The sequence below is a fragment of the Blastomyces dermatitidis genome (genome assembly GCF_000003525.1).
Source record: "Blastomyces dermatitidis ER-3 genomic scaffold supercont1.8, whole genome shotgun sequence".
NCBI classification, from domain to species: domain Eukaryota; kingdom Fungi; phylum Ascomycota; class Eurotiomycetes; order Onygenales; family Ajellomycetaceae; genus Blastomyces; species Blastomyces dermatitidis.
The window spans coordinates 2755611-2827699 of record NW_025544781.1 but is presented as its reverse complement, the minus strand read 5'-3'; the positions used below and the strand labels follow the sequence as shown (position 1 = coordinate 2827699).

Below are 72089 nucleotides of genomic sequence, written 5' to 3'. Positions count from 1 at the left end.
TGTGTGTATACAGTCCTGCATACTGAGGCTGTGTTAGTCATTATAACCTGGTGTGGTACTCACTTTTCATAAGTCATGTTTTATTTGAGAGAGGGAGAGGAAGATGTGACTGTTGTTTTATTGAGAGAGAAATGAATAATTAGTATTATTGAATTAATTTAATTCATCTGCATTTAAAATTTGATTAGTTTATACTCTTCAATTTGAGAATTTCTATAAGTGTTTTAATAGTTTTTATACTAGCTTGGACTTAGTGATGAGTTGAAGAAGAAGAGAAAAGAGAGAAGAAAGAAATGAGAATAACTTATCTTTATAATATGAAAACAGAGAATCACTGTAATCATTCTTTCTAGCAACAAAGATCTGTTTTCTGCATGTATTTCTGATATAGATTATATGATAAATGCATATAAAGAATATCAATAGTGCATGCATTGAATGAAGATAATATTGCTATATAACACTGTAGCTGTTTCTGTACATCTCTGAAAGCTGTTAATAGTTTCTTTGTCTCTTTATATTTGATAAGTCAATAATATATTCTGATGCACTTCTCCTTTCATCATCATTATCATCATCATTATCATCATCATCATCATCATCATTATCATCATTATTATCATCATTATTATCATCATTATCATCATCATTATCATCATCATCATTATTATTATATCATTGCCTGTCTTCACCCCTCTTCAACGCTCATTAAAATCAATCATGTCATCTCTCTTTAAATATTCTGCGGTCCTGCGAACCACCAAGATGTGTGAGCATCATCACAGATTGAAGAGAGAGAAGAAGAAGATGTTCAAGCATGAGAAGACAGATCACAAGACATGTTATAATGCCTTGAAGAGGCTCTGTAAGAGAGTAGAATAATAATGATTTTAAGTAATACTTCTGATAGATTTAGACTGAACTAAGTATAGGAATAATATGAATGACACCATCTGTGAGAGATTGAAAAAGAAGACAGTGAAGAGTCTTATACAGCAGCAGTGAAACCAGAAGAAGTTCTGAGAATGATTTAAGACTAAGATGAAGAGAGAGAGAGAGAAGAAGAGTGTTACTGTAAATAAGTAGCAGCAGAAGAAGATTGAGAAGATATTAAAGTGAGAGACAAAGAAGTCAAAACTGATAAATTTTTTATTAAGAGATAATGATTTTTGATAACACTTCTGTTCTCTAATTGATTAGCAGAAGCTGATAGAGAAGAAGGGAATTGAGGCCTTGTTCAGGTCTCAAATGCGCTTCATGATTCAGAACATTGAGAAGACAGCTCTGCTCTCTGAGCATATCAATCTGCTTACTGCTGAGGTGGAACCTGAGACAGCAGATCAGAAAATGTGGGATTTTGAGATACAGGTTGACCTGGCTGAGAGAGAGCAGCAGAAACCCTTCTCTAAGAAGGCAGTGAAGGAAGATTTTGAGATGATTATCATCTCAGATGAGAAGAAGAAGAAGAAGAAGAAGAAGAAGAAGAAGAAGAATGAGAAGTGAATTATAAAGAATGATAAAAAGAATAAGAAAGAGAAGAAGTAGATTTTTTTCTTTTTATATTAGTTAGTTATAAGTTTAAGTTTTTAATTATTAATAATTAAAATTGATTTTGAGTTTTCAAAAATTATTGTACAAGTTGTAATTAAGTCAGAAATGATATATATATATATATTTAACTATCATGATTCACAAATCACTATAATGTATAAGTATCAACATTTTTTCAACATTGATATTTACAATATTAATATATTTTTAATGATATTATCTGATAATGTAATTTGATAATACTCTCTTTCACAATATTAATATATTTCAAGAAATATAACAGAGATTAATCAAGATTATTTATTTACTTTTATACATTAATAATATTCAATCTGAGTTAGTACTAAAATTATAACTAAGCTAAGAAATAAGATTATTTTCTCTTATATTAATTCTTCTTACACACATCAGTGATCAGTTATTGAAAATAAATTATTATCTTTCTTAAATTATTATTATATCTTCTGAATTCACTTCTTTCACTTCTTTTACTTCTATTGAAGATTTACAAACTCTTCAAGAAATCACTGTGAATCACAAAGTCTATATTATTTACAATTCAACACAGAATGCTCTCTTTCAATCATGATAAATGATCACTTCATTCTTCACATCTGATTTCAGGTCATGAAATTTATGAAAAACTCAATATAAATATTAAGATGAACTATGAAATGATTATTAACAGATTGCATTGCAGATTACTGAAGAGTCATCTCTTTACTGCAATTACTACAACTTCATTCAGAAATATTCATCATGAACTGATCATAGCTTTGAAGAAATTTCTCAACATCTGAAGTCATCAGAATGCAGATAATAAAAGAAAAATAATCAGAAAATTACTACTGAGCTGATAAGTTACTCTATCAGATAACAATTTTTAATAACACTAACTTTCTAATTTGAAGAAAATCATGTGAAAATGACTCTGTATCAGTACTCTGATTTCACAACTCTTATCTGATAACTTCTGTGAATAATTACTTTGTATATATATATCTCTGAATCTTTCTCTTCAATCAATTGAAAACTCTGAATTCTGAACACTTCTTCAAATGCTTAATTCAAATCTTTATATTTCACATCAATTCTGTCTTCAGTCCAATCTTGAGACATACTACAAAGTCAATATATAACATCTAGAATCAGAGTTGAAGAATCATTGAAGAGTGTCTCTTACAGTGAATGAATAAACTAGTACAAACAATCTTGCATTTATAAGAGTTACATGTTATTACATTGATAAGAACTGAACTTATTGAGAGACATTAATTGAATTTGAATTATTGATCAGTAGTCATACTGAGAATTATATAACAGAGATATTAATGACTGTGATTAAAAATGACTATTGAGATATTAGTCTCAGTCTTCTTACAATTACAACTGATAATGCTGTGAATAACTACACTATAATGAAGAGCTTGAAGTAAAAATTGACTTTGCATTTCTGAAATGATAAACAAGGTCATATCTTCTGCATTGCTCATATGATTTAACTTGTGATACAAACACTGATAAAGAATCTTAACATTGAGATGAAGAATAATGAGATGACTGATTCTTGAGATAAGAATGAGATGAAAGTGATTACTCAAGTAACTTTTGCATTCACTTTACAAAAGATAATGTTTTTTAATAACACTTTTTAATATTGCTTTTTGATAATACTTTTTGATAATGCTACTGTTAATTTTGAATAGATTGACTAATAATTTAAATATCATAGATTCAAAACATTGCTAATGTAATTTGTATCTCTTCTAAACAATAACAATGATTTCATGATATTTAATAAATAAATAAATCAGTCACATCACTGAATATGATACAGAATGTTAGAACACAGTGAAGTTTAATATATAAGATAACTATTTGAGCTCTTTGATTGTATCAGATGATTGATCATTGAGTGCAACACTCTGATTGAGAAAAGATTCAGATATTGAAACTTTCTGATATGAAGTGAACTCAGTTGAAATATGTGATTGATTTACTGTTTCAGTTTTATAAGATAACAAAGATAGTCTCAATCACTTATACATCAATACTGCAGTCAGTCTGATAAGTGTATAACAGTTTATTTACTCATCTTGAGAAGCAGTTGAATCACTCAAAAAGAAATTCAGTCTGAGATAATGCTATAGCACAGGCTATTATTACTGTAAGAAATAAACTGACATATTACTACAGTAAAACAGAACAATCTTTTACAGAGTACTATGCTGTAGCAGCTCTATTAGATCTCTTCTGTTGAGTTAACATCTACACTTCTCAAGATTGAACAGAGAAGAAATGAGACTTATATATCAAATTAGTCTGAGACTACTATAATATCAACTATCAGAGATTTGAATAAGCAGATATTCAAGATGTGAAGACAGTGAAATACAATTCCCTAGTAAGTAACAATCTTTGATAACACTTCATATCATATAGAACTATAATACTAACTTTGAAACAGAACTTGTATACATTGATTATAACTGAAAATCAGGCAAAACTACATACTTGTAAAACTGAATTTGACTGCTATCTTCAAGATGATCTGATAAATTTACACATCAAATCAATTCTAGAGTTATGAAAAATTGTTGAGAGTATATATTCAACTATTGTACTGATGATACATGATATTCTGACAATTTCATTGACAGAGATGAGAATAGAGTGAAAGTTCAACTCAAGTCAAGATATTTATCACTATTGTCAGAGACAATTACAAGAAGAAACAATCAAGAAACTCATGATTATAAAACATAGAATTATCAGACAGTTTAATATCTCTGATCACAGTATATCAGAGAAGTGTAGTTTTCATGAGAAAGTGAAGAATAAACTTACATAAGAATGTATTTAGTTGTTTCATGAGTGTTATCAATAATTGTTACCAAATTCTGATTATATAAGCAATCACTGAATGAACTGAATGAGACTGATTTTAATCTTCAGTCTCAGTCTTATTCTGATTTTGAAAGAATGATCATCTTTCACAGTTTATCCTGGAAAATTACTCTCATTTCACTGTTCTTGAATTAAATCTGGTCATTTTTCACACTATTTCTCTCAGAAATGGTCCATTTTCAGATTTTTTTGAGGCTTGGTCCTGGTGGGACTCACGCCAAGAAATGTATGAGACCAGATCAAATGGGACCAAATGTGAAATTCATGGTCCCGCCGGCCAGTCTACCAGCCACTAATTTCCAGAGGTGTTAGTTAGTGGCTGTCACTGCTCACTTGATGATGTACACACCAAGCTTTCAGTTGCTGATCTCGGTCTCATTAGATGCTCATAGACCTATTAATCAGTCATCATGACCTCACTTTATGTTAGAGACTAATCATAGACTTGATAACTGCAGTTCTTTCTGTCAGTATTAGAGACTAGCAGTGAGCTTATAAACTCTAGCCTATCAGAGTACTCTGTCTAGAGTCTAGATAAGTATCTAGACCTGCTAGTCAGATGATTTTTAAAATCATTCTCTGTATTTGAGAGAGAGCTAGGCTTCAATGACAGCTTTAGTTAGAAACTTACTTAAGTAGTGTATAATTACTATATTAGACTTGACTCTATATTGTTAGAATCTTGACAGGTGTATAGTAGAATAGTGAGACATTGATATTTCATACTAGCTCTGATGAGTGTTCACAGAATCTCACTTAACTAGTGACTTGGCTTGCAGTAGAGAGTTCTACCCTGCATCAAGTCTTACTAATTAAGCTCAGTCTCTATTACATGAGAGCTTTCATGAGTAAGAAGTGACAGGTGTCAGCAGTGAGATTCGAACTCACACACTTCTAATGTGTGCGGCCTTGATTACCAGTCTTACCAACTGAGCCACGCTGGCAATAGATTAAACATGTGATGTAGAAAAATAAATGAAATATGTATGATAACATTTTTCTTTTACAGTTAACTCTTATAGTTAATAATCAGTTTATTTCTCTTTTCTTATACTTTTTCTTTATCTGCTAGTCACTACTCTTACACAATCTCTATATAATACAGCATTCAGTGACTAGGTTCAGTAGCTTTCATCTTTTATAATTCTATCTCATATATTATACTATCTCTCTTCATTTACTCAGATCAGTATAGTAAATAGTTCATCAAAATTAACCTCATCTGACGTCTGAGTATTCTCAGAGATTGAGATAACTTGATCTCACATGTTTATAAATGTTTCAGATAGTTTGTTCTCTGTGATCTCTGCAATTAAACTGATGTAAACAGTTGAATTCAACTCTGAATTTCCTTTTCTTCTGTAATCTGACTCATGTGCAAGTCTGTCACTTTGAGACTGCTCTTTACTGTGTTACATCTGCTATCTGCAGTGTATTATTATACAATCAGCTACAGTCTCATCACTTATTAAAGTGTGATATTCATCTGATTTCTTAATTACTTCCCATTCTTTTCTTGTAATTATGAAAAGGTCAGAATAAATGAGATTATCTGATTCATAAGCATCTATGATTTCTCTTACCTTGTGAGGCTTTTCAATTGTAAGTCTCTTCTTTTTCAATACTGATAATAGTGATGCAGATGATTATAATTCAATCAGATCTTGTATCTTTACTTTCACAAGTTATGAATCATTTATTAAGTTGTATAAGATCTGTTTCTCTGATTCTTTCAATATATATAGACTGACCGTGTGACCGTGTCTGAGATCAGGACCAGATTTTTGAATAGTCTCATTATCAATGCGACTGATCTCATTACACAGTTTTAACATTAGATAGTAGTTTCATACTGTCTCAGTGAGACTTACTATCTACTCTTATCACATTTTCCAAATGGGATCATGATTTCCACTTCTCAATTTAAATTATTTTTATTGCTTTAAATGACTTTAAATCTCATTTGAGTGTTATCAAAAAGCATTACTTTTTAAAAATTAAAAATAGTCTAAAAAAAACCTTAAAATGTCTAAAAATAGTAACTTTATGCCAAGAATGAGACTAAATGAGATCAAATGAGATTACTTTCTCATTTTTTTCAAGTCATGGTTCCATTTTAAGATCTGATATATAGTCACTTTACCTGTTTTTTTGATAGCCAGTCTCAGCGGGATTCACGCCAAGAAATGTATGAGATCAGACCAAATGAGACCAAACGTGAAATTCATAGTCCCGGCGGCCAGTCTAAATATATATGTTCTCAGAGAATGTGATTTGAGTATTTTATATAACTTAAATCATCTAGATTGAAACTTCTCAGAACTCTCATTGTATACAAGAACTCACATTCTCATCTTGAGACTTGATTTCTTAACTAGTAAGTCTCATATTCTTTTCAATTGAATTGCTTGATTCAGGAGTAACTTATTAGCTTTTGTACATGCATGACTGATCTCATTCAATCTTAGTTTCACATCTGTGACTGTTGCATCTGTGACTGTTGTGTCTGCAACTGCTGTTTCCTTCTTCATCTTTTCTGAAGCATTCTCCGGGATGCGCGGATGCAATTCATACAACAGATAGAATGATGAATGCTTGAAGACTGCATACTGTTGAATTCGCGTGGCTAATAGTGCCTCACTGAGATATTCATCTCATAATCTTATAGACTTGCTTACTAGATATTTCATCAGCATGTTGCTCAAGATTTCATTCAAGCATTTCATCTTCTCATTCATCTGTGAATGATATGATGTTGTTCTACAATGTCTTGTCTGTAATTAGCTCATGAAATGTCTTATCACTTCTTCTATGAGATTTGCACTGTTATCAGTTAGAATCTTGCATGGCATTTCATAGTTAACATAGATCTTATTATGTAGAAACTTTGTCATCATCTTCTCTATCATCTGTGAAACTGCTTTTGTAACTGATCAGTCAGTAGTATAATCAATAGCAGTGATTATTCATTGATTTTCATTTGATGTCTGCAGCAATATATCTATGAGGTTCATTTCTCATTGTTTAAATAGTTGTATTATACACTTTATCTGATATTGCACTTTCTCACATTCTAACCCTTTCTTAGATTCTTTCACAACCTGATAATTTAGACACTTGTGAGTATATATCTGAATATTCTCAGTCATGCTTAGTCAGTATACTCTTGATTCAAGTACACTTATAAGTTCAGAGCTTTCTAAGTGATTGAATTCCTTGTGCATGTGAGTCATTAAGTCATGTCTAAATGAAGATTCTAGATAGAGAGCTTCTACATATTCTAGATCACAGTAAAGTGTAATATTATTTTTCAATTTTCTCAGCTTGAAGTTCAGAAGTATCTCTTCTACTACTCTTATAAGACACTTATCATCTGATATCTTGTTATTCTCTAAGCAAGAGATCATAGCATTCACTCATTCTGATTCCTTGCATTCTCTCAGTGTGTTTAATGTGAACATTTCTTGTATCTGATTCACAGAACTCTCACTCATGAAATCAGATCTGTGACTGATTGTATCAGATATCATAGCATCTGATTTCTTTCAGTATTTAATATGAAGATTGTATGCTTAGAACTCTGAGATTCAATATACTAAGTGTTTAAAAGATTTTGTCATTAATTGTAGATAGACAAGACTTTCATAATCTGTGATCACTGTTGTTATATATTCATTATCAATATATCTATTTCACAATGCCAGTGTGTGCTTGATTACTAGTAATTTCTTTTCATATACTGAGTAATTGAGCTCAGTGTCTGATAGTTTTCTATCATCATATATTATTAGATGCAGCTTGTTATTCTTACTCATCTGTAGAAGAGTGTCTCTGATAGCTCATTCAGATGCATCTGTCTCAATGTAGAAAGATTTATCACAATCTGATTAAATAAGCACTGAGAATATTATTACATATTTTCTCAGTGTGAGAAAAGCCTCTTCACACATGATATTTCAGATAATTGAATGAAACTTCTTCTTTCACAGATTTGTATTCAGTTCTCTTAAGAGATCTGAGAGTGATGCAGATATTTATGTGAAATTCTTAATGAATCTGCAGTAATATGAGATCAACTCAAGAAACTATTATATATAATATACATTTCTTAACTGTGATTAATTCACTATAACATTCAATTTCTCTGAGATGAGATATATACAGTCATCACTCACTACATATTCTATAAACTTTAACTCTTCTATTTCAAACACATACTTGATTAATTTGATATAGAGCTTATACTCTGTCAGAGTTATAAGCACTTCATCAAGATACTTCAGATATTTATTATATGAGTTTAAAAAGACTAGAATGTCATTGAGATATATAAGATATGAGATTTCATTCTGTTTATAAAGAATTGTATTCATCATCATTTGAAAGATGATAGACACATTTATTAGATTGAATAATATTATCAGGAATTTGAACTTTCTTTATTACATATTAAACACAGTCTGCAGAACTGATAGTTTATCTATACAGATCTATCAGTATTCTGAGAGAAGATTAATCTTTGATAGATATCAGGTGTTTCTAACTGTATTTAACTGTTATTAAATCTGTGACAGTGAATATTCATTCTTAATCATAAGCTTGTTAAGTGCTTGATAATCAGTATATATTCATCACTCTTCATCAGTCTTTTTCATGAATAGAACTGAAAAGCCTTACACACTTGATGAGAGTTATATGAGATCACATTCTAGAAGGTCTGTGATCTGACACTTCTGTTTTTTGAGATAAGTTTGTGACAGAGAGTACACATTCTGATTGACTGGTTTTATATTCTCTGTGTCAATCTCTTGTACAAATCCTTGTTTCAGTAGCAATTTCAGTGAAAGATCTGTTTGAAAGATCTTTTCATACTTCTTCAGAAGCTTCTTCATACACTTGTTCTTCTGTATATCTTTTATCTTGATTTTCTTCACTTCTGAGTTCTGTATAACATACAGAATGCTTTTAGATGAGGTCTTATAAATCATTCTCTTTACTTATTAATATATAAGCAGATTTAATTCTTCTATATCAGAGACATGAAATGTTCTTCTCATATCAGTTAATAGAATTGTATGAACTGTTTTCTTTCTATCAGTTAACTGCATATGATATATACATTATTGAATCTGTGAATTGAATCTTTGAAATTAATTAAGTTTAAGAATAAGATTGTATTTCACATTCTGCAGCCCTCATGCTCAAATATAGTAAGATTATTCTCTGAAGTGTAAGGAAACTCTTACTCTTACAAATGATATTAAATATCAGTTATCAGATAATCTTATGCATTGAAGATTCTTCACTCAGCAGACTTCTCTCAGTCTTCAGATTATATAATTATTAATATATTGTATAGAAGCTTCTGTGTCTGCTAATACTTTTACAGTCATCTCTCAATTCTTACTCAAGTGTCTCTTATACATTAACATTTCAGGTCTCAAGATATTAAGATGAGTGTTTACTTCATCATTCTTATCTGCATCTTATTTAAGAGCCTGCTTCTTCTTTACATTTACAGGATTCAGAGAGTTATCTAACATTAGCATCTCTTTCACTTTGAAGACTTTTCATAGAATATCAGTGAGTATCTCTGAGCTCACTGATTCTGCTAGTTTTTTAACTCTCTTACTTCTCTTAACTATGCATACTGAGTGTAATCTTTTATATCATGATTTTGACATCTGCAGTTGAAGCAAGCTTAATACTCATAATATCAAGATTTTCACTTAAAAGATCTCTTTTTCAGAGAATTCAGTACTTTAGTAATAGTATTCAGATCTAGATTCATCACATCTGAGTGTGAAACTTGTATCATAGAAGTGTGATTATCTGTTCTCTGCTGAGATATACTCAATTACAGTATTTTTTATTACAATTGACTTACTTATTCTTATATAATGAGAATATTGTATGCTTTCTTCACTGTGTCTGACTGTGAGATTAAGTATTTTCATTTCACTCTTAACTTAGATATAAGATCATGAATGAAGATCTGTAAACAGAAAGATGTTGAAAGCTCTTCATTTAATATAAGATAGTATAAGCTGAAGTGTGTAAAGTATGATATAAGATTACTTACTTATCTACACTCAGTGAAGTGTTCATAACACTTATCTTATATATTCACTTTCTCAAAGTTATACAAGATTCATTTGAAAAACTCATTTTATATTTATAAGAATGAATATCACTTCAGATCTATGAGATTCATCTTTTTATCAGTTATTCATAATAACTTTACTTTTTCACATAGAAACATAGCAGATCTTAAGACTTGTTAAAATTTCATTAACTATCTATCTGTGAGTTCATATTTAATCTGATAATATGATTGTATCTGACTTAGTCAGCTAATTACAGCATTATTTTTTCAGTTGCTATTAAAGCTTAGTAATATCAGCAGATCTTCTGACTTAATATATTTCATACTCAGATTCTCATTCTACACAGCAGTCTCTGATAATGTGTACACTTCTGAAGAAGTTATGAATAATTATAATAAGATCTTCAGATTCAGTATAGTCATCTGTCTATATAAACATTTAATCTCTCACTGCAGATCTAAGATCTGATTTTCTCTATTCTTATTAATAATAATAATTATGTCAGTGAAGCTCTTTATAGTGAATGCTTGATTAACAGTGAATGTCAATTGTTGTTTGACTTCTGTCTCAGCCTGTCACTGTATACACAAGATCTTGATCTTGTTTAGAATTCTCATACATGTACAGAGCTTCAATTCTGATTCAGCAGTTTCAGCTACTTTTCTTACTGCTTCAAGTAAACTCTCTGAGAGGTTCTACATATCTTTCAGTTCAGATAGCAGAGAAGGGTGTTGTTTATATCAATTAAAAGAGATAATTATTTCAGTGATTTCTTATTAATCATATAATATCTATTATTATATCACTGTATTATTATATTGCTATATCATTATATGATTTCTGTTATCATTATATGACTTCAGTGATGACCACTTCTTCTTTTATTTCTTTGAGTGAAGAGTGATCTTCTTTGAATCTGGTTCACTGCTCTCATCTCTTTTTCTCACATCTCATTCATTCACATATATAGCATTCATCTGAGTATGAAGTTTTCCCTTAACAAGCAAAGCAGTATCAATCAGATGCTCTTTCACTCACTACTCTTCATACACTATCTTTTGAGACATTCTAGAATCACACTGGCATGATAACTATGAATTGTTTCATATAGACTGGCCGCCGGGACCATGAATTTCATGTTTGGTCTCATTTGATCTGATCTCATACATTTCTTGACGTGAATCCTGCTGGGACTGGCTATCAAAAAAACATGTAAAGTGACTATATATCAGATCTTAAAATGGAACCATGACTTGAAAAAAATGAGAAAGTGGTCCCATTTGGTCCCATTTAGTCTCATTCTTGGCATAAAGTTACTATTTTTAGACATTTTAAGGTTTTTTTTAGACTATTTTTAATTTTTTAAAAAGTAACACTTTTTGGTAACGCTCAAATAAGATTTAAAGTCATTTAAAGTCATAAAAATAATTTAAATTGAGAAGTGGAAATCATGGTCTCATTTGAAAAATGTGACAAGAGTAGACACTAAGTCTCACTGGGACAGTATGAGACTACTATCTAATGTTAAAACCGTGTAATGGGATCAGTCGAATTGGTAATGAGACTATCAAAAAATCTGGTCCTGGTCCCAGACACGGTCACACGGTCAGTCTAGTTTCATAGATGAAATTATCACATTCTGAAGAAGTCTGTGCTTCTTACCAGTTTTTAGACATGCTATCAGATGTGATTCGAAGGTTGCTTACCAGTGTATGATTACAGGCGTACCCCGGCTTCTTATATATTGTAATATCATACACTAAATTAATTAGTGGCCGCTATGGCCTCTTTACACTTGTAAGCAAGTTCAGAAGCGGCCGCGTTATTATCCGACGGTCGTATGTTCTTCCGAACCACCGTACGTTCTTCCGAACCACAGAGATTATAAAACTAGTGAGTATAAATGTGAAACATGCTCAAACAGAGATGAAATATGTCAATATACTCTGCTTAAATGCTCTAATTGTAAAGAAAAACATGCATCTAGCTCAAAAGAATGTATTTTTGCTTCAAGAACTCAAAAGAACTGAAGAAAAGATAAAGCTCAAAATAAATCTAGAACTGAAGAGAATAGTTAAGTCAATAAACTCATAACTGCAAGCTCAAAAAGAAGAAACTCTCAACTATCTAAATCTTCAAACTTCAATTCTTCAGCTAAATGTAAACAGAATTTGAATCCTCAAACTTCTATCAAGATTAGAGAATTGAGAAATGACTTTGATGATAAACTAGATATAATATAAGCAGTTGAGATTTCTACTTTTCAGAATAGTTATAATTTACTATCTGATGATAGTGATTAGATTCTACTCTACTCTCTTTTAGTATGAATATACAATAAAAACAATAAAAAAAGTTTAAAAACTCTTCAAAAATGACATTTATTCAAAATAATGTGAATAGAAACTCAAATTACATTTAAATAAAAAGTTGATTTTATACTGCTTCAGAAGCTGAATTTTAATGCTGAGTAAAAATATATTATTTCTCATTTAAGCTACTACTGCTTTTTACCTCAAAAGTCTGAGATAAAGTCAAGAGTAGTGATCTATGAAAGAAAGAGATCAAGATATTAATTTAATCTAAGATTTAATATCATGTCTGACCCTGATATTCTGTTGAGTGATATTATAGATAAAGAGAATGAGTTTAATACTATACAGCTTATAAATATCTATAATGAAAAGTTATTGAAGAAAAATAATAATATCTGAATAATTAATAGAGAATTTCTGAACATAACTGTATCAAGAAACTCTATAATTGCAGTTGATTTCAATGTACATCATCTCTGATAAAATTCAGAATGCAAAAGAGTAGTAAGAGCTGATAATCTGATTAAATAAATCTTTAAGTATTCAATAGATTTAGTTAACAAGTCTGATCAATAAACATTCTTTAGAAAAGATATGAAACAGAAATCTATTATAGATCTAATCTTCATATCATAAAATCTAATAGAAAAAAGACTTGTAAACTGATTTATTAATTCAAATGAGACATCAGAATCAGATCATGAGATTATTCAATTTAATATTGAACTGAGTGAGAAATAAATGAGTGAAAATCCTCTTCTCTTGAATCAGTTTAACTTTGAAAAACCTGACTGAAAGACAGTTGAAGAAAGTATAAAACTGTTAAAATCTGAGAGACAGAGTGAGCTATATTAGAATTCTGATCAAGATATCTCAAATGAAATGCTTAAGAATAGAGTGAAGCTCATTACATCTATTATTCTAATAAGTGTTAAAGATAATATTTCAAAGAGAAAGTCTTCTAAGTATTTAAAACATTGATAAAATGAGAATATTACATTTAAAAGAAAACAATTAACTACTGCTAGAAGAGATTGAAAGAATGATATAATTTCTGATAAAGAGTTCAAAGCTGTCAGAAATGAATATTTTTCAGATATTAAAAGAGCTAAAACAGACTGCTGAAATAAATTTCTTAAAGAAGTATAAGAAAAGAAAGTTTTTAAAGCTTTTAACTATACTAAAATAAGAAGTGTAGCAAAACTTTCAATCTTCAAATATAAGTTTCAGAATGAATCATATACAGTAAACTCTTTTGAGAAAAAATGTTAAGCTTTTATAAGAACTCTCTTTCAAAACTCATCAGATTCAGATTCAGAGAAAGAGAATATATTACTTCTCAACTATATTAATGAAAATGACTGAGAATGATCTGATCTTACTCAAGATGAATTAGAGTCAGCTATCTTCTCAAGTTCAGTTAAAACTGCTGCAGAGCCTGATTCAATTAATTACTTAATTATTCAAAATATATACTTCTACTTAAAGAATGAATATTTTGAGCTCTTTTTCAATCTCTTGAAAAATGAATATCATTCTGAATGCTCAAGAGAAGTCACTGAAGTGATTCTTATAAAACCTAATAAAAAAACTTCAATTTCTAAGTTATATAGAGTAATATCTCTATTGAACTGTCTAGAAAAGGTTTTAGAAAAGATAATAGCTACTTAACTATCTTTTATAAGCTCTATCAGTAATTCTCTTTTATTCAGTGAATAAATGAGAGATAGAAAACAGTGTTCTGCAATTGACACTATTCTCTCAGTTATTTATGATATTTAAATAGCAAAGTATGAAGATATGATCTCAACTGCAGTTTTTATTTATATAAAAGAAGCATTTAATCATGTTTCAAAGTCAAAGTTAATTCAGATATTGAAGATGTTAAAACTGTCACTTTCTCTTATAAAATGAGTTAACTATTTTATATTTAAAGAAATTATACAACTTTTCTTTGATGAAATGAAATAAAAGAAGACTGAGATAAAAATAGAAGTACTGTAAGAATCTTCAATCTCACTCATTTTATTTGTAATATACACTGTATATCTATTCAAAAATAGAAATATGAGAATAGTGCAATCTCTGAGTTATATGAATGATATTGATCTAGTCTACATCTCAAAAACTATCAAAGAGAATTTAAAAGTGATTAAAGAAGCTGCAAAGAAAATCTTTATTACAACAGATATCAATTAAATTTAATTTAATATAAATAAAACTGAGTTAATTCATTTCTTTTCTAGATTCAATGAGAAAGAACTATCTCTAACTCTTTTAAATAGAGATATTAAACTCAGTGTAAATATCAAATAATTAGAAGTATGATTAAACTCTAAGTTGAATTTTAAATATCACATTTAACAAAGAACTGTCAAGACAGAAAGACTATTGAATAACATAATCAGACTATTAAATATAGAGAGAGATCTATTCTTCCAGGCTATGAGACAGTTATATATAGCCTGTATTATATTAGTAGCTGATTATGAAGTTCAAGTTTAATGAAATAATCAAGAGAATTTCACTGAACTCTTTCAAAGTCTGTAAAACAGAGTCTTGAGAAGAATTCTGAAAGTATTTAAATCATCTTCTATTAAAGTAATGAAAATTGAAGCTTCAATTTCTTCTTCTGCTATTAGATTTGAAAAGTTCTATATAAACTATACTCTGAGAGTTATAAAGATGAGCTTAAATCATATAATCAGAGAAAGAGTCTCTTCTTCATTTTCATTAATTAACTCTGAAAATGAACTGAATTGAAATAGATTTCTTGATTGAAATGAAAATAATTCTTTAAAAAAAATGTCTTCTCAACTATACAGACTATGCTCTCTGATTAAAAATCAATTTTCTTCTTTAAATATTGAAAAAGTTGATCATGAGAAGTTATCTCTCTGAAGAGAAAAGCTTGAATCTCTTATAGACTTATAAATAAGTGAACTATTTAAAGAGAAAGAATATGAATGATATTTGAAGAGAATTTCTACAATTAATATAAAAGACTCTATTCTGATTTATTCAGATGACTTTAAAAATGAGAATTTAAATAGATTAGACACAGACATTGCTTATACTGAAGATAATATTAATTTTATCTCAGATTTCTGAAAGTTAGACTGTGAATCTGAAGTCTTTGATGCTGAACTATTTGTAATAGTGAAAGCTTTAAAACTCATTGAAATAAAATCTTATAAAAGAGGAAACAGTTTGAAAGAGATATAAATATTCTCTGATAATCAAGCTGCTTTAAAAAGACTTAGAAATAGTCAGATTTATAATAATCAAATGAATCTTGAACTAATCTTAAACTCTGTTTTGAAAATTCAAAAGAGCAGAATATCAAAGCTAATAATTCATCTACACTGAATTTCTGCTTATATGAATATTCATGACAATGAATTGACTGATTCAGCTGTAAAAAAGAGTGCAGAATTAAGCAGATCTATTCAAAAAATTATGTTCTGATCTTTTATAAAGAGAAAAATAAAAGAATCTTGTTTAGATAAGTGAAATAAAAGCTGGCAGAAATAAAAGAAGAGTATACATTATTCAAGATTTGAAATAAAACTTAAGTAGAAATCTTGTTCAATTAAATGTAAAAAGAAAATATTCTCATCTATAATACAGCTGAAACTAGAACATGACTATTTTAAATCTTATATACAAAGATTTAATGATAGATTTGACTCAATAGAATGCTTATTCTGCAATGTAAATGAAAATTCTGAGTATATTGTAATACACTGTGCATTATACAATAGTCTCAGAGCCAGATTGAAAGAGAAGTATAATCTAAATCAATTAAATATAAGATTCTTATTCTCAACTAAGACAGGAATTAAATACTTAATAGACTTTCTATCAGAAACTCAAGCAGCTACAAGAAAATAACTAAATTCAGAAATATCTTAATATGAAGAGGAGAAAATCAGTCAGATATAGTCTGTTAAAATAGTTATATACTATCTTTTAATAATTTGTTTTATTACAGTCTCTCTTTACTTTATCTTTTCCTTTCAATTTCTTTCTATCTATCTATTTAATGTGTTTATCTTTAAGACTGTGTTCTCTTTTTCTTTGTCATGATATTGTCAAATGATTTCAAAGTATCAGAAGATGTTAAAACACTGTAATTTGTAAACAGTTTTTATATTCTGAGCTGAAATTTTCTGATTTTGCATATCTGAAATTGATGAATGTATAATAGTTAACTTTACAGATATAGGAAAAACTCTGAGAACTCAAAGTTCTCAGGTAGATGTCATAGTCTCTGACTGCATACATCTAAAATTGAAGAATAATAATAATAATAATAATATTAAGAGTATATGTAAAGAGAATTATAATAACTATAAGAAACAGAACTATCAATTAATATTAATAAGTATAATTTTGAAGTCAAGAGTACTAAATACTTAGATTTTATCATAGAAGCTGGTAAGAGAATCTAAATGAATTCTGAGAAGATCTCTGCTATTCTTAAATAAGAGACTTTATACACTGTGAAAGATATATAAAGCTTCATTGAATTTACTAACTTCTATCAGTGATTTATATGAAACTTCTCAGATATTATGAGATCACTTACAGAATTCACTAAGAAAGACTCAGTATTTCAATGATTAGCAGACACTGAAGCTGAATTTACACAGATGAAGAAGATATTTATTAATACCTCTCTGCTGATAACATTCAATTCTGATTACAAGATAGTTATTGAAGCTGATTTCTCTGACTATGTAACAGAAGAAGTGATATTGTAATATAATGATGAAGATGTTCTATAATTATATCTCTTCATATCTAAGAAACTGAGTCTCACTGAATGCAATTATGAGATCTATGACAAGGAACTTATCATAATTATACACTGTTTAGAAGAATGAGACTCTGAATTCTGAAGTATCTCTGAATTTGAGATAGTCACAGATCATAAGAATCTTAAATATTTCATAACTATCTATAAACTCACTGAATAACAGATGTGATAATCTGAGTTCTTAAGTCACTTTTATTTTACAATACACTATCATTCTGACAGTCAGAACTCAATGACAGATATTCTCTTATAATGAGAGTAAGATATGTTATTCAATATAATAGATACTCATTGAATGAACTGAGAGTACTGACTCTTGAATCTGAAGATACTAGTTGATCAAGATAAAACAGCTTACAACACTATATATAGTTCTCTAATTAGAACTATTACTGATATCTCAACTTCTTCTGAACCTACATTAGATAAGCTATAATATACAGCAGCTTAAATCAATGAACTTCTTCAAGCACTCACTGAAGCAGTATAATAAGAAGCACTCTGATTTCTCTCAGAATTACATGTAAGAACTGACATCTCAGAATATTCAATAAATGATAATAATACTCTACAATTCTGTAAATGACACTGAGTCTCTGACTCTGAATTCTTACACACTCAGATAATGCAAGAGATGTATGATTTGTATATAACTGATTATTCAGACTGTGAATAACTGTATAGAATAATCTTCTGAAAGTTCTATTAATCTGAGATATCAAACAGTATCAGATACTTTATTTAAAACTGTAATCACTGTTCTTCTATTATCTTATGAAAGAACTGTAAAAAAGATTTACTAAAATCACTTAATATTTCTGATAGAATCTGATAAGATATAGTGATTGACTTCACTGTTAATCTATCTAAGAGTAAGAATTATAGAAACATTCTGATTATTATTGACTGACTATGTAAAGATGTAATATTGAAATCTTGTGATAAGATAAATACTGAACAAGTTACTGAAGTCTTCTTACAGAGTTCATGCTATCAGATATATAGATTGCTGAGATTAATAGTATCAGATTGAAACTGTCAATTCATGAGCACTCTCTGAAAAAGAATCTATCAAGTTATCAAGATTATACACTGTCTGTTAACTGTCTATCACTCTGAGACTGATGATGCATCAGAATGAATAATTCAGACTGTAAAGAACTATCTTCATAAGTTCTATAATCACTTACAAGACAATTGACATAACCTGCTTCTACACACAGAGATTACTATCAATAAATGAGATGCTGTTTCAAGAGATGTAAGCTCATTCTTTCTTACACACAGTTATTACATGAAGATGTTGAATCTTCTAGAGATCACACAGTTTATATCAGACTTCTGCAGTTCATTTCAGATCACTGATAATATAGTACTAAAGCTTCAAGATACCTGTGATTAAGCAGAGGCCTTTATAACAACTGTGAAACAAGATCAAGAGAATCAAATCAATATTTATCAAGACTCTGCTGAACAATATAAGATGAGAGATCTGATATAATTAAATCTTAAGAATATATGAATTATATATTCATCTCATACACTAGATTACTGTCATATCAGGTATAAAGTGATAGAAGTTCTGAGTAGTCACAACTATTATCTTGACACATTATCAGAAATTCATGATATCTTTTATACAAGCTTACTTCACTGTACTATCATTAATTCATTTTCTTCTTAACTAACTTCTGACTGACAGCTGCCAGGAATCATAGAAGAAGATAATAAGCTTGAGTGAGAGATTGAAGATATTCTTGATAAGAGATCACACAGCCGCAGCTGATAATATCTTATGAAATGAATTAACTATGATCAATCAATCTGAACTCTGAGTTTCATATTATCTGAAACAGCAGTTCTTGACTGATGAAAACTGCTTCTAAAAGAGAGAGACTAATGTAACAGGCTGCATCTGATCAATTATATAGACTATTCTATTACACTTCATAGATTCTTTCACTTCACTCTCAAATGTATACACTTTAATTCTTGATTATTCTTGATCACTGATTCTTAGACTGACTGTGTGACTGTGTCTGAGATCAGAATCAGAATTTTTGATAGTCTCATTATCAATTCAACAGATCTCATTACATGGTTCTAACATTAGATAGTAGTTTCATACTGTCTCAGTGAGACTTACTGTCTACTCTTGTCACATTTTTCAAATGAGATCATGATTTCCACTTCTCAATTTAAATTATTTTTATTGCTTTAAATGACTTTAAATCTCATTTGAGCATTACCAAAAAGTGTTACTTTTTAAAAAATTAAAAATAGTCTAAAAAAAACCTTAAAATGTCTAAAAATAGTAACTTTATGCCAAGAATGAGACTAAATGGAACCAAATGAGATTACTTTCTCATTTTTTTCAAGTCATGGTTTCATTTTGAGATCTGATATATAGTCACTTTGCATGTTTATTTAATGATTAGTCTCAGCGGGATTCACATCAAGAAATGTATGGGACCAGATCAAATGAGATCAAATATGAAATTCATAGTCCCAGTGGCCAGTCTACTGATCCTCGGCTGTCATGAATGTGTATACTTCAATTCTCAGCCATTCTCAATTGTCAATCCTCAGCTGCTATGAACATGTATACATTCTTCCACTCTGAAGCTCCACTGTGTACATCATTACATATGTGTATAAATATTCATCTCAATCACTGATTTTCACACTTTCTCTTTCTTTTCTTCTCTAATGTTTTTCTCTTTGTTATATAAGATCTATTAATATTATACTGATCTATTCAGTGTAGATCTCTTATACAAAGTGACTATTTATCAGATCTCAAAATAAAATCATGACTTAGAAAAAATAAGAAAGTAGTTTTCTTTAATCTTATTTAGTCTCATTCTTAGTATAAAGTTACTATTTTTAGACAATTTAAGGTTTTTTTTAGACTATTTTTAATTTTTTAAAAAGTAATACTTTTTGATAATACTCAAATGAGATTTAATATCATTTAAAGCAATAAAAAGAATTTAAATTAAGAAGTGAAAATTATAATCTCATTTAAAAAATATAATAAGAGCAGAGAGTAAGTCTTACTGAGATAGTATGAGACTACTATCTAATCTTAAAACTGTGTAATGAAATCAGTTAAATTAGTAATAAGATCAGCAAATATTCTGATTCTAGTCTCAGAAACAGTTACACAGTCAGTCTAGTATTAATAGCCTTATTCAATAAAAAATATAATGTATTATAGAATATAAGTTTCCTGCATAGAATTAGATATATACTGATAAAGATATTAGAATAATTAATGAAAGTTTGAATAATTTAGATCTGCTATGAATTTATATTAATACAATGAAATTCAGTCTTTTAAAGAATAATATCTTCAGCTTTACTATTAAGAATTGTAGAATAGCTAAATCAGATAATATTCTTATCAAGAAGCAATCTCAAATATTTCAGTCTGATAAACTGACTATAGAATTAACTTTACTATATAATAAGATAACACTTATTAATAACTATAAGCTCAATCTTTTCTTATAAAGTAGAGTCTTGAAGAATACTAAAATCACTTATAAAGAGCTCACTCTGAACTGAGCAGTATATATATATACTTACTCTACTAAATATATTTGAGTAAGTCTTCTTATCTCTGAAGATTATCAGTACTGATTGAATAAGAATTAATATCAGAAAACTGTGCTATATCTCTTATTTACTGATTATTAAGCTTGTTTAGAGAAATCAGTTAAATAATTATCTTTTCTATCAGAATTATATAGAATTGAAGAATAAAACTTTTTTCATAGTCAGTTCTGATAATAAATAAAGTATTATTATATTTATATATCATGCACTGAAGTATACAGACTTATTCTATATATAACGGAAGAGTACACTTAGAATCTGAATACAGATCTTGAAGTATGCATTGAAGATAATAATAAATAATATTCTATTACTTATTAATACTATCTGATTCAGTATAGCTTATAATAAGTTATAATATATCTTTAATATTCATTGAAAGTATTTACTTTAATAATGACTTTTAAGCTGCTATTATAGCTGACTTATACATTTTCTTCAATTTCTCTTAGTTATATTGAATACAGTTAATAAGATATTATCTGACTCAGCTATTAAAAAGAAGTATTATAAAATTAATTCAGAAGTTATCAGAAGATCTTAGAAGTTATCAGAAGTTCAGAAATATTATTTAAAGTTTGTAAAAATATGAGATTCTTATTCTCAACTGAGACAGGAATTAAATACTTAATAGACTTTCTATCAGAAACTCAAGCAGCTACAAGAAAATGGCTAAATTCAGAATTATCTGAATATGAAGAGGAGGAAATCAACCAGATATAGTCTGTTAAAACAGCTATATACTATCTTTTAATAATTTGTTTTGTTACAGTCTTTCTTTATTTTATCTTTTCCTTTCAATTTCTTTCTGTCTATCTATTTAATGTGTCTATCTTTAAGACTGTGTTCTCTTTTCCTTTGTCATGATATTGTCAAATGGTTTCAAAGTATGAGATGATGTTAAAACACTGCAATTTGTAAACAGTTTTTGTATTCTGGGCTGGAATTTTCTGATTTTGCATATCTGAAATTGATGAATGTATAATAGTTAACTTTACAGATATAGGAAAAACCCTGAGAACTAAAAGTTCTCAGGTAGATGTCATAGTCTCTGACTGCATACATCTATAATTGAAGAATAATAATAATAATAATAATAATAATAATAATAATAAAGTTTGTAATTCAAAGGTTGCTTAAGCCAGCATATGATTACAGGCGTACGCCGGCTTCTTATATATTGTAATATCATACACTAAATTAATTAGCAGCCGCTATGGCCCCTTTACACTTGTATATGTACACTAGTAGTTTGAAAGCAGCTGTGTTATTATCTGACAGTTGTACATTCTTCTGAACCACATTCTCTCTCATCAGATTCAGTCATGCTCATGTGACTATGTTGTACACTCTAGCTTCATGTGAATTAGCTTGTCACTAGTGTTTTGCAATTGTGTAGTCTATTTCTGATTCAGCTAGCATTCTGTGTACACTCTTACAAAGAAACTGTCACTATATTATATCACTCATTCACTAACTTTTCTCATTCTTGAATCATCTTCTTCATTTCATCATCATTGAATATTATCATCATTCAAGATTTCTACCTCTTCTTCTATTCAACTCTTTCTATCTGTTCATCTATTACATCATACATATTTCTGACAATGACTCTCTGTTCTCATAACAAGTGTCATTGTAGTGCTCATACTGAGCAGTTTGTTAGCAGTAAGTATAACACATTGTGAAATGTGATCAGAACTTGTTTATCTTCTAATAATTATCAGAATGTACTATTATGAATAGCACATCTTCTTCATCTTCTTATACAATCCTCTTCATCTTCTCATACACTCTCAACTGTTTCTCTTCTCAGCGGGTTTCTGATCATGTTTTCTGGCATGATTTTGCATGAACACAGATGCTGATATGTTATTTTTATTTATGTAGAATCTTCATGTGTTGACAGATCTGTATCTGCTGATGATAGTGAACTCAATATTGAATCATTGATTGAGAACTTGAAGAACATGATAATAAAGGAATTGCTTATGTTATATGTGACTGAGTCTTCTGCATTTCTCTCTGCTCTCTCTGTTTCTTTCTCTGTCACTCTCTCTCAATCTTCTACACCTGTCTCTGTGTCTGATTCTCCCGCTTCTGCTACCTCTGTTCCCGCGACCCTCACTTCTGCCACTTCTGGTTTTATCATCTCTGCTTTTGTTACCAGCTCTCTCTATTTCAAGAAGATATTGTGTAGACTTGATGAATTATATTTTTCAGTGTATACACTTCTGCTCTTCTTGCTGATCTCTAGAATAATCTATTATATAAAGATGATATATAACACAACTATCTGAAGCTCAGTTACAGACATTAATTATTATATTCATTTTAAATATTTATAATGAGACAATTATCTATTCATTTCAGAGAATCACTCTCTCTCTTAACAGTGTTAAAATTATAAGTCTTTTTCTTTTTCATCTTTTCTTTCTGATACTGATTTTTCTGTTCTTAGAAGAAATTGTTATAAGTTTTACTGTGTATAAAGTCATGATATTCACAGATATTAAGAAACTTTTTATAACTGTAAAGTTTAATATTATAAGAATATCTGCTTTAATGAATTTCTTCAGAATGATAGATCTGTATCAGTCTATTCTCTAGCATCTATTATTTAACTTCATGATGCAGATAAAAGATATCTGTGTTTTCAGAAATGAGAATATGAATATTGTACTCTTTTACACTTATAGATATGAGACTTATATATCTTGTCTGAGATGTTATTATGAGAATGAGCTGTTTGCATACTGCATTCTGCTTTCTGTATTTCTTTATATCTCTCTCTCTCTTTCTGAGAAGCCTCATGTGTGTTGTAATTACATGTACAATTCTAAGATCAGCAGATGTTTATTCAGTAATTATTATCTCTACTTTTATAATTTTCATATACTAACAATGATTCTTAGTTGCTCTGATCTCAGAGGTCATTCTAATCAAAGATGATAATACTACTGAGACTACTCTTCTCTGTTCTTAAGCTTCTTCTGTCACTTTCTCTTTCTTCTCTGTGAGAAAGATTATGCACACACTGAGTTGTAAGTATTCAGTACTGAGTGACTTCTGTTATCATTTATTCAGTTCTGTATTTTTTTCTTCTTCTATTTCTTTCATCTCTGTTCTCTCTGCTCTGGCTTCTGATTCTGCAGGTTTCACACTCTTCTTCAATTTCTCTATACATACATGTACACATTTCTATATTGACATTTCAGTCAATCTTGTGATAAATGACATTAATGTCATATGCAGAGTGATAGAGAAATCAGAGATATATACAGTGTTATTATAAGAGCAGCTTACAGCTCTCAAATGTCTTATAAATCTTAAGTTTTAAGATTTTCTTTATTTTTGATGTTTTTCAGATGATGTGATGTTGAAAATAGATTAAATATATAATGTATGAAAATGAATAAGATATGTATGATAATATTTATCTTTTACAGCTGACTCTTATAGTTAATGATTAATTCATTATTTCTTTTCTTATACTTTTTCTTTATCTGCTAGTTACTACTCTTATGTGATCTCTATATAATACAGTGTTCAGTGACTAGATTCAGCAGCTTTCATCTTTTATAATTCTGTCTCACATATTATACTGTCTCTCTTTACTCACTTAGATTACTACAGTGAATAGCTCATTGAAACTAATCTCATCTGATCTCTAAGTGTTCTCAGAGATTGAGATGACTTAATCTCACACATCTACAGATGTTTCAGATAGTTTATTCTCTATGATCTCTGCAATTGAACTGATGTAAACAGTTAAATTTAACTCTGAATCTCTTTTTCTTGTGCAATCTGATTCATGTATAAGTCTGCTGCTCTGAGATCACTCTTTATTATATTACACTCACTGTCTGTGATGTATTATTGTATAACTGACTACAGTCTCATCACTTATTAAAGTGTGATATTCATCTGATTTCTTCATTGCTTTCTATTCTTTTCTTATAATTATGAAAAGATTGAAATAAGGAAGATTATCTGATTTGTAAGTGTCTATGATTTCTCTTATCTTATGAGACTTTTCAATTATAAGTTTCTTCTTTTTCAATACTGATGATAGTACTGTAGATGATTATAATTCACTCAGGTCTTGCATTTTTACTTTCATAAGTTGTAAATTATTAATTAAGTTGTATAAGACCTGTCTCTCTGATTCTTTCAATGTATATGTTTTCAGAGAATGTGATTTGAGTATTTTATATGACTCAAATCATCTAGATTGAAACTTCTCAGAACTCTCATTGTATATGAGAACTCATGTTCTCATCTTGAGACTTGATTTCTTAACTAGTGAGTCTTGTATTCTTTTTAATTGAATTGCTCAGTTCAGGAGTAACTCATTAGCTTTTGCATGTGTGTGGCTGATCTCTTTCAATCTTGATTTCATGTCCGCGACTGCTGTGTCTGCAACTGCTGTTTCCTCTCTCATCTTTTCCGAAGCATTGTCCGGGATGCGCGGATGCAATCCATACAACAGGTAGAATAGTGAACACTTGAAGACTGCATGCTGTTGAATTCACATGGCCAACAGTGCCTGTCTGAGATATTCATTTCATAGTCTTATAGACTTGTTCACTAGATATTTTGTCAGTATGTTGTTCAAGATTTCATTCAAGTGTTTCATCTTTCTGTTTGTCTGCAGATGATATAGCATTGTTCTACAATATCTTGTCTGTAACTGGCTCATGAAATGTCTCATCACTTCTCTCATGAGATTCACACTGTTATCAGTTAGAATCTCACATGATATTTCATAGTTGATATAGATCTTATCATGTAGAAACTTCATCATTATCTTCTCTATCATCTCTGAAACTGCTTTTGTGACTGGTCAGTCAGTAGCATAATCAATAGCAGTGATTATTCATCAATTTTCATTTGATATTCACAGTAATATGTCTATGAGATTCATCTCTCATTATTTAAACAGTTGTATTATACACTTTATCTGATATTGTACTTTCTTGCATTCTAACTCTTTCTTAGATTCTTTCACAACCTGATAATTCAGACACTTGTAAGTGTACATCTGAATGTTCTCAGCTATGCTTAGTCAGTATACTCTTGATTTGAGTACACTCATGAGTTCAGAGCTTTCTAAGTGACTGAATTCCTTGTATATATGAGTTATTAAGTCACATCTGAATGAAGATTCTAGATAGAGAGCTTCTATGTATTCTAGATCACAGTAAAGCACAACATTGTTTTTTAATTTCCTCAGCTTGAAGTTTGAAAGCATCTCTTCTACTACTTTTATGAGATACTTATCATCTGACATCTTGTCATTCTTCAAGTGAGAGATTATGATGTTCACTTATTCTGATTCCTTGCATTTCCTCAGCACATTTAATGTGAATGTCTCTTATATCTAGTTTGCAGAACTCTCACTCATGAAATCAGATCTGTAACTGATTACATCAGATATCACTGCATCTGATCTCTTTCAGTATTTGATATGAAGATTGTACACTTAAAACTCTGAGATTCAATATACTAAGTGTTTGAAAGGTTTTGTTATTAATTGTAGATAGATGAGACTTTCATGATTCATAATCATTATTATCATATGTCTGTTATTATTATTATTATTCTTCAATTATAGATGTATGCAGTCAGAGACTATGACATCTACCTGAGAACTTTTAGTTCTCAGAGTTTTTCCTATATCTGTAAAGTTAACTATTATACATTCATCAATTTCAGATATGCAAAATCAGAAAATTTCAGCTCAGAATACAAAAACTGTTTACAAATTGCAGTGTTTTAACATCATCTCATACTTTGAAATCATTTGACAATATCATGACAAAGGAAAAGAGAACACAGTCTTAAAGATAGACACATTAAATAGATAGACAGAAAGAAATTGAAAGGAAAAGATAAAATAAAGAAAGACTGTAACAAAACAAATTATTAAAAGATAGTATATAGCTGTTTTAACAGACTATATCTGGTTGATTTCCTCCTCTTCATATTCAGATAATTCTGAATTTAGCCATTTTCTTGTAGCTGCTTGAGTTTCTGATAGAAAGTCTATTAAGTATTTAATTCCTGTCTCAGTTGAGAATAAGAATCTTATATTTAATTGATTTAGATCATACTTCTCTTTCAATCTGGCTCTGAGACTATTGTATAATGCACAGTGCATTACAATATACTAAGAATTCTCATTTGTATTACAGAATGAGCATTCTATTGAGTCAAATCTATCATCAAATCTTTGTATATAAGATTTGAAATAGCCATGTCCTAGTTTCAGCTGTATTATAGATGAGAATATTTTCTTTTTACATTTAATTGAACAAGATTTCCACTTGGGCTTTATTTCAAATCTTGAATAATGTATACTCTTCTTTTGTTTCTACCAGCTTTTATTCCACTTGTGTAAACAAGATTCTTTTATTTTTCTCTTTATAAAAGACCAGGACACAATTTTTTGCATAGATCTGCTTAATTCTGCACTCTTTTTTGCAGCTGAATCAGCCAATTCATTGCTATGAATATTTATATGAGCAGGAACTCAGTGCAGATGAATAATCAGCTTTGATGTTCTTCTCTTTTGAATTTTCAAAACAGAGTTTAAGATCAGTTCAAGATTCATTTGATCATTATGAATCTGACTATTTCTAAGTCTTTTTAAAGCAGCTTGACTATCAGAGAATATTCATGCCTCTTTCAAACAATTTCCTCTTCTATGAGATTTTATTTCAATGAGTTTGAAAGCTTTCACTATTACAAATAGTTCAGCATCAAAGACTTCACATTCAGAGCCTATATTTCAGAAATCTGAGATAAAATTGATATTATCTTCAGTATAAGCAATGTCTGCATCTAATCTATTCAAGTTCTCATTTTTTGAGTCATCTGAATAAATCAGAATAGAGTCTTTTATATTGATTGTAGAAATTCTCTTTGAATGCTGTTCACATTCTTTCTCTTTTGATAGTTCACTTATTTGTATATCTATAAGAGATTCAAGCTTTTCTCTTCAGAGAGATAACTTCTCATGATCAACTTTTTTAACATTTAAAGAAGAAAATTGATTTTTAATCAGAGAGCATAGTCTGTACAGTTGAGAAGACATTTTCTTTGAAGAATTATTTTCATTCCAATCAAGAAATCTATTCCAATTCAGTTCATTTTCAGAGTTAATTGATGGAAATGAAGAAGAGACTCTTTCTCTGATTATATGATTTGAGCTCATCTTTATAACTCTCAGAGCATAGTTCATACAGGTCTTTTCAAATCTAATAGCAGAAGAAGGAATTGAAGCTTCAAAATCCATTGCTTTAATAGAAGATGATTTGAATGCTTCCAGAATTCTTCTCAAGGCTCTGTTTTGCAGACTTTGAAAGAGTTCAGTGAAATTCCCTTGATTATTCCATCAAACTTGAACTTCATAATCAGCTACTGATGTAATACAGGCTATATATAACTGTCTCATAGCCTGGAAGGATAGACCTCTCTCTGTATTTGATAGTCTGATTATGTTATTCAATAGTCTTTCTGCCTTGACAGTTCTTTGTTGAATGTGATATTTAAAATTCAACTTGGAGTTTAATCATACTCCTAATCATTTGACATTTACACTGGGTTTAATCTCTCTATTTAAAAGAGTTAGAGATAGTTCTTTCTCATTGAATCTAGAAAAGAAATGAATTAACTCAGTTTTATTCATATTAAATTGAATTTGATTGATATCTGCTTTAACAAAGATTTCCTTTGCAGCTTCTTCAATTACTTTCAAATTCTCTTTGATAGTTTTTAAGCTGTAGACTAGATCAATATCATTCACATAACTCAGAGATCACACTATTCTCATATTTCTATTTTTAAATAGATATGCAGTGTATATTGCAAATAAAATGGGCGAGATTGAAGATCCCTGTGATACTTCTATTTTTATCTCAGTCTTGTCTTGTTTCATTCCATCAAAGAAGAGTTGTATACTTCTTTTAGATATAAAACAGTTAACTCATTTTATTAGAGAAAGTAGCAGTTTTAATATCTTCAATGTCTGAATTAACTTTGACTTTGAAACATGATCAAATGCTTCTTTTATATCAATAAGAACTGCAGTTAAGACCAGACCCTCATGCTTTGCTATTTGAATATCATGAATAACTGAGAGAACAGTGTCAATTGCAGAACACTGTTTTCTACCTCTCATTTGTTCACTGAATAAAAGAGAATCACCTATAGAGCTTATAAAAGATAGTTGAGTAGCTATTATCTTTTCTAAAACCTTTCCTAGGCAGTTCAATAGAGATATTACTCTATATGACTTAGAAATTGAAGTTTTTCTATTAGGTTTTGCAAGAATCACTTCAGTGGCTTCTCTCCAGCATTCAGAATGATATCCATTTTTCAAGAGATTGAAAAAGAGCTCAAAATATTCATTCTTTAAGTAGGAATATGTATTCTGAATAATCAAGTGATTAATTGAATCAGGACCTGCAGCAGTTTTAACAGAACTTGAGAAGATAGCTGACTCTAATTCATCTTGTGTAAGATCAGGCCATTCCCAGTCATTTTCATCAATGTAGTTAAGAAGTGATATATTCTCTTCCTCTGAATCTGAATCTGAATCTGAATCTGAATCTGGTGAGTTCTGAAAGAGAATTCTCATGAAAGCTTGACATTTTTCCTTAAAAGAGTTTGCTGTATATGATTCATTCTGAAACTCATATTCTAAGGCTGGAAGTTTTGCTACACTTCTTGTTTTAGTATAGTTAAAAGCTTTAAAAACTTCCTTCCCTTGTGCTTCTTCAAGAAATTTATTCCAGCAGTCTGTTTTAGCTCTTTTAAATCATATGCCTGTTATTGATATATCTATTTCATAACATCAGTATGTATTTAATCACTAGCAATTTCTTTTCATACACTGGGTAATTGAGCTCAGTGCTTGATAGTTTTGTATCATTATATATCACTAGATGCAGCTTGTCATTCTTACTCATCTGTAGAAGAGTGTCTCTGATAGCTCATTCAAATGTGTTCATCTCAATATAGAAAGGTTTATCACAATCTGATTGAATAAGCACTGAGAATGTTATTACACATTCTCTCAGTGTGAGAAAAGCCTCTTCACATACAGCATTTCAGATGATTGAACAAAACTTCTTCTTTCACAGATTTGCATCTATTTCTCTTAAGAGATCTGAGAGTGATGCAGATATTTGTGTGAAATCCTTGATAAATCTGCAGTAATATGAGACTAACTCAAGAAACTGTTGTACATGATGTACATTTCTCAGCTGCAGTCAATTCACTATGACATTCAATTTCTCTGAGATGAGATGTATACAGTCATCACTCACTATATATTCTATAAACTTCAACTCTTCTGTTTCAAACACACACTTGATTGATTTAATATAGAGCTTATACTCTGTCAGAGTTATAAGTACTTTATCAAGATACTTCAGATGTTTATTGTATAAGTTTGAAAAGACTAGAATATCATTGAGATATACAAGACATGAGATTTCATTCTGTTTATGAAGAATTGTATTCATCATTATTTAGAAGATAATGAGTATATTTATCAGACTGAATAACATTGTCAGGAATTTGAACTTCTCTTATTATATATTAAACACAGTTCACAGAACTGACAGTTTGTCTATACAGATCTGTCAGTATTCTGAGAGAAGATTAATCTTTGATAGATATCAGGTATTTTCAACTGTATTCAACTATTGTTGAATTTATGATAGTGAATATTCATTCTTGATCATAAGCTTGTTAAGTGCTTGATAATTGATACACATTCATCACTCTTTATCTGTCTTTTTCATGAATAGAACTGAAAAGTCTCATGCACTTGATGAGAGTTGTATGAGATCATATTCTAGAAGGTCTGTGATCTGATGCTTCTGTTCTTTGAGATGTATTTGTGACAGAGAGTATGTATTCTGATTGACTGATTTTATATTCTCTGTGTTAATCTCATGTATGAATTCTTGTTTCAGTGACAATTCTGATGAAAGATCTGTTCAGAAGATCTTCTCATACTTCTTCAGAAGCTTCTTCATATGCTTATTCTTCTGTATATCTTTTATCTTAGTTTCCTCTGCTTTCAGGTCTCATATGACATACAGAATGCTTTTAGATGAGGTCTTATAAATCATTCTCTTTACTTATTAATATATAAGCAGATTTAACTCTTCTATATCAGAGATGTGAAATGTCCTTCTCATATCAATTGATAGAATTGTATGAACCATTTTCTTTCTATCAGTCAACTGTATATGATATATATGTCATTGAATCTGTGAATTGAATCTTTGAAATCAATTGAGTCTGAGTATAAGATTGTATTTCATGTTCTGCAGCTCTCACACTCAAATATAGCAAGATTATTCTCTGAAGTGCAAGAAAACTCTTACTTTTACAGATAATATCAAATATCAGTTATCAGATAATCTTATGTATCAGAAATTCTTTACTTAATGAATCTCTTTCAATCTTCAGATTATATAATTATTAATATATTATATAGAAGCTTCTGTGTCTGCTAACACTTTTACAGCTATCTCTTAATTCTTATTCAAGTGTCTCTTATACATTAACATTTCAGGCCTCAAGATATTGAGATGAGCATTCACTTTATTCTCACTCACACCTCAGTCAGAAGCCTGCTTTCTCTTGATATTCACAGAATTCAGAGAATTATCTAATACAGGCATCTCTTTCACTTTGAAGACTTTTCATAGAATATCAGTGAGTATCTCTGAGCTCACTGATTCTGCTAGTTTTTTAACTCTCTTGCTTCTCTTAACTGTGCATACTGAATTAGACTGATCGTGTGACCGTGTCTGAGACCAGGACCAGATTTTTTGATAGTTTCATTACCAATTCGACTGATTCCATTACATGGTTTTAACATTAGATAGTAGTCTCATACTGTCTCAGTGAGACTTACTGTCTACTCTTATCACATTTTTCAAATGAGATCATGATTTCCACTTCTCAATTTAAATTATTTTTATTGCTTTAAATGACTTTAAATCTCATTTGAGCATTACCAAAAAGTGTTACTTTTTAAAAAATTAAAAATAGTCTAAAAAAAACCCTTAAAATGTCTAAAAATAGTAACTTTATGCCAAGAATGGGACTAAATGGGACCAAATAGAACCACTTTCTCATTTTTTTCAAGTCATGGTTCCATTTTAAGATCTGATATATAGTCACTTTACCTGTTTTTTGTGAAAGGTGTAAAGCTTGTGTGATTGAAAGGTTGCTAGCTTGTGGAAAGTTATATGGTGGAAGGATTAGTAAGCCAGATCATGTGACCTGACACCCCCACTCACCAGAGTAACTATACACGATGCTATATACAAAATTCGCCTTCAAATCAAGTACAGGTACAAAAAATGACTGGAAAATGTGTAGCAATGAAAAACCAGTCATGATATACATCATTTTTTATCCCTCTATCCCTCTATCTTCTTTATATTCTCTTTCCAATGTGTATATTTCAAACGGTTGACCTCTTTAACACGGGCCTTGTAATAATACTTCCATTCCATGGAAGCTTTGGCGCGCGTGAGGTTTTTCGGGATCGGAAGTGCAGCGATCTCGGGATCGGTGGGTAGGTCTTCAAGACTGTCCCCCACTGAAGATTCCCCCACTGTTGATTCCCTCACTATAGTGATATCCCTTGTAGATGTCGGAGGATCATCAGATTCAACTGTGGGTTCCGGGGAGTTCAGTGTATTCTGCACTAAAAGGGTAGGTATTCTCGCGGAGATATCATAGTCAATCCACCAATTATTAGTGGGTATGAGAAATAATGGACACTCAGGTCGAATTTCCTCATCAATGAATAGATTATCAATTGATGGATCAGGAATTGCTGCAGTCTCTTGACGGGCCGCAGTGGGTAGGCCTGGTGTCGCCGAAGGAATCGCCGCAGCCGCTTTACGGGCCGCGTTGGGTAGGACCTTCGGGTTGTGTGGAGTAGTCGGTATCGATGGATCGGCAAGACGGAGGTCCTCCTGGAAGATGACGTCTTTTGATATGTATAAACGCCCGTTGGAGGGATCCTTGTGGGGTTCCATGAAACAGGCTGGCACATTGATAACCTCTGCGAGGTTTGTCATCTGATAGGTGTCTGATCCATCTGTAATGGATAGTTGGGTTCCACCCTCACTATTGTTCTTTTCCTTCTTTTCTTTGAATTCCTTTATCCTCGCAGCGTTGTAGATCCTCCAATTATCTGGAGCACTGTCTGGATTGGCCAACCAACAGTTGCCAAAGTGAGATCTCTCGCATTCAGGACATGTAGGTGGATTTCCCGATCCCCGATGGTTTCGGGAGCCCCCTTGTGTACTACCATGACCACGTCCAGTACGGCCTCCACGGGCCGCATTCGATGTATTGTTGCTGGTAGTCGGTGTGGCTGTTGTAGCTGTTGTAGCTGTTGTAGCTGTTGTAGCTGTTGTAGCTGAGTTGGCCGCAGAATCTATATTCTGCAGGTTCTTTTTATCTTTTGGAGGATCAAGCTGTGAACAGATTTCCTCCATGAGAAGATCAACATCCAATATCACAGCTGTGGATTTGGAATCCTGTATCTCCTCTATCTTCTTCTGAACGTAATTCCTCCAATTGTTGGGTAGAACTGAGTAGAAGGTATCAAATATCCACGCCTCTGGGGGGGAAGCATTCAACATCTCCAATTTTGTGATGGTGGACCGGAACTTATCAAAGAATGTGTGTAGATTGGTGACCTGTGTGCCATCAAGAGACATGAATTCCAGAACTGCCTCACGGTGTAACTGTGTTTTGGGGACAGAGTATTCCTGTTCAATTGCATTCCATAGAGTATAAGCGATCTGATTTTCATCATACTTGGAGAAATGTGGTCTGACACCTGCACCCAAGGAGTTTGAGATGAATGTGTAGAGCCACCGGTTTCTGGTGTCCCAGAATGGTGCCCATTCATCATCTCTTTGTAGAGGGTTCTGGGTCTGTTGTTTCTCTATCATATACCAGCACTGTGCATCAACCAGTTTCGATTTCATGAAGATGCTTCATGTGGTGTAATTGGATGTGTCAGTCAGACTGTTTGGTCTCACAGTATTCTTGACATCTTCCTTGAATTGGGAGATTGCCTTGCCAACACAGCTATCCGGTTCATAAAGGTTGAATTCCAACCTTTCACCGAGATTAGGATTCCATGTGGCTGTTGATGTGGTGGCAGGATGATTGTTGACATCCTGAGGTCGATCTGTAGAGGATCTCTGTTGATGGAGTTTTTCCAGTTGTAGTTCGAGTTCTAAGACTCTTTGCTTCCCCTTGTCCATCTCAAGCATCATCTTGAGATGCTCCATCTGTTGGTCTGATATTGCCTCGCCCGAATGGTAGACACCTGGGTGTCCATTATTCTCATCAAGAGAACCAGCATCAAGCTGTTGAGTAGATCGGGGGGCCGGCCTGACCGTGTCAGGAGCTGTATTCAAACCAGCTTCGAATCGAGAGGGTGTTGCGGGGTGTTCTTCAATGGAGCTTTCAAAGGCTCCAGGAGGATGTCCACTGGCAGAGCGTGAGTGTGAAGAATCATCATCATCATCAACTGCAACTGATCCAGTGGAAAGGACGCGAGATCGCGAACGTGTATGTGGGCGAGATCGTATTGAATCCGCCATCTTGATATTCGTTTATTGGATCCTTGCCAATATCGTTCTCTTTTTCTTGCTTTTTTGCAAATGTGGTGTGTTTTCTGCAAGCCTCTTTTTTAAGCGAGCAGTAGTATTATTGATCATCAAGATCTCAAATGCATCAATACTGATAGAATAAGATGATTTTAACTCCTGATGGGCGTATCGAATGAAGCAGTAGTTCAAATAGATTATATTGACAAGGAATCCCGAATTGGCAGCGATTTTTTTGCGCAAAACGGGTCTCATAACCTGTGAAAGGTGTAAAGCTTGTGTGATTGAAAGGTTGCTAGCTTGTGAAAAGTTATATGGTGGAAGGATTAGTAAGCCAGATCACGTGACCTGACATTTTTTTGATAGCCAGTCCCAGCGGGATTCACGCCAAGAAATGTATGGGACCAGACCAAATGGGACCAAATGTGAAATTCATGGTCCCGGCGGCCAGTCTATGCTGAATACAATCTTTTATATCATAATTTTGATATCTACAGTTGAAGCAAACTTGATACTCACAATATCAAGATTTTCACTTAGAGAATTTCTTTTTTAGAGAATTCAGTGCTTTAGTGATAACATTCAGATCTAGATTCATTACATTCAGATATATAACTTGTGTTATAGAAGTCTGATTACTTATTCTTCACTGAGATATACTTAATTACAGTATTTTCTGTTATAATTAACTCACTTGTTTCTGTATAATAAGAATATTGTATGCTTTCTTCACTGTGTCTAACTATAAGATTAAGCATTTTCATTCTACTCTTAACTCAGATATAAGATTATAAATGAAGATCTATAAATAGAAAGATATTAAAAGCTCTTCATTTAATACAAGATAATGTAAGCTGAAGTGTGTAAAGTATGATATAAGATTACTCACTTATCTACACTCAGTGAAGTGTTTGTAACACTTATCTTATATATTCACTTTCTCAAAGTTATACAAGATTCATTTGAAAAACTTATTTCATATTTATGAGAATGAATATCTCTTCAGATCTGTAAGATTTATCTTTTCATCAGTCATTTATAATGACTTTACTTTTTCACATAGAAACATAGCAGATCTTAAGACTTATTAAAATTCTGTTAACTGTCTGTCTGTGAGTTCATATTTAATCTGATAATATAATTACATCTGACTTAGTCAGGTGATTGCAGCATTATTTTTTCAGTTGTTATTAAAGCTTAATAACTCTGACAGATCTTCTAACTTGATGTATTTCATGCTCAGATTCTCATTCTACACAGCAGTCTCTGATAATATGTATACTTCTGAAGAGATTGTGAATAATTATAGTGAGATCTTCAGATTCAGTGTAGTTATCTATCTGTGTAAATATTCAATCTTCTACTACAGATCTAAGATCTGATTTTCTCTATTCTTATTAATAATGATGATTGCATCAGTGAAGCTCTTTATAGTAAATACTTAATCTGCAGTGAATGTCAATTGTTGTTTGACTTTCATCTCAGTCTGTCACTATGTACACAAGATCTCAATCTTATTTAGAATTCTTGTACATGTACAGAGCTTTGATTTCAGTTTGATAATCTCAGTTACTTTTCTTACTACTTTGAGTAAACTCTCTGAGAGGTTCTGTATATCTTTCAGTTCAGGTAGCAGAAAAGAGTGTTGTTTGTATCAGTTAGAGAAGGTATTCATTTCAGTGATTTTCTTGTTAATTCTATGATGTCTATTGTTATATCACTATATCACTGTATCACTATATTGTTATATGATTTCTGTTATCATTGTACAACTCCGGTGATGGCCACCTCTCTTCTTTTTATTTCTTTAGGTGAAGAGCAGTCTTCTTTGAATCTGGTTCACTGCTCTCATTCTTTTTCTCACATCTCATTCATTCACATATGTAGCATTCACCTGAGTGTGGAGTTTTCCCTCAATAAGTGAAATAATATCAATTGAATGCTCTTCTGCTCACTGCTCTTTATACACTATCTTTTGAGACATTCTAGAATCACACTGACATGATAACTATAAATCACTTTATAGACAGAATTATCACACTCTGAAGAAGTCTGTACTTCTTATCAGTTTTTAGACATGCTATCAGATGTGATTCAAAGGTTGCTTAAGTCAGTGTACAATTACAGGCATACACCGGCTTCTTATATATGGTAATATTATATGCTAAATTAATTAGCAGCCGCTATGGCCCCTTTACACTTGTACGTGTACGCTAGTAGTTCGGAAGCGGCCGCGTTATTATTCAACAGTTGTACATTCTTTCGAACCACAAGTTAATATACTATATAAGATTATCAAGAGTTCAGAAGTTGTCAGAAGTTATTAGAAGTTATTAGAAGTTATCAGAAGTTATCAGAAGTTGTTAAAAATTACTGAAAAATATACTCAGTACTTTGATTAGAGTCTCTGATAACTGAATAGATATTTTAATAACATGATCAAGATATTGAATAACTAGATATAATTATGATTGAAAAATTAGTAAATTATTCTTATATTTAAAATCATAGTAGCAGTTTTCACTGTAATACTTTATACTTAGAATATATATATTTTCAGATAAAAATTACATTAATTAATAGAAAATTGAAAAATTAACTCTTTAAGATGATAGAGAAATAATTTATAAGTGATATTATACAGTAATTCTATCTTAAATATTATAATTAAAGTAAATTATTTCTGTGTTACTAATAAATAGAAACTATTTTTTCTTAGATACTCTGTGAAGAGTAGACTGATTATTTGACTTTGTCTGAGAGACTGAGACTAGAATCAGAATATTTAATAATCTTATTATTAATTTAACTGATCTCATTACATGATTTTAACATTAAATAGTAGTCTTATACTATCTTAGTAAATCTTACTATCTACTCTTATCATATTTTTTAAATAAGATCATGATTTTCACTTCTCAATTTAAATTATTTTTATTGCTTTCAATAACTTTAAATCTTATTTAAGTATTATTAAAAAGTATTACTTTTTAAAAAATTAAAAATAGTCTAAAAAAAACCTTAAAATATCTAAAAATAGTAACTTTATATCAAGAATAACTTATGACATTAAATAAGATTAAATGAGATCACTTTCTTATTTTTTCTAAGTCATGATTTTATTTTAAGATCTGATATATAGTTACTTTGTATGTTTTTTTAATAATTAGTCTCAGCAGAATTCATGCTAAGAAATGTGTGAAATCGGATTAAATGAAATTAAATGTGAAATTCATAATTCTAATGATCAGTCTAATGAAGAGTTTGCTGAGAATATTTTATTTAGATTTAGTGTAAGCTCCGTAACAGTTGATTGACTCAGATATTCGCAGAACTTGGCAGAAAGTAGCAGTAGTTCGGATTGAGTTATATCGGAGTGAAGTGGCTGAGTTTACTGAGATAAAGTGAGGTTAAGTTTTCTACTTTCTGAGTTTTCTACTTCCTGAGTTTTCTGTCATACACTATGAACATCATCAACATTGTATTAACTTACTACTATTTCTCTTATTATCAGCTTACTACAATACTTGTCTAATACTCATTAATACTAGCTCTCTTAGCTCGCATATTTGTTTTACTATAAATACCTCTATCTTTTGTATGGAATTAGATATAATAGATAGTGTATGAATAATATAAGAAGCAGATCTTAATACACATAATATTCATATGTTTTCAACTGTCAGAAAAAAGAGGTTATACACTACTGAACGTCATTAACATTATATTACTACAATATTTCTCATTATTATCAGCTTACTACAATGCTTGTCTAATACTCGCCTATGCTAGCTCTCTTGACTCGTATATATATTTTACTATAAATAGCTCTATCTTTTGTATGAAATAGATATATGAAATAGTGTATGAATAATATAACAAGCAGATCTTAATACATATAAGATTCATATATCTTCAATATATTCATTCATGACACTTAATTTAATAGTTATGAGCCCGGTAAGCAGCATCTGAAGAGAAGCATAATTAGACTGACTGTGTGACCGTGTCTGAGACCAGGACTAGATTTTTTGATAGTCTCATTATCAATTTGACTGATCTTATTACACAGTTTTAACATTAGATAGTGATTTCATACTGTTTCAGTGAGACTTACTGTCAACTCTTGTCACATTTTCCAAATAAGATCATGATTTCCACTTCTCAATTTAAATTATTTTTATTTCTTTAAATGACTTTAAATCTTATTTGAGCATTATTAAAAAGCATTACTTTTTAAAAAATTAAAAATAGTCTAACAAAAACCTTAAAATGTCTAAAAATAGTAACTTTATACTAAGAATGAGACTAAATGGGATCAAATGAAACCACTTTCTCATTTTTTTCAAGTCATGATTTCATTTTAAGATCTGAAATATAGTCACTTTACATGTTTTTTTAATAGTCAGTCCTAGCAGAATTCACGCAAAGAAATGTATGAAATCAGATCAAATGAAATCAAATGTGAAATTCATGATTCTGGCGGCCAGTCTAAGCACAATACACTGATCTCAATTCTCATTCAAACTGATAACTATTATTTGAACTGAGATGATTGATTCTTATTTGTATACAGTCTGATCTACTTGACTGTTATACACTGAATTCTGATAAGTAGCATCTGAAGAGAAGTATGATACATTAATCTCAATTCTTATTTGAATTGATAACTATTATTTGAACTGAGATGATTGATCACTGATGTCAATTTTCATTTAAACTGATAACTATTATTTGAACTGAGATGATAGATTCTCACTTATATACATTCTGATATACTTGACTGTTATACACTCTGAATTCTGATCATATTCTCAAATACTTGAATCAATTTCTCAATTCATTCAATATAACTGATATAACAGACAAGACAATGTCTAGTGCAACTGTACATCTTAATGTTTCTGAAGATTGAAAAGTTTAATACAAGTATATGCTAGAAGTACAATATGCAAAGAACAAGAAGATATCAGACTTTATTAATCTTGATAAATCTGATATCTTCTCTGAACTAGAAGAATCTCTGAAACCTGAGTATTCAGAAGAATTCATCACAGAGGCTAAGATAGCATATAATATCAAGATCACTTTGTGAAAAATCAAATATATAAAATATGAGAAATTGAATGAAGATATGATAAAGATATAAGATATTATATAATGAACAGTGAATGTCACAGAGCGATAATATATATACAGTGAGAATGATAATATGAAGAAGATTATTCATTTATTAAGAGATCATCTCTTATTCATGACTGCAGACTATCAAGATAATGTGAGAATCTGATATTATAATCTCTGCAAAGCACTGAAAAACAGAGATATAGAGAAGTGATTAAATAACTGATCACTTATTAAAGATAATATCAAAGAGATAAATAGCACTGAATAGTTTATGTTGAAGAAAGACTTCTTAAATATAAATCTAGCTATTAATACAGATTATATACAAGCATAAGCTAAGAATGTCTGATATAATAAAGAAAGATGTCATATTATTAATAGAGTTAGTTAAGAACTTCAAAAAATGATATAGAGAAATGAGTATTCTTAAAGAAGATAAACCTATAAACTTTGCTACTCTTAATGAAAGATCTCAGTAATTCTCATTACTAGTAACATTCAGAAACTGCATCTGCAGAGCCTGTCACTAATACACTCACTACTACTATCTCAATTCATCAAGAAAGTCATCTGAATGCCTCAGTGACTGAATGATTAATGCGGCCACTCAGTAGCGCCTTGGCGTGGGAAATCAAGGCATGTGGGTTCGAAACCTGCAGGGAATATATTAAATTCAGCACTCAAGCATCTCAGATTTCTAATAAATAACAGAAGTGTATAAATCACTTCAATAAATCACTCTATATTTCTGAGCTGAGAAGTTATTATTAGACTGACCGCCGGGACCATGAATTTCATATTTGATTTTATTTAGTCTGGTCTCATACATTTCTTGACATGAATCTCACTGGGACTAGTTATCAAAAAAACATGTAAAGTGACTATATATCAGATCTTAAAATGAAATCATGACTTGAAAAAAATAAGAAAGTGGTTTCATTTGATCTTATTTAGTCTCATTCTTGATATAAAGTTACTATTTTTAGACATTTTAAGGTTTTTTTTAGACTATTTTTAATTTTTTAAAAAGTAACACTTTTTGATAATGCTCAAATGAGATTTAAAGTCATTTAAAGCAATAAAAATAATTTAAATTGAGAAGTGAAAATCATGATCTCATTTGAAAAATGTGATAAGAGTAGACAGTAAGTCTTACTGAGACAGTATGAAACTACTATCTAATGTTAAAACTGTGTAATGAGATCAGTTGAATTGATAATGAGACTATTAACAAATCTGGTCCTGATCTCAGACACGGTCACACAGTCAGTCTAGTTATTATCATATGTATCTAATTGTCACTTCTTTGTATTTTTCTATGTTCTTATTATCTTGACATGATCTTAACACCTGTAGTTTCTTCTGTATAATTAACACTTAATCTGTATTTAACATCACACAAGAACTCATCATAAGCTTCGCTTGTATATAAGTATAATGAAAGAATAATACTAATAATAATAATAATAATAAGTCATCTGAATGAACGGAAAACAGGAAGAAGAGAACTCAGATTAATCAAGCTCTTAAGAATCAAGAATTAAAGAGACGTGTTGATCATGCAATATTTAGAGATTTATTCATAAATATAAATATAATAGATAAAGCAGTTCTAGAAGAAATGATTCTGAAGTAATCAGATTCTCAATCTATTATTTCTTAATCTATTGATTATCAATCTATTAATCAGCAGATTTAAAAAATATCAATGAACTCTTTAAATTTACACTTCTACCTCTGAAACTCCTGAATCTTTGATACAGGCACAGAATAGTATATATACAATAATTGAACACATTTTCTATTCTTTACTTCTGTGAACACAGAAGTTTATACAGGTGATTTCAGCACTAAAGTTGAAGATTATGAAACTGTTAAAACAATCATGATAAATGAAGCAGAAAAGCAGTTCAATATCAATCTCATCAACATGGCTTATATTCTAAATTTTCATACAAATATCATTACATGAAAACTGTGTTTTTATATAGCAGGCATCTATTATGATGAAAAAGACTTCAGATTGTGAAAACATGCAGATAATACAATCTTTGCATATGTTAAAGTATTTGAGAGATTGCTAGTTACAGAATTTAATAGTGAAACAGCTGTTTATTCAACTATATTGGAAAAATTCACTACTGAAGCTGATACAGCTATCACATCTCACACTTCTAATATTACTATATCTGAAAAAATGATATCTTCAAATTCTTCAACTTCTACAAAACCTTCTTTCAACCTGTTAATACACACTTCTATAAAATCTTCTCAAAAGCCTAAGATCTCTGTAGCTACACAGTCTACATGGCATAAGAGATTAGAACATTCTTCAAAAATCGCCATTCAAAAGCTTGCAAATGATGCAACTGGCATTCAAATCACTCATCTAGAAGCCACTGTGGACAAGCTTACCACCGAGCTTTGCAAACCCTGTCATCTATCTAATGCGGAAAATCAAATATCTAGACATCTCCACATTAGATCTCATACATCGAATCCAGCACCTGAACCTATACCAGAGCCAGCAGGCTCTAATGTTGATACAGGTTCTAATGTTGACATTAATCCTCATTCAGCTGCGATAGATAATTGTACACAGAACAGCAATGTTGATATTAATACTCATCCAGCTGCGATAGATAATTGTACACGGAACAGCAATGTTGATATTAATACACATCCAGCTGTGATAGATAATCATACACGAGTCTGAAATCACAGAGCTGCCCATCTTATGACAGTTGCAAATGTCAAAGTCAATCCTTTTCAAATGATCAATGATGCATTCTCTTATTCTCATTCACACACAGACTTCTACAAGTCTCAAAATTTATTTCCTAATACTGTTTTTACTGTTATCAACAATACATCTACCTCAACAGCATTCATACCAACTTCAAGATTCATAGATCTCAACTGCCAGATTCATTGAATCACTGAACAGATGTTGAAAAACACCCACATCACGAAGAATCTGAGAACACTAGGCTTGATCTCTATGCCGGAGGATTGCTGCCTCTTCTCAAATGATTGATTAATTGTCTTCTTCTATGTGAATGATATTGTCATCCTATCCCGATGAGAGGATTCAGATGAGAGATATCAATCTGAGAATGTGTTCAATTCAGTGATATTACAGTTGATTGGGTGTCTACAGCTCAGATGACAGTGGATGGCTTCACTAAGGCTCTGCCATGCCAGAAACATGTGGAATTCATCAAGATGCTAGGCCTAGTTGATATATCAGATATCATCAAGGCGTAAAGCAGAATAATGGTATAAATGATCTGTCTTGATGTAATCTCTAAAGATTCATCTACACTTCTTTTTGATTATAGTCTATCTTGATGTAATCTCTACAGATTCATCTACACTCTTTTTTGATTATTTCCATGCAGCTTCAATTACACTTTCTTTTACATGTTACATTCGCTGAAGGGGGTGTGTCAGGAAAAAGAGGTTATACACTACTAAACGCCACCAACATCGTATTACTACGGAGTACAATATTTCTCATCATTATCAGCTTACTACAACACTCATCTAATACTCACTTATGCTAGCTCTCTTGGCTTGCACATATATTTTACTATAAATAGCTCTATCTTTTGTATGAAATAGATAGGATAGTGCACGGATAATATAACAAGCAGATCTTGATACACATAAGATTCATATGTCTCCAACATATTCATCCGTGACACCCAATCCGACACCGACATATTCATCCGAGATACTCATTCCGACACGTGCAGAGCGGTGAGAGGATTGGTTAGTTGTCGTTTTCGGAGACTAATTTGGCGGCACGGGCGGAAAAGAAGCTTTTATGAGTGATGCTCTGATTGCACAAGAGCACGTCCCCCTTTCCTTGCTCTTGCCTCATCCTTCCTGTCCTCAAGTCCAGAATGGACTTCTACTTCTTTTTCTCCCTATCGCGACTACCTTCCTTTCCTCGGATGATACATATAATCGTTCGCATTTTCTCTTTCTTTCTTTTTTCTTTTGGATATGACTGTGCTTTCCATTTTTGTTGATTAGTATTTGATATGCCAAATTTTCGTTTGCGAGGGGCAATATGTTCATAAAGTGAAACTTTCTTGATTCTGCTCTTTCTTTCATCTCAAATATCACATGGGGCAATGCAGCTTCTGTTTCCGTACATGCTCTCCGTGCAGCTGCCCTTTGCCAACGCGCGGGTAGATTGCGATAAGATTGCGCAGAACATCACCAAAGCGACACGAAATCAACACGTTGCGTAACTTTTCAACTACATAGTTACATAGTATATAGGAAATAGTTGGTGGGGTCGCAAGGATATATATAATTGCGCCAGTAAGTCTACTCACCGAACTTCAATTCCATGGAACACTATTATATATCTATCTCTGCCTGGCCTAAGATCTCTTACCCTAAAACGACGGCAGAAGCGAGCTCGTCGTGCATGGAGAACTAGGTATATACAATTTTGACCCCGATGTCCGACAAATTCGGCAACTAGCCGCCCTCCAGGCCGCCGATGCATGCCCGATAATCCCACCCCAGCAGAGCCCCTGAAGGTCGAATTTACGCCTCCAACCTCAGCAAGCTTTTACTTTCACACAACAAGTGGTGGTGGTACACTTCAACTACCTTTTTATCCGGTTTCGTTCGAAAGCATTGTCCCCAAGCGAGGAATGCGGCACATTCATTCCCAGAAGTCGTTAAACCAAATGAGGTTAAGGCTCCGGTTATATAGAACTGTGTGTGCTCTTCAGAACCATGAGTCCACATGGACGTGAGACCAAAGCAGAATTGAATTTCGTTCGTTGGTGAACTGCAGCAGGGCTTTTACTAACGGGCTTCCATCCATTGGAGGTCGGACGATGGGAAACGACGCCACCGGACGGGAGGAGAGTTAGACTCTTCGGCTGCGATGGGGGTTCCATCGGGCCTATAAAAGTTAGTTAACTTAGTTGACTTAGCAAGGGAAAACGGTCGGCTTATGTCATCAGCCCTAGCCACATCCTCCCAATCGGGCAATTTTGACTCCATCGTGCGAAAAAATTGCTCCAGGAGTCAGGATAGTCGTTGGCCATGCTTTGTCTTCCCAGCGATCATGAATGCTCAATATCTGTCTCATTATCTGTCACAAGTACTGCCCCCAATCTTGATCAATAAAAGGTGTTTATTGAATTAGTCCAAGTGGTAGTTCCCAGGAGCGGCTCCGGTTGTTATGAACAAACCAAGGATCTAGCCAACTTTGACGCTGGCCTGTCAAAATTCCAGATGCATGAACCGCTGCTTGAAAGGCCAAGGCATTAAATTAAATCTCTAGAACCCAGTATCCGATAATATCGTTCAAACTTTGCCGAGTACCCAACCTAGCTGAATTCACTGCCAGGAGGAACTAATAGTTATCAAGGAGCAGGGGCTAGTTGAAAAGCCAGACATGATTTCTTCGTATGGGCAATTGTCGATGTCCAAGAACTTGGGTCGACCGCCAAAATCCTCGACTATTGCCGGACCCCTCTCAATAGAATTTGGCATTTCCCTGGTTTTCGGGTTTGCTACCCACGATAAAAAGGTACCGAAGCCCTGCTTTCATAGAATAGAATTTTGATGCCAGAACCTAACTTTTCTCGCACCCTTCGTTCAAATTACAACAATACATTAAGATGTCAGACAAACAACTCAGCGGCTCAACAGAAGGGGCCTCCTATGAGGACACGAAAGGAGGCACCATTCATCAATCCCATCAAGGTTCCGCCTCCATAGTGCCCATTCTTGCGTATCGCAAGCCGGCGAATCCCATTCCTCTTGGGCTTCTCGGCTTCGCGACGACAACATTCGTTCTGTCGTTACACCAGTGCGGTGCTGGGTATGTGTTCTTAAGATTCTATATTACACTGCTGCTTCAGCTTTGCTGACTATATTTCCAGCCTTCCAGACTCTAATCCCTTGGGACGTGTCGGCCCTGACGCAGCGGTTTTTGGTTTAGCATTCTTCTTCGGTGGCATGTCACAGATCATTGCTGGTATCATGGCATTCACTACCGGTAATACATACGGCACTACAGTCCATATCTCGTACGGGAGTTTTTGGCTTAGCTATACGATGTTTCTGATTCCTTCCCTCGGTATCAAGGATGCATATGCAGGCGACCAGCGCGCTTTTAGCTTTGCGCTGGGGATTTACCTGGTCTTTTGGTGTTTGCTGACCTTAATGTTCCTTGTCGCCTCATTGAGGACGAATTACGCGACCCTCGGTGTCTTTGGCCTGCTTGTGCCTGCCTTCTTTTTCCTCGCGCTTGCAAATTTCCTCCGGACTACCCATATGGACCATGCTATTCGGTTGAACAAGACTGGAGGCGTATTTTCATTTTTGTGCGCCTTTGTCGCCTTCTATGCAGGTGCTGCTGGTTTAATGGCGCCGGAAACAACATTCGTGCACTTGCCGTTGGGCGAAATGGCACGTCCCGACGAAAGTTCTGTCGCATAATACGATATGATCTCGCCTCTTGAAGCTTGTACGAGAACAGAGAAGACGGCCTCCAATTTTGATGATATCGATTTTAGGACAATAGCACCTGCAAATTCTGAACACCAACAAGGCGAGAACGAAAACCTAAGCTCTTCGCCTAATTCCGACAAACTTGCGCCAATGGTCTTGGACTAGATTGTCAATGGTGGGACGCTTTGTTGCTTGGTCGTGTCGTTTGCAGAGTTTCCTCGAGTATCCCTTTTAATGTGCTGGCTTTTAATCACTTCCCATCTGGTTATCCCAACTTTCTTTACAAGGCTAGGATACGGCCGCTTTGAGCTTCCCCGTTTTAATTCTCATTTCTGCAACGTAATAATACGTACCCCTTTACTTTCTGCGCTCCCTCGGCGAACTCCGTTGTTTTGTAATTTATGGTTTAATTTTCAAAGCAGTATTCACAAGACCTAATCTAATACATATGTACATGTACATACATAATACTGAAACCACACCTCCGACTCAACTAATATGTGGTAAAACACCTGCACAATGCAGGCGAGCAGGCTCGTTGTATGCAGTTTTAGTCCCAGTCAAACTCAATGATTAACCGTGCCATGCTTACTCACTCTCTGTAGTGAGTGTGCCACAGTGTATGGAAAACCACACTGTAAAGAAAATATTTTGAATATAGTAATCTTCAAAAATTAATTAATAATTACCATCACATCTATCTATAACATAAAGATTATCTATATACTCATTAGAAGATGTAGAATTCACTGTAAGTTGAGATTCTATAGAATTATCTTATTATGGTTAAGTGACTGTAGATTTTGTACATTTGATTTCAATCAATTGAAGAGTCTTATTAAACATCTTTTTCATCTCATCTGCTCTACAGATTGCAATCTTGCAATTAACATTCTTAATAGTGAGAACTTCATCTACTTGCATCTATCTGTGAAAGAATTTGACAATCTGACATCTATTTGTTTGATAATGATCTGCAAGTTCATTCTCACAGTGTGTGTTCAATTTCATCTAAATCATGCTATTCTTGAAGATCTTGTTCAACTGTCTTGTCAAATCAGGTGTAAGAATATTCTTCATATCTTCTAAGGTCTTGACTGCTGTATTGATTTGATGATATAGTTTTGCAATCATCTCTGAAGAGATTAATTGTGAGAAGACAGTTGACAGTTAATCTGCAGATAACAGAGTAAAGTGATTACATAGATTATCATCATTATCATTATATGTTGAGATCTGAGACATCATCAATGATAAGAGGTCTCAATTAATTAAGAATTATATCATAATTAACTGAATACATTTCATAATCAGTAAAGTCAGCTCTCTCAGTATCAGATTTAAATGCTTACAGTTAGATACTCTTCAGATTAGCAAGAAATTATCTATTATTATACTACTCATATCTGTAGTAAGCAGTCTCATTAACTGCCTTTATATGATAATGCTTATACTCAAACTTCAGCGGTTTAACAACCGCTCCACCACGAACTCGCTCGATTTTTCGAATAAGAACCCGCCGATAGATCCATCGAAAAGCCCTCGATCATACGAGCATTTTGACCCCATCGCCGACCGCATACCCCGTGTGGTGGTGGAGTTATCCAGCCAAACGTGAACCGGACGTTGTTCGAAGCTCCTGTGTGGGATTATCCCCCGTTCTCCCCTACCACACCACAACCCCGGGCCAGAGTGCCATACAAATTGTAAGGTGAAGTGACCTAGCCATATGCACCAATCTTCTCGATTTTGGAAGACCCCCGACCTGTAGTTGTGGAGATATCCGAGGAGCGACCTCCGCGAAAACCCTGTCCATCTTTGATGTTCCAAAACACCAACGCCAAGTCTCACCCTCGTACCGCCCTTCCCAATCTGGCCCATCCCCGGCAGAAAAATACAAAAAGATACCTCGGCGATAATATCAAGCACATAATCAACAGACTCTTCTGAAGTGCAACCTCCACGGTCCGCCGCCAGTGTATCTAGACTTCAACACCAAGTCTCACCCCTGTACTACCCCTCTCAATCTGGCCCATCCCCAGCAGAACGATACAAAAAGATACCTCGGCAACAGTATTCAATACATAATCAGTGGACAACGAGTCAACAGCACACCAACAACTATAAAATCAGTATACCTCAAGGTCTGACTGAGCCTTTGATCCCTGCACAGTGAGATATATTAAATCTAGTTTTAATATCTCAATATTCAATAGATTCTGCAAGGGATTGAGAACAGCAACACTAGGTTCCTATTGAATTTGAGAATTAACTCTATATTGATATAATCATTGACAAAGTCTTCTATTTTGAGATATAAATAACCAGTTCCTCTACATCCCGCTGGCAATATTTATATTATCATATAGAAACAGACTTATATTCTCTATAATATCAAGACTCTGAAGAGGGAAAGTCTTGGTAGAAGGTATACAGTAGTGCATATCTTAGCAGTTTCTATCTCATTCTTCTGCAGCAGTTAATGCAAAAAAAAAAAAGATCTTAGAAATAGTTTTTTACTTCTCTTGAAAAAGTAAGGTGTTTTTCTCTGGGTTTTACACAATATTCTTACAAAGAATTAAAAACAGAGTTGTTTTCTGTCATAATTTCATATTCTTTTAAGTAAGAATTACTATTTCAGTGGCTGAAGAGCTTTCATTAATACTTAATTCTTTTTTACACTCTTTATTAACTGATTTGAGTTGCACACTTGTTGTGTGAGAAGAATTGAATGATTTAGAATAAAATTAAATAGTTTTAATCAATTTCTCTGCAAAAAATTGATTTATTTTTTGTCAGTTTTTCTCTCAAAAACTGTCATATCATCTGATTTATTATCAATTGATATCATACTTTTCCTCACTGTATCCCAAGAAAGAGATTGTAAAGATTTTATTGATTTATCTTAAAAATCAATTTTAGTTTATTAGATTCTCTTTAAAAATCTAACCTAGTTACTGAACTAGTGTGAAAAAAATCAGGTGTTTTATACACAAAAGTCTTTTATTCTTCTTTTGAAACAGTCTGACCAACTTTTCAATTGAAAACAGACTTAGAAATATCTCAATTGAAACAGTCTGATCAACTTTTCATTGAGTGAAAACAATGAGTTCAAAAATACACTCAGTTGATGTGGAAAAAGATGCTTTCTCAAATGCTATTCCTGAGATTGAAATTCTGAAGAGAAGAAAGAAAGAAGAAATAGAGAAACAACAAGTTCTTGAAATACAGGAACTTGAAAAAGCAAGCAAGATTCTTGAAAAGCAGTGTCTGAGTGAGATGAATGAAGAAGTTCTGTTAATTCTTCATGCTCAGGCCAGACAACTACAGAAGGTGATCAAGTTCAAACTTGGAATCTCAAACACAGTTCAAAAAACCTTGAAAATTCCTAGTACAATCACTGACTCTTCATCTTACTCTTCTTCTTCCTTTCTTCCTACTTCTTCTTCTTCTTTGAATTAGAAGAAAACATATGCTCAAGCAGCTGAATCTGCTGTCTCTAAACCTGCTGTCTCAAAACCTGCTCAAAATCCTGAGAAAACTGAGAAGAATACTGCTCATGCCTCTATTCATAGAAAAGTGAAAAAGAAAATGCAAAAAGAGAAAAACTTTCAAATCTCTAGAAATAGAAGACTCATTCTCAAAGTGTCAAACCAGGACATTCTGCAAAGAAATAAGCTAAACTCAAATCTCATTTTCAGAATCAGAAATGAAATTAATCAGCAGTTCTTTTCTCAGTTGATAACTGATATTGAAGTTCAAAAACCAGTTATAGCTTCAATTGAGCTATCATTCTTTAGAAACTCTATTATTCTGACTACAATGCCTGAATTCAGTGCTGAATTCCTTATTCAGAATGAGAATCTCTGAAAGTCAGCAGTAGAATTATTGCTAAACACAACAATTCTATCTGAAAGAGATGAAAAGTGAGACAAATTCATTCTTCATGATATTCCAGTTGAAATTTTTGACTGTGAAGAAGAAATGCTACTTCTCAAAAATGAATTGAAAGAATACAACTCCATTCAACTGAGAAAGAAGCCTGTATGACTAAATTCAATTGAGTTCAGACAAAGCAGAAGAAATGCCTCTGTTCTGTGATTCGGAAGAACGTACGACCGTCGGATAATAACGCGGCTGCTTCCGAACTACTAGCGTACGCGTACGCTTCCGAACTACTAGCGTACACGTACGAATGTCAAGGGGGGCCCTAGCGGCCACTAATTAATTTAGCATACGAGATTCAATATATAAGAAGCCGGCGTACGCCTGTAATTGTACACTGGCTTAAGCAACCTTTGAATCACATCTGGTAGCATGTCTAAAAACCAGTGAGAAGTGCAGGCTCCTCCAGGGCGTGATAATTCTGTCTATGAAGTGATTCATAGTTATCATGCCAGTGTGGTTCTAGAATGTCTCAAAAGATAGTGTATGAAGAGCAGTGAGTGAAAGAGCATTCAATTGATGCTGCTTCACTTGTTGAGGGAAAACTCCACACCCAGACAAATGCCACATATGAGACGCGAATGAATGAGGTGTGAGAAAGAGAATGAGAGCAGTGAACCAGATTCAAAGAAGTTCACTTCCTACTCAAAAGAAGAATAAAAGAGAGAGTGATCATCACCAGAGTTGTACAATGATAACAGAGTGATATAGTGATATAATGATATAGTGATATAATGATACAGTGATATAGTGATATAATGATACAGTGATAATAATAGACATTGTACAATTAACAAGAAATCACTGAAATGAATATCTTCTCTAGCTGATATGAACAACATTCTTCTCTGCTATCTGAACTGAAAGATATGCAGAACCTCTCAGAGAGTTTACTTGAAGCAGTAAGAAAAGCAGCTGAGATCACTGAACTGGAATCAAAGCTCTGTATATGTATGAGAATTCTAAATGAGATCAAGGTCTTGTATACACAGTGACAGACTGAGGTGAAGATTAAACAACAATTGATATTTGCTACAGATCAAGCATTTACTATGAAGAGCTTTGCTGATGCAATCACTATCATCAATAAGAATAGAGAAAACCAGATCTTAGGCCTGCAGCAGGAGATCAAATGTTTACACAGATAGATAACTACACTGAATCTGAAGATCTTATCATGATTGTTCACAATCTCTTCAGAAGCATACACATCATCAGAGACTGCTGCACAGGATGAGAATCTGAGCATGAAATATATCAAGTCAGAAGATCTGTCAGAGCTATCAAGCTTCAATGATAACTGAAAAAATAATGCTGCAATCAGCTGACTAAGTCAGATATGATTATATTATTGAATTGAACATAAACTCACAGACAGACAGTCAACAGAATTTCAACAAGTCTTAAGATCTGTCACATTTCTATGTGAAAAAGTGAAGTCATTATAAATGACTGATGAAAAGATTAACCTTGCAGACTCAGAGCAATATTCATTTCCATGAACATGGAATGAGTTTTTCAAGTGAATCTTGCACAACTTTGAGAAAGTGAATATACAAGACAAGTGTTATGAACACTTCACTGAGTGTAGACAAGTGAGTGATCTTACATCATACTTCACACACTTCAGCTTACACTATCTTGCATTAGATGAAGAGCTTTCAACATCTTTCTGTTTACAGATCTTCATTCATGATCTTATATCTGAGTTGAGAGTAGAATGAAAATGCTTAATCTCACAGTCAGACACAGTGAAGAAAGCATACAATATCCTTATTATACAGAAACAAGTGAGTTAATTGCAACAGAAAATACTGCAATTGAGTATGTCTCAGCAGAGAACAGATAATCAGACTTCTATAACACAAGTCACACATCTGAATGTGATGAATCTAGATCTGAATACTATCACTAAAGCACTGAATTCTCTGAAAAAGGAATTCTCTGAGTGAAAACCTTGGTATCATAAGCATTGAGCTTGTTTCAACTGCAGACATTAAAATCATGATGCAAAAGATTGCACTCAGCATGCACAGTCAAAAAACTAGCAGAATCAGTGAGCTCAGAGACACTCACTGATATTCTATGAAAAGTCTTCAAAGTGAAAGAGATGCCTGCATTAGATGACTCTCTGAATTCTGTAAATACAAAGAAGAAGCAGGCTTCTGACTGAAGTGCAGGTGAGGATGAAGTGAATGCTTATCTCAATGCCTTAAGACCTGAAATGTTAATATATAAGAGACACTTGAGTAAGAATTGAGAGATGACTGCAAAAGTGTTAGCAGATACAGAAGCTTTAACATAATATATTGATGATTATATAATCTGAAGATTGAAAGAAGTTCACTGAGTGAAGAATTCTCAATATATAAGATTATCTGATAACTGATATTTGATATCACCTGCAAAAGTAAGAGTTCTCTTGCACTTCAGAGAATGATCTTGCTATATTTGAGTGTGAGAGCTGCAGAACATGAAATATGACCTTATTCTTGAACTTAATTGATTTCAAAGGTTCAATCCGCAGATTCAATGGCATACATACTATATGCAGTTGACTGATAGAAAGAAAATGATTCATATGATTCTATCAACTGATATGAGAAGGACATTTCACATCTCTGATATAGAAGGGTTAAATCTGCTTATACATCAACAAGCAAAGAGAATGATTTGCAAGATCTCATTCAAAAGTATTCTGTATGTCATATGAGACCCGGAAGCAGAGAAAACTAAGATAAAAGATATACAGAAGAATAAGTGTATGAAGAAGCTTCTGAAGAAGTATGAGAAGGTCTTCTGAACAGATCTTTCACTGGAATTGCTGCTGAAATGAGGATTTGTACATGAGATTGACATGAGGGACACAAAACCAGTCAATCAGAATGTGTACCCTCTGTTACAAATGCATCTCAAAGAACAGAAGTGTCAGATCACAGATCTTCTAAAATGTGATTTCATACAATTCTTATCAAGTGTGTGAGGCTTTCCAGTTTTATTTGTGAAAAAGATGAGTGAAGAGTGATGAATGTGTATCAATTATCAAGCACTTAACAAGCTTACAATCAAGAATGAATATTCACTGTTATGGATTCAATAACAGTTGAATACAGTCAGAAATGCCTGATATCTATTGAAGATTGATCTTCTCTCAGAATACTGGCAGATCTGTGTAGATGAACTGTCAGTTCTGCAAACTACATTTAATATACAATGAGAGAAGTTTGAATTCCTAGTAATGCTATTCAGTCTGACAAATGTGCCTGTTATCTTTCAAATAATGATGAATACAATTCTTTATAAACAGAATGAAACCTCATGCCTCATATATCTCAATGACATTCTAGTCTTTTCAAACTCATACAATGAATATCTGAAGTATCTTGATGAAGTACTTACAACTCTGACAGAGCATAAGCTCTATATCAAATTAATCAAGTGTGTGTTTGAAACAGAAGAGTTGAAGTTCATGAGACATGTAATGAGTGATAACTGTATACACCTTATTTCAGAGAAATTGAATGTTATAGTGAATTAGCTGCAGCTGAGAAATGTACATTATATATAATAGTTTCTTGAGTTGATCTCATATTATCACAGATTTATCAAGAATTTCACACAAATATCTGTATCACTCTCAGATCTCTTAAGAGAAACAGATGCAAATCTGTGAAAGAAGAAGTTTTATTCAATCATCTGAAATACTGTGTGCGAAGAGGCTTTTCTCACACTGAGAGAATGTGTAACAACATTCTCAGTGCTTATTCAATCAGATCATAATAAACCTTTCTACATTGAGACAGACACATCTGAATGAGCTATCAGAGATGCTCTTCTACAGATAGGCAAGAATGACAAGCTGCATCTGATAATGTATGATGATAGGAAACTATCAGATGCTGAGCTCAATTATTCAGTGTATGAAAAGAAATTGCTAGTGATCAAGCATGCACTGGTGTTGTGAAATAGATATATCAACAACAGGCATATGACAACAGTGATCATGAATCATGAAAGCCTCATCTATCTACAATCAATGATAAAACCTTTCAAATGTTTAGTATGTTGAATCTCAGAGTTTCAAGTGTACAATCTTCATATCAAATACTGAAAGAGATTGAACACAGTGATGCTGAATGCAATCAGTCACAGACCTGATTTCATGAATGAGAATTCTGCAAATCAGGCACAAGGAATGTTCATGTTAAACACACTGAGAGAATGCAAGGAATCAGAATGAGTGAATGCCATGATCTCTCACTTGAAGAATGACAAGATGTTAAATGATAAGCATTTCATGAAAGTAGTAGAAGAGATGCTTTCAAACTTCAAGCTGAAGAAATTGAGAAATGAAAACAACATTGTGCTTTACCATGATCTAGAATACACAGAAGCTTCCTATCTAGAATCTTCATTTAGACACAACTTGATGACTTGCATGCACAAGGAATTCAGCCACTTAGAAAGCTCTGAACTCATGAATGTACTCAAATCAAGAGCATACTGGCCAAGCATGGTCAAGGACATTCAGGCGTACACTCACAAGTGCCTGAATTGTCAGGTCATGAAAGAATCTAAGAAAGGATTAGAACACAAGAAAGTGCAACATCAGATGAAGTGTACAATACAACTGTTTAAACAATGAGAGATGAATCTCATAGACATATTGCTGCAAACATCAAATGAAAATTGATGAATAATCACTGCTATTGATTATACTACTGACTGGTCAGTCACAAAAGCAGTTTCAGAGATAACAGAGAAGATAGTAGCAAAGTTTCTACACAATGAGATCTATATCAACTATGAAATGCTGTGTGAGATTCTAACTGATAACAGTGCAAACCTTGTGAGAGAAGCAGTGAGGTATTTCATGAGCCAGTTACAGATAAGATATTATAGAACAACACCATATCATCCGCGGACAAACAGGAAGATAAAACACTTAAATGAAATCTTGAGTAACATGCTGATGAAATATCTAGTGAATAAGCCTACAAGACTATGAGATGAATATCTCAGACAGGTGCTATTGATCACACAGATTCAACAGCATGCAGTCTTCAAGTGTTCATCATTCTACCTGTTGTATGAATTGCATCCGCGCATTCCAGAGAATGCTTTGAAAAAGGTGAGAGAGAGAGCAGTTACAGATGCAACAGTAGCAGTTGCAGACACAACAGTCGCAGATGTGAAACTAAGATTGAAAGAGATCAGCCACACACACACAAAAGCTAACAAGTTACTCCTGAACTGAGCAATTCAATCAAAAAGAATACAAGACTCACTTGTTAAGGAATTGAGTCTCAAGATAGAAATGTGAGTTCTCATATATAATGAGAGTTCTGAGAAGTTTCAATCTAGATGATTTAAGCTATATAAGATACTCAAATCACATTCTCTGAGAATGTATGCATTGAAAGAATCAGAGAGACAGATCTTACACAACTTAATCAATGATTCACAACTTATAAAAGTAAAGATGTAAGATTTGAGTGAATTATAATTATTCACAGCACTATCATCAGTGTTGAAAAAGAAGAGACTTATAATTGAAAAGTCTCACAAAGTAAGAGAAATCATAGATGCTTACAAATCAGATAATCTCACTTATTCTGATCTTTTCATGATTACAAGGAAAGAATGAGAAGAAATGAAGAAATCAGATAAACATCACACTTTAATAAGTGATAAGACTGTAGCTGATTGTATAATAACACACTGCAGATAGCAAGTGTAACACAGTAAAGAGCAGTCTCAAAGCAGCAGACTTGCACATGAGTCAGATCACAGAAGAAAAAGAAATTCAGAGTTGAATTCAACTGTTTACATCAGTTCAATTGTGAAGATCACAGAGAATGAACTATCTGAAACATTCATGAATATATGAGACTAAGTCATCTCAATCTCTGAGAACACTCAGAGATCAGGTGAGATTAGTTTCAATGAGCTGTTCACTGTAGTGATCTGAGTGAGTGAAGAGAGATAGTATAATGCACAAGATAGAATCACAAAAAGTTAAAAGCTGCTGAACCTAGTCACTGAATACTGTACTATATAGAGATTGTATAAGAGTAGTGACTAGCAGATAGAGAAAAAGTGTAAGAAAAGAAATGATGAATTGATCATTAACTGTAAGAGTCAGTCACAAAAGACAAATATTATCATATACATCTCATTCATTTTTATACATCACACATTTAATCTATTTTCAACACCACATCATCTGAAAAACATTAAAAACAAAGGAAATCTCAAAACTTGAGATCTGTAAGAAATTCAAGAATCACAAGCTGCTCTTACAACAATGCTGTGTATGTCTTCAATTTCTCTACTGCTCTGCATACAATATTAATGTCATTGATCACAAGATTGACTGAAATACCAATATAGAAATGCGCATGTGTATGCATAGAGAAATTGAAGAAGAGCGCAGGACCTGCAGGACCAGGAGTCAGGGCAGAGAAGACAGAGGCAGAAGAAACAGAAGAAGAAGAAGACACAGAACTGAACAAATGACAGAAGTCACCTGGGGCTGAATGCTTATAACTCAGTGTGCGCACAACCTTCTCTGCAGAAGAGAAAGAAGAAGTGATGAAAGAAGCTTGAGAACAGAAGAGAGTAGTCTCAGCAGTATTATCATCTTTGATTAAAATGACCTCTGACACTGGAGCAACTAAGAACTATTATTAGTGTATAAAACTGTAAAAACAGAGATAACAATTACTGAATGAACACTCACTGGCCTTAGAATTATATACATAATTACAACACACACAAGGCTTCTCAGAAAGAGAGAGAGAGACATGAGAGAATGCAGGAAGCAGAATGCAGTGTGCAAATAGCTCATTTTCACAATAACATCTCAGACAAGATGTACAAGCCTCACACCTGTGAGTGTAAAAGAGTACAACATCTGTGTTCCTGTTTCTGAAAACATGGATATCTTTTGTCTGCATCACAAAGTCAGATGACAGACATCAGAGAATAGGCTGATATGAATCTATTATTCTGAAGGAATTCACCAGAGCAGATGTTTTCATGATATTAAACTTTACAGTTGTAAAAAGTTCCTTGATGTCTGTAAACACTATGACTTTATACACAGTAAAACTCATAACAATTTCTTCTAAGAACAGAAAAATCAGTGTTAGAAAGAAAAGATGAAAAAGAAAAAGACTTACAATCTCAACACTGTTGAAAGAGAGGGTGATTCTCTGATATGAATGAATAATTATTTCATCATAAATATTTAAAATAAATGTAATAATTAATGTCTGTGACTGAGCTTCAGATAGTTATATTATATACAGTCTTCATACAATAAATTATTCTAGAGGTCAGTAAGAAGAATGAGAGTGTACATACTGAGAAATGTGGTTCACTGAGTCTACACAATATCTTCTTGAAATGGGAAGAGCTGATAAGAAAGGCAGAGATAGTAAAACCAGAAGTAGTAAGAGTAGGAATTGCGGGAACAGAGGTAGCAGAAGTGAGAGAATCAGACACAGAGATAAGTGTAGAAGATTGAGAGAGAGCAGCAGAGAAAGAAGTAGCAGAAGAGACAGAGAGAGACACTGAAGACCTGGTCATACATGATATAAGCAATTTCTTCATTATTGCATTCTTCAAGTTCTTGATCAATGATTCAACACTGAGTTCACTATCATCAGCAGATACAGATCTGTCAATGTGTGAAGATTCTACATGAATAAAAACAAACATCAGCATCTGTGTTCACACAAAATTATGCCAGGAAACATGATCAGAAACCTGCTGAGAAGAAGAAACAGTTGAGAGTATATGAGAAGATGAAGAAGATGTGTTATCATTCATGATAATATGTTATTCTGGCAATCATTAGAAGATAAACAAGTCCTGATCACATTTCACAATGTGTTACACTGTAACGTGGCGGAACCGAAGCGGTGGCTAGTCAGCGGTGACACGTAGAGGTAGTTGTTTGAGAAGCCATATAAGTGAGCTTGACTATCTTGCTTGAATAGCAAGCTCATAGGCTACAGGGTTATTGCAAGAATATCACAGATATGATACTTAGTATACTAAGAAGATTGTATGAGGCACGCAGTAACTCTTATGTATATTCCAGTAGCAGTAAAATGAATTGCTGACTTCTTTGATGAGGAGCCAGCATCTAGCTATTTTATATAGATAATGAGTGAATACTCTCCTCTCATTTCACAAGTGAGAATAGCTGAAGCAATACCTCAGTAGCATCTCATTGTCAAGAAAGAGTAATCTGCTGACCTTATATAGAAGCAGGGTTCTCATATTCATCAATCAGATCTTTCTATGATATATTCAAATAATGTTATAGAGTGATTAAAAACTGGTTCAGACAGGATGAAATTATTCACATGAAAGCAATGAGTTGTGTGAAATCACAATAGAGTCTTGATACAGTCAGAAGCATGACAATGTTCTCCCTCTTAAGAGTATAGTCTCTATACTCTTAAGATTACTGAATTAGAAATTATCTTTGTTGTATAGCAACAGTTGTCAACTGATTGATAGTATATGTACTGTGCATGATACAAAGAAATAGATGAGTTATTCTACTGACTGCATAGATCTTTCTTTTCTCATCTTTATTCAAATTAAACATGTGATAAGTGAGTTCCTTATATATCAATTTGAGATGAGGAAAATGTAGTTAATAAGTGACTTACAGATCTCTCATTATATTCTGTTCTATGTATAAAATTCTCTGTAAAAGTGATATGTTTTAGAGACAAAGCTGACAGTAGTGACAGGATTTTTCAAAAAGATCTCTCTTTCTGTGAAACATTTTTCTTTCCTCTCTCTCAATTGCAACAGTGAGTGCATGAGAGTATCATTCTTAAAGGATAATCAAGGACTTATTCTGACATTTTCTAGTGAGTAAACATCTTTATGGTGTGGCAGCGGCCTCTGTGACCGCCAAGAAAGCCAGGTTGGAGGTGATGATGTCAATGAGCCATGGGAGCACTGCTTTCATTGTCACATCTTCTCCTGCTTCTCTTATGACTGCAGCAGTTCTACCGGTCGGTGCATCTGTGTCCAGTTCATTCCCTGCCCCCCCCACCATCATTGCGACGCCGCCCCCCCCCCCAGTCAATACAGTGGTGTATGACCTCATGTGGTCATTCAGAGAGGAACCCGGGGAGAGCTTGATTCTGAGAACAGTGGCTTCAAGGAGCTCAATCTGTAGTTCCCCTCCTGCAGCACACCTGAGCCCTGCTCAGAATGCTGCTGAGTTGAGTCTGCAGAATCTTGCAGTTTCTTCATCTTCTCTCTGTGAGAAGGCTTCAGTGCGGCCTCTGGCTGGCATCACTACTTGTCTGCACTGCATCAAGCAGCTGAAGAAGAAGGGGATTTTATACACCTGTCTCTTCTCTCACTTCTGTTATTTCTGTTACATCTGTAACAATAACTCCTGTCTCTCTGTAAGTATTATCTCACAGAAAGACATCATGTCAGTTCTGATAAGAAGTCTAGATGCTCAAGCAGTACAGAGTGAGAATCTCAAAGCTTCAAGTGTTGACAGATTCTGTCAAGACTGAGGAGGTTCCTCTTGCTCATCTGCAAAAGAAGACAAAAGCATGAATCTTCAAGATGAAAAAACATCTCAGAATAACTGGTCTCAAGAAGAGATCAGCTGATGTCACTATTAAAAGCATCACAGAGATTAATCACTGATTGAAGAGAATCTCACTTCAACTGAAGCAGATAACTGAGATACTTTATAAGTTGATAAGTTAATATTTTATATATTTCTCATACTCTTCTGCAGTGCTGCAGTACTAACTTCTCAGTAGACAAAGATATCAGTACTGAAGACTTCAACAGTGAAGAATAAGTTTAGTGAGAGTGTGATTATTAATGAGTAGATTCTGAGATTCTCTCTTTTTACTTTTTCAGCAGGCTGCAGCCTTATTAGGTTAGCAGCAGTCTGCAGATCAATTAATATTAATCTTTTTATTAATTTCAAATATCTCTTTCTTTTTCTTATTAACTGCTTCAGGAATTTTACACTTGTGTAGTCTCATTAAACTTCTAAAAAATCCTTTAAGAGAAAATAGAAGAAGAGTGCTACAGAGTCTACAAGACATCAGCTCATTATCATGAAATCATCTCTAAAAAACTCTTTGAGAAAAATGAGAAGTCTCAAGCAGCATTTCTTACTTAATATCTCTAGTGTGTAACAGAGTAATCTCTACTAGCTGTCTCATAGATTGCAATCTCTTTCTTAGCATTTTTCAAATGCTTAAGCAGTTCTTACAAATTCTCTGATAATGAATAATCTTCTCATTTAACAAGATATTGAAGCTTGCTGTAATGTGTTCACTTGTTCAATATTTTCTTCATAAGATATTCAGTATCACTCTCAATCTCAATGCTATTCAGCTGAGATGACTTCATCTCAAGACATTGCTTATAGAGCTTCAAATAGAAAATGTGAAAAACAGAATGAATTGATTTCAATTCTGTGAGTAATTTCAACTCATATGTCTGCTTATTCATCACTCTTGTTATCAGAAAAGATTCTAGTCACTGCTCACTGAGCTTCTTATATAATCTTATTATCTTGATATTCTTTGCTGAAAGTAGCACTTAATTCTCTATTGAGAACTTCATCAAAAGATGTTTTTAATTGTAGTATTTCATCTACTGCTTCTGAGTGTGGTGAATGCTTTTCACCATCTTCTCATGAATTTTGTTCAAAAGTTCCAATCTTGCTTTTACTTCTAACACTGAGAAATACTTCATTCTCTGTATCTGTTCAACATTCTGACTGTCTATTCTCTTCTTTGAAACATTGTCTGTGATGTCACTGAGTAACAAAGAATTATATTCATAACAAGCATAGAAAGAAGATATCTTTAAGATTGTATTCTTTGTATTGTTATATACAAATTCAGCAGTCAGAAGGTGTTTGAGTCAATCATTCTGATAATATGAACAGAATACTCAAAGATGCTGTTCTAGTGTCTGATTCTAGTGTTCAGTCTGATCATCAGTCTGTGAATGAAATGTGATACTGAGAAGATGTCTTATTGTAAGATGATAGCAAAAAGTCAATCAGTACTTACTGATAAAGAGAGATTCTCAATCTGTTATCAACAATTTCAGAGCACTGTGATCACAAATAATGATATCTAAAAACAGGTCAGTCAATTCAGAGGCTTTAATCTTTTTATAAGTAGAGATATATCTGGTCATCTTCATGAAGCAGTTAACAATGACTAAAATTGAGTCATATTCTTTGACTCTTATCAACTTCAGCAGGTCAACTATGAAATTCATTAATAGGTTCTGTCATGAGTTCTTTGAAACAGGCAGTGATGCTAACTCACTGTATTGCTTATATCACAGAATCTTTATTCTTTGACAGATATCACAAGTCTCAACATACTCTTTGACATCTGTTCAGAGCTTGTTTCAAGTGTATTTACATTTTAAAAGCTTCTCAGTCTTCTCTAACCTGAAGTGCCCTGCATGAGAATTATTATAATGAATTCTCAATAACTTCTAATGCACTGTTCTGCTACAAGAGACAAAGACTGAACCATTCAGCAGTAGAAGTTCATATTCTCCTAGTTATCAGTGACTTGATTCCTTAGCAGTATCACTCTGCTCAGGGCCTGTCTCTTTCAAGTTCAAACTGAACTCTTTCTTCTTCAACTTCTGAATTCAAGCTGCAGTAGAGACATTCCTCTTCTGTAACTTATCAATGAATTTCAAAAGTAGTTGAGTTAAAAGATTATAGACTGTTTTGTTCTTTATCAATTCAATGATTGTAAGATGTGACATGAGAAGCTCATGATCTTCAGTGTCAGTTCTCTGCAGGGACTCAGATTCTCTTTCACCTTCTATACTGAGTCGCGCAGCTGCCTCTCCAGCGCTGTTCCCAAGCTTTAGAGAACCTCAACCCTCTGCAGTCAGCTTCTTCTGCAGTGATGACAGAGATTCTTTTATAGAATCCTTCTTCACATTAATAATATTATAATCAGGCTGTCTAGACAGCATGTCAGTGAGATTAAGCTGACCTGAACAGTATCAGATATAGAAATCATACTTCAAAAGCAGCTTCACTTATCTGACTTAATATTCTGTCAAGCTCTTTGTTGTCAAGAAGTAATACAGATTTGTATGATCAGTGAGAACTTACACTGAGTACTTACTACTCTGAAGATAATGTCATCAGATCTTAAAGAATTCAATAATTGCTAACATCTTCTGATCATGAGTATCATATCTTCTCTGCATGAGTGATAACTTCTTGAAGAAGAAAGTCACTGATCTTCATTCACAGTGTCTTGTAGACTCTGTGAAAAAGCCTTCTCTCACAGACAATTCATTGCCTGTTTTCTCAGAAATGATTATTCTCTGATTCTTTCAATGTTGAAAGGCCTTCAGTGTCAACTGTGAAAAGATTTCACAGACTTCATTCTCAGATGCATCAGTCTCACACTGACTGAGTAAGTCAGGATTAAAGTGATTCAGCATTGTGACATCTGTGAAAGCTTGTTTCAATTCTGCAAACACCTGAGCAGTGTCTTGAGTGAGAGTAAACAGTTTCATTTTTCTGTCTTTCACACTTCTCTTCAACAGATCTATAAGAGGGGCAGTAATCTATGAATATGCATAGATGAATCATCTGTAGAAATTTGCAAATCCTAGAAACACCTGCACCTCGCGGTACATCCGCGGCGCTGGCCAGTTCTCAATGATGAAGACCCAGCTCCTGTCTATTGAAATGCTATTCATCTCAACAACATAATCTAAGAAATCAATCTTCTGCATGTAGAACAAGCATTTTTCAGTGTTTGTATAGAGTTGATACTGTCTCAAGCAACTCAACACTTCTCAAACATGAGTATCATATTCTTTCTTCATTTTTGAGAAGATTAAAATGTCATTCAGATATACTATGCAGGAGACATCAACAAGGCCTCACAGCACCTCATTTATATAGGCCTGAAAGATGGCTGAAGTGTTACAAAGATCAAAAGGTAAAACAAGATATTCAAAATTGCTGTACTTGGTATGAAAAGTCATTTTTCAAACATCATCTTCATTAACTCTGATTCTATGATAGATATTCTGTATATCAATCTTCAAGAACATCTTTGCTTCAGATAATTGATTAATCATCTCATTAATTAACAGTAATGAATAGTGATTCTTAACTGTCACTTTATTGAGGCCTCTGTAGTCTACACATAGATGTAGTCTATCATTCTTCTTGAGTACAAAGAGTATAGATGCCCCTGCTGAACTCTTTGATGAATATATTCAGTTCTTTGATTGCACTTCTTCAAGATATTTGCACAGAACATCTAACTTCTTTACAGACAAGTTGTAAAGAGGCTCATACAGCATCATTACACCATCTTCAAGACAAATCTTATATTATATCTTGATATCAGAAAACTTTGCTGCTTCCCTTTCTGAAAAGACATTCTTAAAATCTGTAAAGAGACATTGTATATGTTCATCTTCAATAACAGATACTGCTGCTAATCTTGCAGTGAGAATGATGACTTCTTCATCTATTCTCAAGTTTCAATCACCTGCTACACAGTATATTGACTCAATCTTTTTCTCAAGATTCTTCTGATGAAACTCTTCAGATTTCTCTATCACTGCCTCTTCATCAGTGAGACAGTATCATCATGCCTGAGTGACTCAGTTAATAAGAGAATTGTTTTCTCTCAATTATGAAAGACCTAGAATGATGTTCTTATCTATGATGTTGACTGTGTGGAGAAGCAGACTGCTCTTCTTGAAGGTTTCTTCTGAGTCTGTGATCACACACTTTGCTTGAATTATGTCAAAATGATGGCATTTTATTTCATCTGTAAATTTCACATGGCCTGACAGGTCTATCTTCTTTCAATCCTTCATCAAAGAAAAGAAATAAAATATAAAGTTGATATCTATCTCAGAGTCAAGTAGGCATCTCACTGGTATCTCTTCATTCAGAGTATACATTGTAATCATAACATGAACTTGAAGATGTGAGAATTATCAATTCTTTTCTTTCTCTTCTTTATCTTCCGCGGATATGTTTGTCAGAAGAGGAGTTAACTTCAAGAAGATATCTCCTTAGTTTCTTTTCTTCTTCAGCTTCTTACAATCACTGGCATAGTGATCACCAGCTCTGCAGTTGAAACAGAGATCTTTGTCAAATCTTTTTTAACATTTCTTCACAGTGAGTGAAGAATCAGAACACTTGAAATTCTTCTTTACTTTCTTCATACTGAAGTTATCATGATGCTGTTTAGATCTCATTATTAGTTGCTTAGAAGAGATCTTGTTAGCCTTTTTCTCAGAGAATTGATTATTCAAATAGATTCAGAAAGTCAGGTTAACAAGCTCAGTGTGATTGATTGATGAACTCTGATATTATGATATTATTGTCTGCACCTTGTGAGTCAGCTTTGTGAGATAAAGCTGTGTTTTTAATTGATTCAAATCATCAGTCAATTCCTCTCAATATTCTTCAAATCTTGTGTTGAAATCAGAAGGATTCTCATTATCTTGTTAATGTAATGAGTTGAACTGCTGCATTGCTGTGAAGCTGCAGTTGCAGTGATCTTCAATTTAATCAAGTAGAAAGTTCTTGAATTCTTTTCAAGTCATGACAGCATTGATACACTCAAGCTCTCTCTTCTTGATAGTTCAAGTAGTTGCAGAGATGTCTTCAAGAAGGTTGACAGTATATATTACTTGTATCTTATGAGTATTATACTGACTTGGGTTAAGGTGAAATTTTCATTCAAGAGTACAGATAAAGCTGTGAAATTCAGACAAGATGTTTTTCTTGTATCTCAGAGAATCTCCAACCTTAATCTCTCTATCTTCATGATAGATGTAGGTATGTAGAGGCCGCGGTGGTAGTAGAGCAGTTGAAGAGCTCATGTCAAAATGTGCAGCAGGTTCAGAAATCTCGGATTTCTGCTGAGATAGAGGTGTACACACTCTAGGAAATGATGTAGTGTTTCCCTCAGAGAGTGAGATCAGATCAGTCCCAGTACAGATGTATGAGGTCATATCAGTCTGTTAGAGCTCAACTGATTCAAACATGTAATCAGATCAAGCAATTTGAATTGTAATGTGACAGAACTGAAGCAGTGACTAGTCAGTAACAATATATAGAGATAGTTGTTTAAGAAGCTGTATAAGTGAGCTTGACTATCTTGCTTGAATAGCAAGCTTGTAGACTACAGAGTTATTATAAGAATATCACAGATATGATACTTAGTATACTAAGAAGATTGTATGAGACACATAGTAACTCTTGTATATATTTCAGTAGCAGTAAAATGAATCACTGACTTCTTTGATGAGAAGTCAGCATCTAGCTATTCTATATAGACAATGAGTGAATACCCTTCTCTCATTTCACAAGTGAGAATAGCTGAAGTGATATCTCAGTGACATCTCATTGCTAAGAAAGAGTAATCTGCTGACCTCATATAGAAGCGGGGTTCTCATATTCATCAATCAGATCTTTCTATGATATATCTGAATGATGTCATAGAGTGGTTGAAAACCAGTTCAGACAGGATGAAATCATCCGCATGAAAGCAATGAGCCGTGTGGAACCGCAATGGGGCCTTGGCGCGGTCAGGAGCGTGACATACACTTACTGCTAACAAACTGCTCAGTATAAGCACTATGATGATGCTTGTTGTGAGAACAGGGAGCCATTGTCAGAAACATGTATAATGTGATAGATGAACAGATGAAAAGAGTTGAACAGAAGAAGAGATAGAAATCTTGAATGAGATAGTGACATTCAATAATAATGATGATGAAGAAGATGATTGAAGAATGAGAAAAGTTAGTGAATGAGTGATATAATATAGTGAAAGTTTCTTTGTAAGAGTGTACACAGAATGCTAGCCGAATCAGGAATAGATCACACAATCACAAAATGCTAGTGGCGAGCTAATCCGCATGAAGCTAGGGCGTACGACATGGTCACGTGGGCGTGACCGAATCTGGTGGGGGAGGATGTGGTTCGGAAGAACATACAACCGTCGGATAATAACGCGGCCGCTTCCGAACTACTAGTGTACGCATACACTTCCGAACTACTAGCGTACGCATACGAATGTAAAGAGGGGCCCTAGCGGCCACTAATTAATTTAGCGTACGAGATTCAATATATAAGAAGCCGGCGTACGCCTGTAATCGTACGCTGGCTTAAGCAACCTTTGAATCACAGTTCTAGTATATACAAAAACACTTGAACAGTCAAAGATCTCTGAAGTAAGAGTAGCAGGTTTGAAAATGAGAGTTCATGAATACAAAGACTCAAGAATGAATCTCAAAGCTCAAACACAGTGTTCAAACTGTCAAAGATATGAACACTTTACAATCTCATGTTTTAGAGACTCAAAATGTGCATTCTGTGTCAGAGATCACAAAACTAGTGAGCATAAATGTGAAACATGCTCAAAAAGAGATGAAATTTGTCAACATACTCTGCTTAAGTGCTCTAATTGTAAAGAAAAACATGCATCTAGCTCTAAAGAATGTATATTTACTTCTAGAACTCAAAAGAACTGAAGAAAAGATGAAGCTCAAAGTCAATCTAGAACTGAAGAGAAGAGTCAAGCCAGTAAACTCACAACTGCAAGCTCAAAAAGAAGAAACTCTCAATTATCTAAGTCTTCAAACTTCAATTCTCCAGCAAAATGTAAACAGAATTTGAATTCTCAAACTTCTGTTAAGATTAGAGAATTGAGAAATGACTCTGATAATAAACTAGATATAATGTAAGCAGTTGAGATTTCTACTTTTCAGAACAGTTATAATCTACTATCTGATGATAGTGATTAGATTCTTCTCTACTCTCTTTTAGTATGAATATATAACAAAAACAACAAAAAAAGTTTAAAAACTCTTCAAAAATCACATTTATTCAAAATAATGTGAATAGAAACTCAAATTGCATTTATTCTTATCTTCAAATTGCATTTGAATAAAAAGTTGATTTTATACTGCTTCAGGAGCCGAATTTTGATACTGAGTAAAAATATGTCATTTCTCATTCAAGCTACTACTGCTTTTTACCTCAAAAGTCTGAGATAAAGTCAAGAGTAGTGATCTATGGAAGAAAGAGATCAAGATATCAATTTAATCTAAGATTTAATATCATGTCTGACCCTGATATTCTGGTGAGTGATATTATAGATAAAGAAAATGAGTTTGATACTATACAGCTCATAAATATCTATAATGAAAAGTCATTGAAGGAAAATAACAATATCTGGACAATTGATAGAGAATTTCTGAATATAACTTCATCAAGAAACTCTATAATTGCAGAAGATTTCAATACACATCATCTCTGATGAAATTCAGAATGCAAGAGAGCAGTGAGAGCTGATAATCTGATTGAATGAATCTTTGAGCATTCAATAGATTTGGTTAATAAGTCTGATCAACAAACATTCTTTAGAAAAGGCATGAAACAGAAGTCTATTATAGATCTAACATTCATGTCACAAAATCTAATGAAAAGAAGACTTGTAAACTGGTTTATTGATTCAAATGAGACATCAGAATCAGGTCATGAGATTATTCAATTTGATATTGAACTGAGTGAAAAACAAATGAGTGAAAATCCTCTTCTCTCTAATCAGTATAACTTTGAAAAAGCTGATTGAAAAGCAGTTGAAGAAAGCATAAAACTGTTAAAATCTGAAAGACAGAATGAGCTATATTGAAATTCTGGTCAAGATATCTCAAATGAAATGCTTGAGAATAGAGTGAAGCTTATTACATCTATCATTCTAACAAGTGTTAGAGATAATATTTCAAAAAGAAAATCTTCTGAGTATTCAAAACCTTGATGGAATGAGAATATCTCATCTAAAAGAAAAGAATTAGCTACTGCTAGAAGAGATTGAAAGAATGATGTAATATCTGATGAAGAGTTCAAAACTGTCAGAAATGAATATTTTTCAGATATTAAAAGAGCTAAAACAGACTGCTGGAATAAATTTCTTGAAGAAGCACAAGAGAAGGAAGTTTTTAAAGCTTTTAACTATACTAAAACAAGAAGTGTAGCAAAACTTCCAGCTCTAGAATATGAGTTTCAGAATGAATCATATACAGCAAACTCTTTTGAGGAAAAATGTCAAGCTTTCATGAGAATTCTCTTTCAGAACTCACCAGATTCAGATTCAGATTCAGAGGAAGAGAATATATCACTTCTCAACTACATTGATGAAAATGACTGGGAATGGCCTGATCTTACACAAGATGAATTAGAGTCAGCTATCTTCTCAAGTTCTGTTAAAACTGCTGCAGGTCCTGATTCAATTAATCACTTGATTATTCAAAATACATATTCCTACTTAAAGAATGAATATTTTGAGCTCTTTTTCAATCTCTTGAAAAATGAATATCATCCTGAATGCTGGAGAGAAGCCACTGGAGTGATTCTTGTAAAACCTAATAGAAAAACTTCAATTCCTAAGTCATATAGAGTAATATCTCTATTGAACTGTTTAGAAAAGGTTTTAGAAAAGATAATAGCTACTCAACTATCTTTTATAAGCTCTATAGATGATTCTCTTTTATTCAGTGAATAAATGAGAGATAGAAAACAGTGTTCTGCAATTGACACTGTTCTCTCAGTTATTCATGATATTCAAATAGCAAAGCATGAGAGTCTGGTCTCAACTGCAGTTTTTATTGATATAAAAGAAGCATTTAATCATGTTTCAAAGTCAGAGTTAATTCAGACATTGAAGATATTAAAACTGCCACTTTCCCTAATAAAATGAGTTAACTGTTTTATGTCTAAAAGAATTATACAACTCTTCTTTGATGAAATGAAACAAGACAAGACTGAGATAAAAATAGAAGTATCACAGAGATCTTCAATCTCACTCATTTTATTTGCAATATACACTGCATATCTATTCAAAAATAGAAATATGAGAATAGTGTGATCTTCAAGTTATGTGAATGATATTGGTCTAGTCTACAGCTCAAAAACTATCAAAGAGAATTTGAAAGTAATTGAAGAAGCTGCAAAGAAAATCTTTGTTAGAGCAGATATCAATCAAATTCAATTTGATATGAATAAAACTGAGTTAATTCATTTCTTTTCTAGATTCAATGAGAAAGAACTATCTCTAACTCTTTTAAATAGAGAGATTAAACCCAGTGTAAATATCAAATGATTAGGAGTATGGTTAAACTCCAAGTTGAATTTTAAATATCACATTCAACAAAGAACTGTCAAGGCAGAAACACTATTGAACAACATAATCAGACTATCAAATACAGAGAGGGGTCTATCCTTCCAGGCTATGAGACAGTTATATATAGCCTGTATTACATCAGTAGCTGATTATGGAGTTCAAGTTTGGTGGAATAATCAAGGGAATTTCACTGAACTCTTTCAAAGTCTGCAAAACAGAGCCTTGAGAAGAATTCTGGGAGCATTTAAATCATCTTCTATTAAAGCAATGAAAATTGAAGCTTCAATTCCTTCTTCTACTATTAGATTTGAAAAGGCCTGTATGAACTATGCTCTGAGAGTTGTAAAGATGAGCTTAAATCATATAATCAGAGAAAGAGTCTCTTCTTCATTTTCATCAATTAACTCTGGAAATGAACTGGATTGAAATAGATTTCTTGATTGAAATGAAAATAATTCTTCAAAGAAAATGCCTTCTCAACTGTACAGACTATACTCTCTGATTAAAAATCAATTTTCTTCTTTAAATATTGAAAAAGTTGATCATGAGAAGTTATCTCCCTGGAGAAAAAAGCTTGAATCTCTTATAGACTTACAAATAAGTGAACTATCAAAAGAGAAAGAATATGAACAGCATTTGAAGAGAATTTCTACAATCAATATAAAAGACTCTATTCTGATTTATTCAGATGGCTCAAAAAATGAGAACTTGAATAGATTGAGTGCAGGCATTGCTTATACTGAAGATAATATTAATTTTATCTCAGATTTCTGGAATCTAGGCTCTGAATGTGAAGTCTTTGATGCTGAACTATTTGCAATAGTGAAAGCTTTCAAACTCATTGAAATAAAATCTCATAAAAGAGGAAATTGTTTGAAAGAGACATGGATATTCTCTGATAGTCAAGCTGCTTTAAAAAGACTTAGAAATAGTCAGATTCATAATGATCAAATGAATCTTGAACTGATCTTAAACTCTGTTTTAAAAATTCAAGAGAGAAGAATATCAAAGCTGAGAATTCATCTGCACTGAGTTCCTGCTCATATGAATATTCATGGCAATGAATTGACTGATTCAGCTGCAAAAAAGAGTGCAGAATTAAGCAGATCTATTCAAAAAATTGTGTCCTGGTCTTTTATAAAGAGAAAAATAAAAGAATCTTGTTTAGACAAGTGGAATAAAAGCTGGCAGAAACAAAAGAAGAGTATACATTATTCAAGATTTGAAACAAAACTCAAGTGGAAATCTTGTTCAATTAAATGTAAAAAGAAAATATTCTCATCTATAATACAGCTGAAACTAGGACATGACTATTTCAAATCTTATATACAAAGATTTGATGATAGATTTGACTCAATAGAATGCTCATTCTGCAATACAAATGAGAATCCTGAGCATATTATAATGCACTGTGCATTATACAATAGTCTCAGAGCCAGATTGAAAGAGAAGTATGATCTAAATCAATTAAATATGAGATTCTTATTCTCAACTGAGACAGAAATTAAATACTTAATAGACTTTCTATCAGAAACTCAAGCAGCTACAAGAAAATGGCTAAATTCAGAATTATCTGAATATAAAGAGGAGGAAATCAATCAGATATAGTCTGTTAAAACAGCTATACACTCTCTTTTAAGAATTTGATTTGTTATAGTCTCTCTTTACTTTTTCTTTTTCTGTATCTTTTTCTTTCAATTTCTTTCTATCTATCTATTTAATGTGTCTATCTTTGAGACTGTGTTCTTTCTCTCTTTTCTTTTGTCATGATATTGTCAAATGGTTACAAAGTATCAAAAGATGTTAAAATACTGCAATTTGTAAACAGTTTTTGTATTCTGGGCTGGAATTTTCTGATTTTGCATATCTGAAATTGATGAATGTACAATAGTTAACTTTACAGACATAGAAAAAACCCTGAGAACTAAAGTTCTCAGGTAGATATCATAGTCTCTGACTGCATACATCTATAATTGAAGAATAATAATAATAATAATAATGCTTATACTGCTGAAAAGATACTGTCAGGTCACGTGATCTGGCTTACTAATCCTTTCATCATATTGTAGAATAGTTGAAGCTTGTATTAATTGTAGCAGCGGCCGCCTTGATGACGTTGCCCTAGCAATCACTCCGTCTGCATGTGATCTCTTATGTTATATAATGTAGCTAGCTGCTCTCATAATAATAGAAGAATCAACCTTTTCCACATACAGGTTATAGTCTGAATGTTCGCAATTTTTCTTTTAATAAAACTTCTTATACATGTTTTTATAGAAGAATTACACTGTAGT

At 32.7% G+C, this 72089-nt stretch overlaps 4 protein-coding genes across 6 annotated transcripts; 2 read left to right on the top strand and 2 right to left on the bottom strand.

Moving 5' to 3' along the window:
• Positions 1-720: 720 nt before the first annotated feature.
• On the top strand, positions 721-1503 carry BDCG_17530 (uncharacterized protein; the record flags this gene model as incomplete). The annotated part of the gene is made up of 2 exons (XM_045426641.1): positions 721-873; positions 1201-1503. 2 exons carry the CDS (start codon positions 721-723, stop codon positions 1501-1503), a joined length of 456 nt encoding a protein of 151 aa, XP_045282135.1.
• Positions 1504-32776: 31273 nt separating this feature from the next.
• On the bottom strand, positions 32777-35226 carry BDCG_17529 (uncharacterized protein; the record flags this gene model as incomplete). The annotated part of the gene is made up of 2 exons (XM_045426640.1): positions 34421-35226; positions 32777-34312 (listed from the first exon to the last, which is right to left on the bottom strand). Exons 1-2 carry the CDS (start codon positions 34988-34990, stop codon positions 32777-32779), a joined length of 2106 nt encoding a protein of 701 aa, XP_045282134.1. The 5' UTR covers positions 34991-35226.
• An 8719-nt stretch (positions 35227-43945) lies between these two features.
• BDCG_07415 (Gpr1 family protein) lies at positions 43946-47261 on the top strand (the record flags this gene model as incomplete). 3 transcript variants are annotated; one of them, XM_045423208.1, is made up of 4 exons in its annotated part: positions 43946-44458; positions 44551-45689; positions 45781-45983; positions 46045-46603. In XM_045423208.1, exons 2-4 carry the CDS (start codon positions 45555-45557, stop codon positions 46601-46603), a joined length of 897 nt encoding a protein of 298 aa, XP_045282132.1. In that variant the 5' UTR covers positions 43946-44458; positions 44551-45554. The 3 variants fall into 3 exon arrangements, with proteins under 3 accessions (XP_045282132.1, XP_045278651.1, XP_045282133.1); XM_045423209.1 differs by lacking the exon at positions 43946-44458 and having other exon boundaries at positions 44994-45257; positions 45309-45689; XM_045423210.1 differs by having other exon boundaries at positions 44551-45983; positions 46045-47261.
• Positions 47262-48076: 815 nt separating this feature from the next.
• Positions 48077-48579, bottom strand: BDCG_17528 (uncharacterized protein; the record flags this gene model as incomplete). Its single annotated transcript, XM_045426639.1, has 1 exon — positions 48077-48579. Exon 1 carries the CDS (start codon positions 48494-48496, stop codon positions 48077-48079), a length of 420 nt encoding a protein of 139 aa, XP_045282131.1. The 5' UTR covers positions 48497-48579.
• Positions 48580-72089: the final 23510 nt, after the last annotated feature.